We start from the raw sequence: 72,089 nt of genomic DNA on the forward strand, positions 1-72,089 counted from the left end.
TTTTCTTTACATGGATTTGACAATGATCAATTCTACTTTTTGTTTTAGACCTTTAGGGGTACTCTAGTGTTTTGGCATAGTGATACACACCTTTAAAAATTTGAAGGCATAAAGATTTGCTGATGTAATTATTATTACAAGAACAAAAAGTAGAACATAGGGTTGTCAGATACTGAAAGAAACAAGAATGTGTCCTAAGTACACGGATGCCCCACTCGCACTATCAATTTCCATGTCCAATGGACTGTGAAATTGGATAAAAAATCTAAATTTGCAATAAATTTAGAAAGATCATACCATATGGAACATGTGTACTAAGTTTCAAGTTGTTTGGTCTTCAACTTCATCAAAAACTACCTTGACCAAAAACTTTAACCCGAAACTCTAACTTTCATTTTCTATGTTCAGTAGACCATGAAATTTGGGTCAAAAGTCTAATTTGGCATTAAAATTAGAAAGATCATATTATAAGCAACAAGTGTACTAAGTTTCAAGTTGATTGGACTTCAGCTTCATCAAAAACTACCTTGACCAAAATCTTTAACCTGAAACTCTAACTTTCATTTTCTATGTTCAGTGGACCGTGAAATTTGGGTCAAAAGTCTAATTTGGCTTTAAAATTAGAAAGAACATATCATAAGCAAAAAGTGTACTAAGTTTCAAGTTGATTGGACTACAGCTTCATCAAAAACTACCTTGACCAAAAACTTTAACCTGAAACTCGCACTTTCATTTCTATGTTCAGTGGACCGTAAAATTGGGGTCAAAAGTCTAATTTGGCTTTAAAATTAGAAAGATCATATCATAAGCAACAAGTGTACTAAGTTTCAAGTTGATTGGACTTCAGCTTCATCAAAAACTACCTTGACCAAAAACTTTAACCTGAAGCAGGACAAACGAACGGACGAATGGAGGCACAGACCAGAAAACATAATGCCCCTCTACTATTGTAGGTGGGGCATAAAAACTCGCACTTTCATTTCTATGTTCAGTGGACCGTGAAATTGGAGTCAAAAGTCTAATTTGGCTTTAAAATTAGAAAGATCATATCATAAGCAACAAGTGTACTAAGTTTCAAGTTGATTGGACTTCAGCTTCATCAAAAACTACCTTGACCAAAAACTTTAACCTGAAACTCGCACTTTCATTTCTATGTTCAGTGGACCGTCAAATTGGGGTCAAAAGTCTAATTTGGCTTTAAAATTAGAAAGATCATATCATAAGCAACCAGTGTACTAAGTTTCAAGTTGATTGGACTTCAGCTTCATCAAAAACTACCTTGACCAAAAACTTTAACCTGAAGCGGGACGAACGAACGGACGAACGAACGGACGAACGAACGGACGAACGGAAGCACAGACCAGAAAACATAATGCCCCTCTACTATCTTAGGTGGGGCATAAAAACTCGCACTTTCATTTCTATGTTCAGTGGACCATGAAATTGGGGTCAAAAGTCTAATTTGGCTTTAAAATTAGAAAGATCATATCATAAGCAACAAGTGTACTAAGTTTCAAGTTGATTGGACTTCAGCTTCATCAAAAACTACCTTGACCAAAAACTTTAACCTGAAACTTGCACTTTCATTTCTATGTTCAGTGGACCGTGAAATTGGGGTCAAAAGTCTTATTTGGCTTTAAAATTAGAAAGATCATATCATAAGCAACAAGTGTACTAAGTTTCAAGTTGATTGGACTTCAGCTTCATCAAAAACTACCTTGACCAAAAACTTTAACCTGAAACTCGCACTTTCATTTCTATGTTCAGTGGACCGTGAAATTGGGGTCAAAAGTCTAATTCGGCTTTAAAATTAGAAAGATCATATCATAAGCAACAAGTGTACTAAGTTTCAAGTTGATTGGACTTCAGCTACATCAAAAACTACCTTGACCAAAAACTTTAACCTGAAGCGGGAAGAACGAACGGACGAACGGAGGCACAGACCAGAAAACATAATGCCCCTCTACTATCGTAGGTGGGGCATAAAAATGTTGACACTATATTATTTTTAATAACTTTTTGTAAGTGTACAAAATGATACTAAAGGATCTCTCCTACTTGCTAGCCTCAGAAATCCTAACATGATAAAAACTCTTCACAAATCCTTGTAGAAGAGGTGACCAATGAGCAATCAGCTCAATTTTATCCTGATTCTACTATACAAATATTCATTCAACCATTTAGAATAATCTCAGGATTAACCAGGTTAATCCCAAGTGGTTAATCCCAAGCTTATTCTGAATGGTTAAATGAATATATGTCATTGTCTATGCATTCAGCCGTTAATGACAAGTGGTTAATGAAGTAGTTGTAGATGTGAAGAATACAACGAATAAATTATTCTAGTTTACAAAATGAAAGATTTCAAGAATCAGGTCAACAGCTAATGATTGGACTGCTGGGTAGCTGTCTTTATTAATATTCCGTTACATCTCCCTTTCTTCATATCAAAAGGTAACAAAGACAAACAATACTCATGACTATAATATACCACTGCTACAAGGAAGCAGATATATTTAGATCATAAAAGATGTAGTAATCAATAAAACGAACGCAGATTTTTCTTTTCAATTTATTTATAAAACATGCAAAAAAACAAAATGTGCAATTATTTAACCACTAATGTAAAGTTGAGCCCCAATTATTAACAAGATATAATAAATAACAAACAAATACTGTTTTTACAATGCGTAGAAGGTTTCTACCTATAACAGAAGCAAGTGTCAATTGGAACCAGTTAAACTAGTTTGTGAATGGTTCCTGTTCATTGCTGAGTCTAGCTAAATATGACAAGAATTGCAAGACATATAACAGAAGAACCCTAAAATGAACCATTATCCTGAAAAATATTAAAGTAAATTAAAAAATGTGTAATACATAAAATACAAGGGTCTTCTATAGTATTTTTGTTATTACGGTTTTCACTGCAGAATTGAAACCGATTCAATTTGTAAGTATAGAAATTGTCTCTATGGATTGCAAGATTGGTATAACTATAAATAGTTTGATATTGTGTCAATAGAAAATACTATACTGATACTTGTGGGTAGTATACAGCTAAAAAGGCTCATCTGTTTAGATAAACAGATTTGAAACAAAACTTATATCTATTTCCTCCTCTTACTTTCTCATATTTCAGAATCTAAAGAACTATGGGTAATTTTTCAAAGTGAAAATATTTGGTATAGTTTCAATTGTTTAGGACAATTTTAATCAATCACAATGCTTTGAGTGTATAATTATGAAAAAAATACCCAGAATGCATTAAATTCTGAAAAGGCAAATTTAAACAGATAAAAGATACTTATATTGGTGTATGCATATATCCTGAAATCAATAATTAATCTCACTTTTTGTCTATGTTTAAAAAAATACCCATAATATAATAAATGCTTGCAACAATTTCTGAATTTACAGTGCAAACATTTCAAGTTCTTGAATAAATAATAATTTTGACCTACAGCTGTCAGAACTTATATATTTGTTTTTACTTTGAGTCCCTACATACATAATATAGTCCTACATGTATATTGTAAAAAGCTTATGACTTCAGAAACAGTGCATTTTCTAAGTGAATCTTTATTTTAATCTATATTGTGTTGTTAATCGTAATATTTATGTATAGAATATTAAATTTCATTAATAAAAATTTACACTTTTGCTTATATGTGTTGTTGGATTGCCGTCAGATTGATGTATACTATACATTTAATTTATTCATTGAAAAAAAGGCTGACAAATTGAACTAACTATTAACATTTTTACAAATGAATAAAATCATATTGAGACCAATATTTGAGCATTACATTCTTTTATCATCAAGGCCGTAGGGCATGTTCATTTAAAGTGAGGCAATTCGCCGAGCGGAGCGAGGCGAAAAAATTTTGGGCTTTTTTTTTAGGGTAGTTCGGGTGCCTGAAACGGGAGAAGCTTCTTCCAGCATTACCATCTATAATAAAAAAAAATAAAAAAATATAACAGAAATGCGTTTTTTTTATTAACTAGCCTAGTAAGTAACAAATCAAGTTTCAATATTAAAGTTAATCTCTGTTGGTCAACTAAAACTTTCCGATTCTTCTGTGACCTGTACTATCGAAAAGCTTCAACATACGTTCTTATATGATATATACATACGAGTCTAAATTGAAAACTACGTTCAAACCTATGATTGTGTTGAAAAAAAACGCAATTTTTATACGTGTGCATGTAAAACAAATTTCGTTGTAGAAGGGTCTAAAAACAGCACAAACAACATTTTGCAAAAGACCAAAAAGTGAAAAAGTATATTTAAACAAAACGCATTTGACTAACATATATATAGTTATCAAAAGTACAAGGATTATAATTTAGTACGCCAGACGCGCGTATATATATGTATGTCCAACAGCAAGTTATAAGCTTCTAAAAGACGAGCATCAATAAGAATATATTTATTATACAAAATCATTAACCATAAGAATAGGTACAGAGAAAAATAGACCAACATTGTTACTTAACCGGATTTTTGAAACATTCCGCTGGAAGACCTACCTGGACACCTTTTTCTGCTGGAAGACCTATACCTGGACACATTATTCTATCAATTTTTAAGTCATTGGTTTGACCTACCGGGGTTCGAACCCACAACATATCGCACTAGAATCAATGGAACACGCTTGCTTAAAACCAGACAATGCTGATCATTAACAGAAAAAGAAACATGAAATAAAATATTTTCAAACAATACCAAAAATATATTTCATACTTTTATTAAAGATAAATAAAAATCAAGAATTGCCTAATACATTAAAGATTTCCATATAAAAGGCGCTTCATGATTTTGTTTAAATTAATTATGAATACTATAGTAATTATAATATTTTTGGCCAATGAATTATTTTAGTGTACAGATTAATAACTATAGCGTTATCGATTTAAAAATAAACCAAGAAAAGTAATAAGCCAGCATACTTATAGGGGGTGTTTATACTCATGAGTTACCTTTTTCATATTTTTTCTTTTTAAATAACCAATCTTCAACCAGTTTTGTAACGACATTAAGATTTGTTTCAATTTTTTTTTATTTTGATTTGTATTCGGAACACTTATTTTGTTACCGTCATCGCTATGGTAAAACTAGAGGCTCTAAAGAGCCTGTGTCGCTCACCTTGGTCTATGTGACTATTAAACAAAGGAAGCAGATGGATTCATGACAAAATTGTATTTTGGTGATGGTGATGTGTTTGTACATCTTACTTTACTGAACATCCTTGCAGCTTACAATTATCTCTATCTATAATGAAGTTGGCCCAGTAGTTTCAGTGGAAAATGTTAGTAAAATTTACAAATTTTATAAAAATTGTTGAAAATTGACTATAAAGGACAATAACTCCTTAGGGGGTCAATTGACCATTTCGGTCATGTTGACTTATTTGTAAATCTTACTTTGCTGAACATTATTGCTGTTTACAGTTTATTTCTATCTATAATAATTTTCAAGATAATAACCAAAAACAGTAAAATTTCCTTAAAATTACCAATTCAGGGGCAGGAACCCAACAACGGGTTGTCCGATTTATCTGAAAATTTCAGGGCAGATAGATCTTGACCTGATAAACAATTTATCCCCCTGTCAGATTTGCTCTAAAGGCTTTGGTTTTTGAGTTATAAGCCAAAAACTGCATTTTACCCCTATCTTCTATTTTTAGCCATGGCGGCCATCTTGGTTGGATGGCCGGGTCATCGGACATATTTTTTAAACTAGATACCCAAAAGATGATTGTGGATAAGTTTGGATTAATTTGGCCAAGTAGTTTCAGAGGAGAAGATTTTTGTAAAAGATTACTAAGATTTACGAAAAATGGTTAAAAATTGACTATAAAGGACAATAACTCCTATATGGGTCAACTGACCATTTCGGTCATGTTGACTTATTTGTAAATCTTACTTTGCTGAACATTATTGCTGTTTACAGTTTATTTCTATCTTTAATAATTTTCAAGATAATAACCAAAAACAGTAAAATTTCCTTAAAATTACCAATTCAGGGGCAGCAACCCAACAACAGGTTGTCAGATTCATCTGAAAATTTCAGGGTAGATAGATCTTGACCTGATAAACAATTTTCTAATAGTCAGATTTGCTCTTAATGCTTTGGTTTTTAAGTTATAAGCCAAAAACTGCATTTTACCCCTATGTTCTATTTTTAGCCATGGCGGCCATCTTGGTTGGTTGGCCGGGTCCCTGGACACATTTTTTAAACTAGATACCCAAAAGATAATTGTGGCCAAGTTTGGATAAATTTGGCCCAGTGGTTTCAGAGGAGAAAATTTTTGTAAAAGATTACTAAGATTTACGAAAAATGGTTAAAAATTGACTATAAAGGGCAATAACTCCTATATGGGTCAACTGACCATTTCGGTCATGTTGACTTATTTGTAGATCTTACTTTGCTGAACATTATTGCTGTTTACAGTTTATCTCTATCTATAATAATATTCAAGATAATAACCATATAACGGCAAAATTTCCTTAAAATTGCCAATTCAGGGGCAGCAACCCAACAACCGGTTGTCCGATTCGTCTGAAAATTTTAGGGCAGATAGATCTTGACTTAATAAACAATTTAACCCCATGTCAGATTTGCTCTAAATGCTTCGGTTTCAGAGTTATAAGCCAAAAACTGCATTTGACCCCTATGTTCTATTTTTAGCCATGGCGGCCATCTTGGTTGGTTGGCCGGGTAACCGAACACATTTTTTAAACTAGATACCCCAATGATGATTGTGGCCAAGTTTGGTTAAATTTGGCCCAGTAGTTTCAGAGGAGAAGATTTTTGTAAAAGTTAACAACGACGACGGACGACGGACGACGGACGACGGACGACGGACGACGACGGACGCCGGACGCCAAGTGATGAGAAAAGCTCACTTGGCCCTTCGGGCCAGGTGAGCTAATAAAAGCTGCAATCATATTGTATGTAGTAGTGTGCTGGTAGATAATTTGAAACGCGAAACTCGCATATTGATAATGTAAAATATATATTTTAAAAAATGACACTTTAAAAAGTTTGGTCGTCGTTTCAAAAGTGAGGCATTTGCCTCATTTGCCTCCATTACGCTACGGCCCTGATCATTATTGCATTTTAAACATTGCACTCAGCATGGCAACTAGACTAAAACTTTAAACTTCAATCCCAAATAATACTGCTGAAAAATATAATTCATACCATTTGCTTATCATACCAAAAATAATATATTCAAACATTTAATTTAAGCCGTTGAGAACTTTAATCACAGACATATTTGACAGACATTATAACAAGATACCAGTTTATCATTTTTTTAGGTACCAGATAATTCAGATTTAACAATAATAATAATTTTCAATCAACAAAACACAACACAATGTGCAAGAAATCATATAAATACAAACAAATACTGGAGCTTACATGTAAATATCACAGTTGTTCTAATTTTATATCACAGTTTATGTTTTTAACTTCACAATGGACGGACAAATACAATTTTGAAAGGAAGTTCCCAGTAAACTTAATATAAATTCATATTCATGATTAAACTAGAAAAATAGAAACTATTTAAGAACAGTGTGAATATCCACATCCCATAACTTCATTTTTTTTTCTTTAACCATTCCTTACTATCATTTTATGTCCATGACGCCCTTGCTCAATATTCATGCCCTGTTTCAAATTTTTAATGTAATTTTTTGGTTTCTAATCTCTTCGGACATGTCTAAATAATTATCAGAATGTATCAAATTGCCATGATAGTTTTCCACAACAAAGATGTTGCCTAAAACTGTGGCACTAAACATCACTTCATATCATATTCATATAAAGATCTGAAAAAGGGAGGTAATTTGAAAAAATTATTATTAAAATTATCTCCCTTGAAAACTCATTAAACTGTTTTTAATACAAAATTTAATATTATGAAATATCCAAACTAACATTAAAAGGATCATCAACTATTTTTTGATGAATTTCTATAAATAATGGTACATAAGTCACAAAGTCCATAAAATCTATATATCCTGTCCCAAATCTGTTAAACTTGCTTAAAACCTGAAAATAAACATAAATACATAGTTCGATTATTTATTTTTATTGAAAACATTTTTAAATACAGCCATTCAAGAAATTACAACCTTATTTCAAAATAGAATATGCAATTTAAAAAGGTTCAACTGATATGTGTTAAAAGACCTTTTTATTACACATGATACATACTGTTTGATATTTGTTGGATACCAATTTTCGTGGGTTTTGTGGGTACAGGTGAACAAATTCAAATGTTCAACAAATAACATATTTTTGATAAGCTTTGTTTACAAAAATTGGCAAAACTACGATCAAATATCCACGAACAAATATGCTAGTTTTTAGCAATCCACGAAAAGTGATACCCACGAAAATAAATAAATTCACAGTATTTTTTTGTGTTTTTTTTTGTTTTTTTTAGTCAGCACTGATGTTTTTTTAATACATTGCAAAAGATAACATTTACGACTTATTTTTTCAAGTGAATAACATTAAAAATCCCATTATATAAACATTTCGCAAATTCTAAAAACAAATACTATGATGAATTCAAGATGTTATTTCTATTCTTTCTAGGGTTGCTGTCTCATCGGCAAATTCATTTGATTTCCTTTATACAAAAAATATACAAGGTCCACATTTAGTTAATAAGAAACTTACATATCCCACACATTCTGGATCCAGCCCGCCTGCTGTTAATTCTACCGCTAGCTGTGATGCTTTAGCATTGCCATTGTTGTTTGTCTCATAATCGCCGTCTGCTAACAGTCCAAATAACTCCTGTAAAATATATTTTGGAATTATAATGTGTAATTGAATAAAAGCTGAAATACAGATAAAAACGTGTCCAGACTCACCCGGACAAGATGCCCGACTCACATTATCATTTTTATGTAAAGTGGGCCGTGAAATTAAGTCAAACCTCTAATTTGGCATAAAAATTAGAAAGAGCATAACATAGGGAATATGCATACTAAGTTCCAAGTTGATACGTCAAAAAAAAATATACCTAAACCAAAATTCTTAACCTGAAGAGGGACAGAAGGATGGACAAACAGATGCACAGCCACAGACTGAAACAAGAATGTGTCCCCAGTACACAGATGCCACATCCGCACTATCATTTTCTATGTTCAGTGGACCATGAAAATGGAATAAAATCTTTATTTTGGCATTAAAATTAGAAAGATCATACCATACAGAACATGTTTATTAAGGTTCAAGTTGATTGGACTTCAACTTCATCAAAAACTACCTCGACCAAAAAGTTTAACCTGAAGCAGGACAGAAGGATGAACGGATGGACGAAATTTTGAACAGACAAACGGAAGGAAGCACAGACCAGAAAACATAATGCCCATAAATGGGGCATAAAAAAATAATGGGTCTAAGTGGGACATAAAAATATCAACAGTGTTCCAAAAAAACGACTAATAATTAAACTAGACAAAAATTGCATTCGAATACAATAGACCATTTTCCTATTACTGACTTTTGACTCCAGTTTTTATAAGTTTTGGACAGGTTAACTATTCTGTCTTAGAACATCCTGGTACTCGGTCAACTACAACCAACCAAAAGAAGTATAATCAAATATATAAAAAGGTGCAATTTGGGCAGAAAGTTTACCGTTATCAGATCATTAAGTCGTGTAAAAAAAGCATTTAAAAACAGTTAACTTTCCCTCAAAATGTCCTTTCACAGAGAAGGTAACCCTGCAGAGTCAAAAATGGTTATATGAAAATGGTCTTATTCCACTGGTTTCAAAATGAACTAAATTATTATGACAGTGTTTACCTTTGAAGTTTCCATCTTAAGATCTAAGGCATCATAGCTTCTTCTTTTCTTCTTAGTTTCTTCTGGATTATCTTTAATTAATATCTTCTTTATAACAGGGCTACAATAAAACAGAAGAAATGCAACTTTTGTTTCAAAATAAAATCAAAAAATATATTCATAGAAACAGTAAAATATTAATTTCAGTAAAGTACTCCTTCGAAAATTAAAATTAAATGTCAAAATCTTTGTTTGCTGCACTTTTCAAATAATTTTGATACAAGTAGTTGCCTCCACATTCCACTGCTTATGACTTTTCCTCTAAACCAATCAGCACAGAGCATCTATTCAGATTCTGAAAATGTCAGCCAGGTGTTCAGAAAAAAAATCAGAATTAATGTTAAACAATTACTGCAAATGTCTTGCTGAAGTTTTGCTGTAAACTTGCTGGAATATACTAAATTCAGCCATTTTTAAGAAAAAGTTTTTTTAGAGATTCTGAAAATTTTAACAAGGTGCTCAGGAAAAAAAATCAGAATTCATGCTGAATGTTTTTTGAAAAATCTTGCTGATTTTTTACTGAACATTTGCTGAAAACTTGTTGCAATGTGCAAATTTAAGTCATTGTTAAGGAACGGGTTTAATGAATGTGTTTAGTAATATTCCAGCATCTTGTTCTGAAAAAATTCCCAAAGCTATTTTCATGAGGGTGGTACTTATTCCTATAGCTCTCATGCACTCTTACTCTTTGATGAAATTCCATCTCGATATCTTTATATTGCTTTATTGAAAATGTTTGAGTAAATTATCTTATTGTACTTACTCCATTTGAGATATTTTCTCTGACAATGCAGCTATAACTGTGAAAAGTTGGAAATTAATTTTTCTTCTGCCAGGTAAATTTAAAATCTACAAGAAAAAAAAGACAATTAAAATTAACTGTTTGATGCACAAAACTTGCTGACCATTATTTTATCTATTGACACACAGGGAAAGAATTAACTGAGAAACCAATATCCAATAGTTTTTGAAATTTCAAGTCAGGAATATGACATTTATTATCCATTCGTTTGATGTGTTTTGAGTTTTTCATTTTGCTATTTGATAACGGACTTTGGGTTTTGAATTTTCCTTGGAGTTCAGTATTTTTGTTATTTTAAATTTTTCATGAACAATCCCTCTTGAATTTTGTACCGTAAATTAGATTGAATCAAAATTGACATTTTGTAGTTATAAATACCTTCTAATTAACATACCTGATATATATAGTCAAACTCTGACTCTGATATTAAATTATGATTGACAACTTGTAATGCCCCTTCTAATTCTTCTATATTCATTTCTATATCCTAAAGAAGAAAAAAAATTGAAACTAAATTATAATCCTGGTACCTTTGACAACTTTTTACACCACTGGGTCGATGCCAACCCTCGTGGACGTTTCGTCCCCGAGGGTATCACCAGCCCAGTAGTCAACACTTCGGTGTTAACATGAATATCAATAATGTGGTCAGTTTTATAAATTTCCTGTTTACAAAACTTTGAATTTTTCAAAAAAACTAAGGATTTTCTTATCCCAGGCATAGATTACCTTAGCCGTATTTGGCACAACTTTTTGGAATTTTGGATCCTCAATGCTCTTCAACTTTGTACTTGTTTGGCTTTATAAATATTTTGATATGAGCGTCACTGATGAGTCTTATGAAGACGAAACCTGCATCTGGCGTACTAAATTATAATCCTGGTACCTTTGATAACTTTTTACATAGTCTATTGGTCGCTATGAATACACTTTATTTAAGTTCGAACTACATTCGTAAAATAAGCCATTATGAAGCACATGTAAAAATTTACCAGATATTCTGGAGAAAACAAAACATAAAAATGGTCCATTAGATGTAACAGAGGTCATATGATTAAATGTGTGTTGCTATAATTGTTGATAAACAAACTAGAAGATGAGGTGGGGTATATACCCTTTCTTAATACATGTTGTATATGATGCATTTAGAACACAGATGATGCCCAGTTTAGCATATGATGGGACATAACTTAAGAATGGTAAAAGTGAGACAACCCAAATCTGAACTTGATCTGTATCTTGTGGTAACAGGCATTTTTTATAAGTTTTTATAACATTTGGTTGAAGAAAACTCAAGTTCAGAGAAATGAAAATACTTTTGTGACGTACAGATGTACGCACAAAGGTAACACTATGCTGAAAACCCCGTATATCAACGATTCTTGTTGTAAGTTTAATTTAAGTTTTTCCAGATGGGGAGATAACTCTTGTACTTACAGGATCAGGATGTAGATGTCTGTAGAGGGCGCTCTGTTGGCGTCTAAATTCTATCGGCTGATTATTATCATTTTGTTCATTGAAGAAAACCTCCATACAATATAGACTCAATAAATTCTTCTCTCCTGGAATACAAAGAAATAAATTATGGATTAATTTATTTATTTTCAATATAATTTAAGATCCCATTATTCTTTATTCTCATTTTTTTGGCATAGATTTTTCTATATTCATTGCTTTTTTGTCCTTTATTCTGCATCCTTTTACAATTATTTTCTATTCTGTAAACTCCACCATTTTTCATTTTCCTTTCAGCCATGGTATTATTTTTTCTATTTTATTTTTTCAATTTTCAATTAGCCCCCCTTTTTTCCCCCTCTTGATTTCAAGCTTTAGCATCCTACCCTTTATAGAGATCTAATTTAACATACCTTCTAATTCCATTAGCCTATCATCTATACCAGTTAACTTCTCAGCACATCTCTGCATCTCAAGATCAATTTGTGGTATTTCTCCAGTCTTACAAATCTTCAACAGAAACAAATAATGCAATGTAGCTAATTTAAGTATTCAATGCAAAAAAACAATCAAAACTTCAAATTAGCCGTTTCAGAATCTAAAGAATCATGGGTAATTTCATTGTTCGTACCCCAAAATGAAAATAACGATACGTCATTGGTTAAATTTCCATTGTTTATGACATTTTTAACCAATTAGGACGTTGTGGTGTACAATTTTGAAAATATTACCCAGGATGCATTAGATTCTGAAACAGCGAATTGACTGACTATTTTGGAATTTATTACATTCTCTTTAGGTACTCATTCCATATTACTGGTCAAATTATCTAACTATTTTATTTTCAAATATCCAAGGCCACAGAAAACAGATGTATTTTATCTATTTGATTAGGTCACTGTGTCAGCAAATATTTTCAGAGACGAACATTCCCTTGTTATATTATTTATTTTTTGTCATCATATACAAAAACTTAAAAACAATTTTTCCTTCAATGTAAAAGTGAACATGAAATTCTAGTATAAATCATTCTTACCTTTTTGTACATAGATTCATCTAATCTCATAGCAATAACTTCATCAGTTATATCTTCTGCTCTAAGAGGTACAGAAGGGGGTTCATCCTCATCATCTCCAAAGTCATCCAAATTCTTACCCTTCTTCTTCTTTTTCTAAAAAAAATTCAAATGAATAGATAACCTCCTAAAAACAAAATTTTAACAAACAACAAAACAAATATGGGGTTTTAACCCTTCAATCATATTTGTTGTAACTCAAATGACTGTTTTTTCCATCATGATATAATATGCCATATTTGTTTTTACCTTGAAATTGATCAGGGTTCCAAATTAACCCCTTCCCTTCTACCACTTTATTTGCTTACCTTCTTTTTACTTTTCTTCACTTTAGGTTGGTACTGAACTCTGGATATTTCTGGAATCAACTGTTTGGCCCTCTCTGCTATCTGACCTAACTTTTTACCTAAAATTAAAAAAAATAATTTAAGCACTAATCTCCAAAAATGCATCCCATTACATTCTTTTCCTAAATCTGAGGGCACCATTTGTGCACTATGCTTGATTGGTTGATTTTTTGGTGTTTTGAACACTCTTGGATTTAGCGTGGCGGTCAAATTTTGTTCATAGAGAAATCAATTTTTTATACAAATAAGGCCGTTCGTTTTCTTGTTATCTTGTTTTACATTGTCATTTCAAGGCCATTTATAGCTATGCGGTATGGGCTTTGCTCATTGTTGAAGGCCGTAAGGTGACCTATAGTTGTTTATTTCTGTGTCATTTTGGTCTCTTGTGGACTGTTGTCTCATTGGCAATCATACCACATCTTCTTTTTTATAAGCTCCAGAATCTAGAGTGTGACAGAGAGTTGTCTCATTGGCATGCATAACACATCTTCTTATTTCTATGAACCTTTGACAGGGAATCTCGGACCACCTGGCCACCAAGATGTCCCTCCTTTTTAGAACTATGTTAAACAAAAAAGATTACTGTGAGCAGTTATTCTATTTTGTTGTTTGGGGGGGGGGGGGATTTTTCCATCAATGACCCTATTCTTTACCAGTAGACATGTTTTTCTGATTTTCCCAAGTCAAGAGCCTCTGGCCTTTGTTAGTCTTGTATTATTTTTTATTTTAGTATCTTGTGTACAACTTGGAGTTTAGTATGGTGTTCATTATCACTGAACTAGTATAAATATTTGTTTGGGGGCCAGCTGAAGGATGCCTCTTGGTGCGAGAATTTCTCGCTGCATTTAAGACCTGTTGGTGACCTTCTGCTGTTGTTTGTTCTATGGTTGGGTTGTTGTTTCTATGACACATTCCCCATTTCCATTTTCAATTTTATGTTGTTGATTGATATTTCTCCAAGCAGACACCATCACCACCCCTATAATAATGAGATCTTACTTTGCAGTACATGTAGATCGTCAGTGATCTGTCGTTGTTTCTTGTCCAGCATTTCCAGGGTATAAGAGATCTTCTCTAAATATTGCTCTGAAACACCAACACCCTGTAATAAATAGACTATATTTAGCTTTTGATATGAATTAAACCTTGGAAAAGAGCAATAAACTGTAAAATGGTTTGTTGTGTTTGATTTTCATAATTTCATGTGTCAAAGCTGTGTTTATGACGTTTACCTGTGTATTTATTGTCCATAATGCTGGTCTATTTCAAAGATTTTTTCCCAAATTTAGGAAAGTAAAAAACCCTAAAAAAAAATTCACTCCTTTACCCTTTCATGAAAATAAGAAAATGTGAAGTGTTGAAAAATCATTGATCAATCATAATAAATTTCCGCAAAAAACACTTAACTCATTCTTTTACAAGAATATAAACTAACTGAAATAGGTTAATCTACAAATGCCAGACAGATTTTTGGCAGTGTATAAAAGATCTTTATTTTCATTTATTGCAAAAACTTACAGGTCTTGCCACATCACGACCTCTACTAATTGTGACAAGGTCATGGAACATGTTAAGTTGGTGTTCTTCCCATCCCATACCATGGCTATTTCCATCATTTTTGTCGATCGGCATTCCCGTCCTTGGTGACAAGATGGGCTCCCTATCATATCTCATTGGCTGACCCTCAATTATATTCTTGTAAATTCTTTCATAGAATGGTAGTCTATCTTTACTGCAAAAAATAAATAATCAAGTTTATGAAATAGATACTGTATAGTGGGTTATTTTAGCGGGTGTAAAATTTCATGATTTTCATTGAAAAAGGTATACGAAATATTTTGGCGGTTATTATTTTGGCTGATTCAAAACTTTTATCAATACCTTTGCATTTGCAATTTTAAATTGGCAGAATTTATTTTGGCGATTTTGTTCTATCCGCAAAAAAAAAGGAAAAATTTCCCGCTATAATTAGAATTTTACAAATATTAAGCTTTCCTAAAGTAAATTTATGTTCTTTTGAAATTGTGATGATTAGAAAACCTTTAGTTTTCATATTCTTGCAAAGTATTAGACTTGCCATCATGCAGTTGATTCCAAATATTATGAGGATTTTTTTTTTATCAAAGAGAGTTCCAAGGGTACTAAGTTTTTAGTGAATCACAGAACAAAATGATTAATTAAATACACATTACAAATATCTTTTTGTGAAATTAAGTATCTATGAAAACGGATTTTTTTATAATCAATGAAAATTGTGGCCCAATAAAATTGAGAAAGGAAATGGGGAATGTGTCAAAGCGACAACAACCCGACCATAGAGCAGACAACAGCCGAGGGCCACCAGTGGGTCTTCAATGTAGCGAGAATTCCCGCACCCGTAGGTGTCCTTCAGCTGGCCCCTAAAAATATGTATACTAGTACAGTGATAATGGACGTCATACTAAACTCCGAATTATACACAAGAAACTAAAATTAAAAATCATACAAGACAAACAAAGGCCAGAGGCTCCTGACTTGGGACAGGCGCAAAATTGCGGCGGGGTTAAACATGTTTATGAGATCTCAACCCTCCCCCTATACCTCTAGCCAATGTAGAAAAGTAAACGCATAACAATATGCATTAATAATTCAACAGCATGCAAAATACAATTTACCTGACAATACAGTATTTAGCAAGGAAATCTAATGGATCTCTCATTTCTCTCACTTCTTCCTTAGTAACAGGGGCCTCTGCAGCCTGCTTACTTCTACTTCTTTTATGTGTTGACCTTGGCCTTAAATGAAAATTTAGAAATGAGGTTGACATCAAACCAACAATAACAATTCATTCATTACTGTGGATTTAAACAGTATATTGTTTTTCTTAATAAGTCAGCAATGCTCATTGATCAAAGCTAGTTAAAATGAAGCAGCACAAAAATTGATGAGAAATTGAAGGAAATTACTGAAACTCCATATTTTATAAGAATTGGTCATTCTAAATATTTTAATTTGAGTAAGTAACACATCAGGAGCCTGTAATTCAGTGGTTGTCGTTTGTTTATGTGTTACATATTTTTTTTTCGTTCATTTTTTTACATAAATAAGGCTGTTAGTTTTCTCGTTTGAATTGTTTTACATTGTCTTATCGGGGCCTATTATAGCTGACTATGCGGTATGGGCTTTGCTCATTGTTGAAGGTCGTACGGTGACCTATAGTTGTTAATGTCTGTGTCATTTTGGTCTTTTGTGGATAGTTGTTTCATTGGCAATCATACCACATCTTCTTTTTTATATTGTTAATCACAAGCTTAAGTGATACAAAGCAAAATATTCTTATTGCAACACTATTATAAACGATTTTTTGAACGAACAATATGTATTAAATCTTACATGTTGACTTTCTTCTTCCTCTGTGTTGGTGACTTTATTGCCTCTTTAAGTTTCGGTACAGGTAGAATAGCTGTCCGTCTGTCATCTTTAGCCGCTCTTTCCTAAGAAAAAGAATTCGAAAAAAAATTAGTATCAATTAAAAGATCTTTTGATTCGGTAGTTATTGTCACTTTCTTATGTATGGTTACTGAGACTCAATAAATGCTTGAACTTGCAAGAGGATTAACTTTAAAGTATAACCTATTTAGTTATTATAGCAAATGATAATTAACCTTTGAAAAATAGTAATACAAGAGAGTATCCAAGTTTCTCATATCCACAATAATTTCAATTCATTTATTTTTTCTACTCCCAAAAGTCCAGAAAAAAAATCACTTGTGAAAATGAGTTAGTAAGGAAATCCTACCCTTTTCTGTTCTGTGATTTCTGGTAGAGGTGGTGTGTCTAGTCGTACCAGTTCAGGTAGTTTGATGGGTGTGGTATCCTCTGGCTCGGGGGTCACTATGGCCGTCTCCTGTTCCTTCACCTGAGGTAGGGGGGTCTGTGGGGTACAGCTCTATAAAAATATATTTAAAAATTTTAAATCTTCATTCATCTCTATTGAATTCATTCACAATTTTTTTTTATAAAACCGACTACTTCTTTTGTGTAGAAAATGGCAAGTTAAAAGCATTTGTATAATGTTTTTGACCAAATTTGGGGAAGATTAGCTTTTGGGTAGTAAGAACAATTATAGTCAGACTTAATAACTGGGTAGGCAAATGCTCACATTTATCTGTGTCAATACAATATGCTTTGTGTCCCTCAAAACATTAAACTTTATACAGTATAATTGTATATAGCATTTTCTGAAATTGAATTAATTAATTATCTAGCATTTATGTCCTTTGTCCAACAATCACAATAATAAAAATGCACACAAAATTTCTGAATTTTATTGTACAGTTAGTTCTCAATAAAAGAAAGGTTAGTCTTAATGCAAATGGATCTAGAAATATTTGTCAAAAAGCTAACTGCAAAATCTTAAATTGTAATTTAAATAATGTTTAATTCATAGATTTTCGAGTGATACCTTTTTCTTTCTTTTTTCAAAATTATAACTTTTTGTAGCAAAATTTAAGTAGGTGGCAAAGTGTAAGACTGTTGCAGTAACCTATTACTTTTGGTACTTATTTAGAAAATCTTACCCTTGCTATTGGTGTTGGTGGTTTCCTTTCGATTTCCTTCTTGACGAACTGTTTTTTCTGTATGACTCTCTTTGGTTTTTCTACAACGGGAGAAGGTGTCCGGATTGGCCGAGATGGACCGGACTTTCCGACAGTAAACTCTGGTGTAGGGAATCTAAATGGTTGTGGGGTCATCGCTAGCTGTGGTGAGTCTATATAGAAGCATATAAGCTATAAAGCAAGCCCTAATTCCAGTTAAGCTATTGATTATATATATATGATAATACACAGTGTTCATGCCATTTTTACCAAAGCAGAAACAAATGGTTTATTTAGAAGTTTAAAAATTTACTTGGTTCAAAATTTATAAAAAGATGTATACTGTGGATTCATTTTTATTCGTGGTATACCAATTTTCATGGGTTTCGTGGGTCACAGCGAACCACGAATTTAAGAATTCAACGAAGAATAATCCCGAGAAATGTGTATGGAGTCGGATGTTTATTTCCGGTTATGTTAGGCAGTTCTAGTATAGTGTTGGTTAGGCAGTTCTAGTATAGTGTTGACTAGCGATAAACATTGTAACATAACACGTGTTTTTTATTGAAAGAAGATACAAGTATTTGATTGAATCTATAATAAATTTATCGAATATCAGAGATAATTTACTTTTTTAAATTGATTAAAACTGCAAGTTGTTAATTACCGTGTCATAGTTTGATTTACCAGTGATTAAAAATCAATAGGATTAAGTACGGAGATATTGCCCGTAGGTAATATTGTTTATGACAGGAACATTTATTTTCACACCTTATACTTATATCACTGTTTATTATATCGTGATTAGGGAAATGAGCTTTCAATCATAAAGTTTTGAATGCCTTATAGAATTCAGACAAGAATTTATAAATTGTAAAACAAACAACTAATTAGTTGTCTCTGTCCATTATTGTAATCGAAGTTATCAATGAGCACTTTAACCTAGAATGACCAAGCAAGAATTTTGACAATTCAATGAATTCCTTCTTTTCTGTTTTGTTTTATTATTGATCAAACCAAGGAGGTTATTTGATCTCCTAAATCAAAAGGAAATCCACAAATTACGTATCTAATTTTTTGGTGTTGTAATCAGCAATCCACGAATTTACGTATACCACGAAACGTCTTTTTTTCTCTATCCACGAAAATTGATACCCACGAAAATAAATGAATCCACAGTACTTAAATTTATTTCACTAAGTTATCTTTTCAGCTGAATTAATTGCAAACATTTGATAAGTCCAGAATTTGGAACCAAAATAATTCTAAAAAAATTAAAACATTTTGCTATGCTTCTTTTTTTCATCATCTTTCTGCTTTGATAATTTTTACCAATCTATGATTATTCTAACTAAATACTTCATCTTTACATTATACAATCAAATGCAGTTTACTTTATTTTTCTTGAATTTTCCTTTTATAAGTGTTCTAAATTTCTAGGCATTACTTAAAAAAAAAACGTTTATTTTTTTTCTCTTTCATGAAATTTTATTTGCTTTTTCTGAAATTTAAATATGCTAAAGAATGATGACCTCTTTGAATTTTTAAACAAAAAGAACAGAAAGTTGCCATAATTGCATAGATTGGCTAAAAAGACTTATAATTATAGTATTTAATCACCTATTTCCCCACATCTATATAATCCCGATTACCAAGAACTCTGTTCAAAACACCATTTCCTACAATTTCTTTCTTTATCCCAAAATGTTATTTTTTAAATCAATTAAACCATATACCAAAATTTAAATACACCCCAAATACCAGAAAAATAACAATTCCCAAATACTGAAGGTTATTGGCATATCAATTTGTTTAGCCTCACTTTGATATTTCTCATTTTTTTTTTATTAATATAAAAAAAAGTGCAGTATTAAAGAGTTTATAAAACATGCAAATACATAAAGTGATTCCACTCAAGGTACTATTACGCCACTATTCTAACTCTAGTATTCAAATTCTTGTCTAAACACTAAATTCTTATAGGTTATCTAATTAGAAGCATACACTATATTGGAACTTTTTCATGGATATGACTTTTGTGTTTTCATGGTCTATTTGTTCATGCATATACATTTTCACATCAAAATGGTATTTGTTTTTTAAACAGTGGCAAACTTAAATCCTTCTTCACAACAAAATGTCCTCTTTGAAAGTAAAAGTACATGAAAATGTGTATGCATATTTTAAAACATGAAAACATGGACAAATCAAGTTTACTAATGTCATAATATATAAATTCCTTCTAAAACTACTAACGCCCATCTATAAAATCTTTATTGAAATCATCAATTTCCTAATACCAGCAGGGGTAAAACATGCAAATGCATTATTGTATATTCCAACTGTTTCATTTCTCATTGATTGTTTTCAAATGATGTAACACAAGCTTGAGTTCTTTCCCTTTGCCACCATTTTAGAGGGATAAATGGTCTTTTTTTATTATTTGACTAGCCAAATTGAAACCCAATACACAAATATCTGATAAGAGATCATTACTAGATCTGTGTGCTGAATTTGAGAAAAGTGGGTAGAAATTAAAAAATAATGCAAAAATACTCTAAAGTATAGTGGTCAGGATAACAAATAAAATTTAGCTGATTTATACCTCCAGCATGGCGACAAAAAGGAAGTAAATTCTTGCATAAATTGTGTCAATCGAAACCCAACTTTAATCACCAAACATTTTATATAATAAACCAACTTAATTTTTGCAGATATATACTTCGTTTAACACCCCTCTCAAGCATGGACTTCACAGGGAATTAAATTTCCAAAGTTTTAAATTTTCTTGATGTATTTAAATAAGGGTGACAAACAAAATTTTACAATCATGACATTATGTTCACAACAATTCTTTTCATGTTTTTTGTGAATGTCACAAATAAACTGCCTGTCATATAATTAGTTGGTTTACAATATATTTCAAATGGGATTTTAAATAGTCTTTTGTCTCTAATTCAATTATTGTAGCCTGATTGTAATATTATATAGTGTATGTAATAAAATGAACGTTGGAAGATAAACAAATGCAATTCTATATCCTAAGCCTGGTTAATAAGTTACATATTCCCTTTTCCTGTATGAAATTTTGATCATGAAAGTTGATTGTTTGCTTATAAACTAATTTCCCTGTTTATTTAATCTTCATTTAAAAGAAACTTCATGTCTGATTATATTTATTCCAAGGAAATCACTAGACACAAAGGGTAACTTGATATATACAAGTGATAAAAATGTATTATTCATCTATGACCGATGAAATTTTAAATAGGAATCTGAATGTATCAAAGATTGAAAAGCAATATTCAATTGATATTTTTCTTTAACAATTCCTTTGGTAAATTATCTTGGACTTGAGCTATTCAATCCTGAGATTCAATGTAAAGATAGTTTATCTAAATGTTTAAAAATTCTTTTAGACCTTAAATGGGAACATTTCTATCTTTAAATTGCACCTGATAATTCATTATTCAAACTAACAAAACCCAATCAACTTTCACTTTGATCAAAATTTGTGATTACTAATAAAAATAAAGCTTGTGATGAAAAACCATTGACGTTTCATTTATCTACTGGTACCAGAGAAGATAAACCATTGATAGTTCATTAGGATACCAGTTTCTCTTGTTCTCAACCCTGTGCTTTGAGACTACTGCAATAAAATATTTGCAGTTTTTAAACTAGTTTATTTGTTTGTTCGGAAATTAATAGATAGAGGAGGATGTGATATGAGTGCCAATGAGACAACTCTCCATCCAAGTAACAATTTATAAAAGTAAACCATTATATGTCAAGGTACAGCCTTCAACACAGAGCTCTTTTACTTCTTTGCCAAAATAGATTAGCCGAAATTTTATATGGTGACCTAAGAATTTCAATGGTCTATCTTCTCTAAGTTGTAAGCCATATCTAATGAAGGAGTGTACTGTCTATTCCAGGTTTCTCGTACAAATAATCATAATAAAAGAATGTAAAATTATAACATAATCATATAATAAAGAACAAAATATAAAGACTAAAATCTATGTAAAATTAAGATTAAAGGAAAACAAATAAATAAAATATAATATTTTTAAAAGAAATTTGAAAAGAACATATAAAATAGCACTTTTTTACTTTACTTAAAAAAACATTAACATTTACACATAATTATACTGCATTCACTGCAGACTCTATGATACCAAATTTAGCAAAATTATGTGATTAAAGAATAACCCTTTTTTTATTTCAAACTTTCATTTTTGCTTGAAATAAAAAAATCAATAAGATATCAATTCTCTTGGTATCATTATGACCTGCTTTTTTTTTATATCTCTATCATTAATTGCCGAAACAGCTAAATAGAAAGAGAATTATATTCATTTAACTTATTTATAAATGCTGTTACACAAAAATTTACTATGTGCAAATTGAGCAGAAATATTTTTGTTCTTGTCTCCACAACATCAAATTGACCAGGAATTAAAGAGCACTAACATTTATAAGTTAATTGTATAAAATTAAAATCTCCAGTACAAACCTGGTGGTGTAGATATCTTCTGTGAAGCTGGTGTCAATACTCTCTCTGTAAAAAATAAAAGACATCTTGTTTATAAAATTAAAACTAATCTTTGAGGAATCTTGAGCAGATTTCCTAAAAAGATTATAGTCATTATAATCTTTGCTAGGTGCAGAATTAAAATTATAAATGAACTAGAGTATGTGTTTGTAGAATACAATGCCTCGAAAAAAAGTACAGTGAAATGTTAAATCAGTGTCAAAGCCCAATTTGGGGGGAGGCAAAGAGGGGGGTGCCCTCCAGCCTTGATTGGAAAAAAGAAATCCCTTGCTATGCTTGCCAGCATTTCTTAAACAAGCTTCTGTCCAAGTTTATTGGAAATCCAGGATAGTTTAAGAAAATTATTAAAATTTCAAAAACTTGAACCACAGATTTAATATTTGTGGACGGGCGCTGCCTCTGTTACCAATGCCAATGACCGATTGTAGGATTTCTATGTCTTATTTTTGTGACAAAAGTCGCAGTCTGAACAAAAATAAATGTAATTGAAATGTAATTAATTACTTTGACATGTTATTGACCGCCAGGTCTGCTCAAGATATCTTTATCAAGTTTATGTAGGTTGAAAAGTTAAATGATGAAGTAACAACCAGTGTAAACACTGACTGTTTATATCTCCAGTATAAGAACAAAGAATGACTTCTATTCAAGGTTTTTATCAGAAACTATTTCACTGAATTTTGTTATTTACTTTTGTAAAACTTTCTTAATTTCTTGTGGGAAAGCAGTGGATAGAAGAACATCATTGCAACATTAATGTAAAATAATTGCCATCACAAAGAATTTTTGCCACATTTAAAAAATGAACAAGGTGCAGTGGTCACTACCCTCTGAATAAAATAATACCCAACAAAAAAAATATCTATAGGTTTATAAATACCTGAAAATCACCTTAATAATTTATTAATAAGATTTTAATTAGACAATTAAAATCCTGTAATTGAAAACCTAATGAAATATACATTTTCTATTGATCTTTATCATGTCTAGATGCATAATTCAAGGTTTCAACAACAATATTTATTGGGAACACTTTCAATTTTCCAGATTCATATTGAGATATCAGTTTTTATTATTTGACTCAAGGTTAAGAGGGCTGGTATTTTTCTGATCACTTTTTTTTTTCATTTGGCTCGGACGTTATTATGTTGATTTTTTTTTTTTAAAAGATCATTGATGTGGTATGATTGTCAATAAGACATCTATCCACCAAAGAACAAAGGACAACGATATTATATATGTTCATAAACTCCTATCATTATAAACTTGAGAAGTAAATTCAATAGTTACTCTTCCATGCTAGTTATCTAAGCTGATACTAGACAAATGGGAAAATAAATTGACGAACAGATCGGAAAACATAACACCCCAGTACCATCATAGGCAAGACATAAAAAGACCAAAGGTTTTCTTGTCAAACATTTGTTGTCAAATGAGCATCGCCTTACATGGCCTTCAACAATAAGGAAGGCTATAAACAGTCCCTGGTTAACCAAAATTGGAAGATATTAAAGAGACATGCAACTGCAGATCTAACCCTAAAAAATACTATAAGGTTATCTACAGAAATTCATTTAGCACATGTCCTTGAACAGTGGTTTACCATACAGACTATATGTGATCAGAGCAGACAGCGAAGAGCTGTGGGAACAAATCCCAAATTACACAAAGAATTGTATGAAATATTTCCAATACACAAATATCTATCATCTAAAACATGTCATCATTTAGTTCTTACTTCATTTGAAAACATTTAAATACTACAGATACAATGATAATCAAATTTAAAATCAGTTCACACATTTACAATCTTGATTGTGTTAGTATATTACCCCTGTGATAAAACATAATCATGACCCTGAAACTTGAATTTAAATGCAAAGAGATTGTTTTAAATGTAGGGTCTGGTCAAAGATAAATCAATTTAACATGAAATTTGTTGTATCATCTTGTGAACATATCCATGAACTTGATTTAAAAACATTGTTAGACTTTTGAAGGTATCAAATATATGGTATTTTTTTCTCATTGTTGAAGGTCGTACTATTGCCTATAATTGTTTACATCTACTCCATTCTAAGCTAGGTATCAATCTCATTGGCAATCATACCAAATCTCCTTATTTTTAGTTTGTTATATATTTGTAGAATACAGTATATAATAATATTTCCTGATATTCTATTTCAATTATAAGTGAAGATATTCAATTTTTAATTAACTTAGTAGTCATATACATGCATTTGTGTCTTTTATGTATCATTTCATATATATCTAATTATCATAAAACAACTTGTAAAATTTCATTTAAATTTTTAGTTAAAATTTTTTAGTTAAATTCTAATCAAGTGACATTTGCTTCTTACAAAAACATTCAAATTGATTTGTATGACAAACTTTTCCCAAACATCAAAATGACAGTGAACTGATCCTTAAATTCATTGCTCTGAGCAAACAATCAAGGGACATAACTCCTGGACAGCATAAGTGGAAATTTGACAAAATTAAACATACCTCTTTTTATGATTTTATCATTAGAAAAAACATACAAATATTTTGTTATTATGAAGATTTTTAAAGGATCTGTTAAATCAAAATGGATGTCAATTAGTTATCACATGAAATAACATAAAATGCAATCTTCTAATCAATCAAGGAGAATAACTTGTGAATGGCAAAAGTGAAAATCTTCAATATTAAGCTTGACCTACAAGTTGTGAATAGAAAAAATAAATCTGAATTTAAAAGTATCCAAGTTTATAGATTATCATTGGTTATCTCAACGAGATTGATTTTCTCGCTTAAGCCGTCACGGCGAAAGCGAGAAAAGCAATCGAGTTGAGATGACCAATGATAATCTGTTTATCATTATTTTACCTACAACGACGTTGTCAATTTCATGTCAATTTCATTAGCAACGCCACGTGGCTCCTTAGTTTCTAGCGAAAATTTTTCCATCTCAAGCGAGTAGCATGATATGAAAAATTATCACAAAAAAAGATCAAAGGAAAAATGCACAAAATACAAACGTAGCAATAATATTCAATATTGCACAGAAGCAGATGCAGCCCACCACATTCACCTCCGAATTAATAATCAAATTTTTGGATTTGTCAGAAAACAATTGTGCTGACTTATGATGGATTGTTTGTTGCTAATAGTTTGTGTCCAGTGGCAAGTATTTCATGCATATTCAGGAAGATCCTGACTAATGGCTGGCACATGAGCATCGCTGCATGTGATAAAATTTTAGAGATCTGAGAACTCTCCCCTTTTTAGATAATGATAAGCAAACAAAAAAAAGCTTAATGCAACAATTCCTTCTTAAACAAACCTGATTTTAAATATCCAAAATTTTCATCAATCATACTGTAAGTGGTGACCTCTGGTGTCAGCTGCCATATTTGTAAAGTTTTCTCAACTTCCTGCGATTTAATTGATGGAGTGACCATGTCAATATTTTGTGACAAACTAGAATAATCTCTAATCCTATTTTGTGAACTTAATGGTGTTCTTGCAGGAGTTACACTTCTGGTAGCCATTTTGGAATTTGCAATGTTTAACAGTTTTTTGTAAACAAGTTCTTTTGACCAAATATTTTTCTTCCTGATATTTATAAGTACACCTAGATTAAGAATATTAAGCTTTGTCTGAGTTAGTTTTCACTTATAATGTCCATAAAATATCCTGTTCCATATCAAATCAAAATATACGAACAAAAATAATTTCTTACATAAAACATGCAGTAAATGTCAAAGGTCTCATAATAAGATTTCTTGTTTTTCAATCAATATACTCCAATGCATATGAGATTATTAAACTTCATTTCCATGTTTAATTAAAACTAAATCAAATCATGAATATGCTATATTTCATTTGATTCAGTAATTCCTCCTTCTTATATCTGAATTCCAATAATGAAGTTAATTTCTTGTTCTACAATGTCTTACGAATATATCAATTGCAAAAATTCCAATAATGAAGTAAATTTATATTTCCTTTGGTTCAAATTCCTCGGACATTATTACACAAAATTATGAATTTATAAATGTTAAGTTCCCACTTATTAACAAATTGACGGCTGATAAACTTATTCCACCTTTAACAATTTTTATCCCAGGTAGTGAAAATATCGTATTTAATCTCGTTCACAATTTGACAGACGCTTACATAACTATAAGAATACCGATGTTTTAGACGTGTATATCTTGAAAAGTCGATAATAAGCTATTAAGAAGTGCAAATTTTAAATGTCTATCAACTCCCAAGGTGTATCAATATGTACTATAACAATATATAATAAAAGATGTTTATCAAAAACAAAAATCTTAAATTGACGTAACAAAATACTTGTCGGAGTGTCACCTGTTCAGTTCAAAGAAGTGAGAGATTTTTAATACAATGTATGAAGTTAATTTACAATATTCCAGACAAAGAATAATAAAAAGTTCAATATTTCAATGATAACATTTTCTTTACTGTTACCCCACGGTAGAGAAAGTGTACAATTAAAAATGTCAAATTAACGATTTTTTGAAATTCAGTATTACGTGATTGAACCATGGACTATTTAATGACAAGGGTGCATTTGGAATTTTTGGTTTTTATTTTTTTCAACAAGAAATACTTTCTTTTGATAGCGATGTTAGTACTTGTCAAATTGAGAATAAAATCAAACGCAAAGTGTTCACTATAGTCACCCAGAAAAGCTACAAATTTGTTAATAAGTGGGAATTTACATCTACAAGTTAGTAATTTTGAGAAATAAAAGCCAAGGCATTTTTATCTGGTGGTCTTAGATAGACAAAATGCAGGCATATAAATTATTATTAACCTTGAATCTTTGTTGACTTTTAATGTACCTTTTTACTTTTTTTGCTAACTTGCAATTTTAAACTGGTTCTAATATATATTTTCAATGGATTTAAAATTCATTTATCATTATTATTCATGATTGTATCAAATTCTATGTGGAAATCAATGAATATACTCCTGTGAAATTGATTGATATTTTTTTTATGAATTATTAAATGCTATTCACTGAATTATCCAAAAAATTCAGAAAAATACTGACATTTTAATTACATAGAATTATACACGATTTAAAATCAGCATAAAAAAAGCTCAGTGGCAGCTAATTTATGCAACCAGCACAGCCAAATTGATGACTGCCTCATCTAAGCAAGGGTTGTACTACCGCAAGGGAGCGGAACAAAGGCAAGACTATATCCTAGTCAACCCTTGGGTTAACATTTGACAAAATGGGAGTTAACATGTGCTGATTAAAGGTCGGAACTGAGACAATATATCATTTTCAAGTTTGTGCATATTCCTGTACATTTCCTGTCACAATGCTTATGTTATTTTGTCACAGTAAGAACCAATTGGCCATTCATGTCATTTATGTAGATTGACCTTGGGACAATTGGTGAAATTCATTCAAAAATACAACACAAGTAAGTCTGTCTATGCAACAATCAGACTTTTTTTAAACTGACAGGAGACAGGATATATAAGCAGTGACTGACATTATTAAAATTTTCATTTTAATTTTGCAAGTAATATTCTATATCAATGTTCAGGTATTGAAATCACGTCAATCTTGTATCATTGCGGAAGAATCACAAATAATAAATTTGAACCATTAAATACCAAATTGCAGATACAAAGATTTACTGTCCTTGGCTGTTGCATGTCAATCAATTTTTTCCTCTGGTTATTGGTTATTAAGTCTTTAAATGAATTCAATAAAGTTAATTATACAGCAAATAAATTGAGTAACTTTAAATAAAATCAAATTAAAGTATTTATATCAGATTATCAAGCTTTATTTCTGCACCCTGCACGGTTAAAAATATGATCAAGTCGTTTTTATTGTATCCATGAAAGACAAACCGGAGAGATCAAGGCTCAGTAAAGCATTTTGTAGAAATCCTCATAATTTCGTAGTCAATTTCAAACATGATAAAATGCTAATATAGACAAAGATTTCATAAATCAGCATGATTTATCATTTTTCTAACTTTTCCAATATGTTTAATAACTTTAATATCTCAGATAAACTTTTTAATAAGAAGTTGAACCATAAGGTATTTGAACCCCCAGAAGATTGATAATAAATTATGTATGGAAATGTAGATAATCTATATTATAGAGATCAGACATTTAAAAGTTTAATACAGGCAGAATTAACATTGTGCCAAGGGAGATAATTATAAATCAATTCAATTTATTGTATTTCCCAAGGGAGATAATTTTTAATAAAATCTAATTCTGATGATCTGGTTCTATCATATTTCAGGATGTACAATTCTTATGCTTTGATGTACTTATCTAATTTAGAGTTCCAGTTCCTGGTGCATGTCAAAACATGGACAGAAATTTAAAAAAAAAACATATTTCTGCACTGAATCTTTTTTTTATCACAAATTTATTCTGAATTGAAACATTTTTCTAAATTGAAACATCTATCTGAATGGAAAAATATGTTGCAGTAAAAGGAGTATTTGTTATATCGAGGAGGTCAGTTTGTATTTGTGGGTGAAGGAAGGTAGAGTGCCCAGAGAGAACCTGTGACCTTTAGCAGACATTACTAGTTAATCAAGATTGGAGACTGCCCAACAAAGCACTACATTTTTTTTTAAAATATTCACTTGTCTATATAATTTTTTTGACTTTTTCAGATTATGGTAGATGACTTAGAGCTAAATAAAAAATCCCTCCTGTAAAAAACAGTATTTCATCTATCGATGTGATTGACATACCAAAAAGAGTTACCAATCAGGAAAGAGTTAGTACCCCCCTTATTTTTATATTGAATCTATAGAACTTACCAGCACCGTCCATTTCTTTTGCAGGTTCTTTACTTGTATCTACAAAATAAAAATATTCTCCAATTTTAATATGATGTCTAATTATACAAAGTTTCCACCATTGAAAAACATTTATTCCTCAGCTTCCAAATTCATATATTTTATAATTTGAAAATAGATAATATATATGTCCTGAAATATCAGAAATCGTCTTTTAAAATATGTTAGCACAAAGCCTGAAACAAATACCATCAATCCCATATGATTACCAAACTTAACTCGCTGTGCTTATAGGTAGTGGACATTCTAAAATCCACTCACCACATACCATGACCTAACACGGATCACTTGGATGTGGAGGTGGATCAACAAACAAACTTTATAATGATATACATATTGATAAAATCCATCTTTCAACTTTTAACCCTACATTTAGTCATGATTCAGTTTCGATATATATATTTTTAGGAGAGTACCAATATAATTGAATCAATAAGAACTTCATAATTTTATTTTAAATTGGGTCAAGTTTGAAAATCAAGGAAACATTAACATTTAATAATCATTTATCTCTGATTGACATAACAATTACCGATACAAAAGGAGGCGAGTAATGTCGGGATATTTATATCCTTTACTCTTTATTCAATCTGGTTTCACTTTTTCAGTTAGACCTTCATGTTAATTTTAAGACTGGATATGATTCTACAGATTTTAGAAAGTCTAGAAAATTTCCATACTTGCTAAAGAAACTTGCTAGGAGAAAAATTGACTGCATTTCTTTTAAAAAAAAAACCTGTACAATAATAAATCTTGTATGCAAACATAAAACTTAATTTGTCAGTTTTCAATTACAGCAGATTTCATTGAGTGTGTATCCAAAGGTAATGTCGTTGGTTAGCTTGCTTGTTAGCTGAACCGTGAAGTCATCGTTAGTTCAGGTAAACTACCCTCCTTTAAGAGTAGACTAGTCCGGCAGACAACCAATCTATCTGTCTGTTGGACTAGGCTACTTCGAAAGAAGGGTAGTATACCTGACCCAATAATGAATTCACGGTTCAGCTAACAAGCAAGCTAACCAAAGATACTACCTTTGGCTACATACTCAATGAAATCTGCTGTAAACCCCTTCAATATTTCATGCATGCTCTCTGGTTTCTCTGAAAATGAATCGAACTCACTTTTATAGACCTCACTTCTGCTACACATGACAGATAACAGACCTAAAAATATCCTTTGCAAATTAGTGCAGAAATGTTTTCCAATGAGAGCAAATAACAAAATCACCAACACAAAATCAAGCACAGCATTTTTGCCTAGATCTTAAATAAAATGCAAAAATTACATCTCCTTCACAAAATATTCCTCCATGTAAATACTGATGCTACTCAAGAATATCATGTAAATGGTAGCAGACGACCCTATATTTTTAAGAGATCAACAATTTCACACAGCTCATTCATAAAATTGAATTAAATTACAATTTAATCCAATAAATAATTCAAATTTTAAACATTAAATCTAAACGACTTACCTACTTTTCAAAAGTTTTTTTTGTGCATTAATATGCATTTAAAGCCAACAATAGATATATTGTATCATTTTAATTCCAATTTCGTTATTTTCACACCCCAAATTATTCCAACGTATAATTTTAATATAATAAACGTTTAAGTAGATTTTCAACGACAAAAAAAGTCAAATTTCTTTCACCACTTAATTTCTATGTCATAAAACTTTAAACTTGACACAACAAGATTATAGATTTTAAAATGTCATTTTAAAATTTTCGAAACTTTTTGAGTAGCTTTACTGCAAACACGTCATTTCTTTTTTAACTTTTCCAATTTCATTAAACATTGAGTTGCCGGCACAACAAACGTACCAGGTTTTAATTTACAATAGTGAAAAAACAAAGTTACAAGGGTATGAAATCCAATATCTCTTTCCCTATTGTTTGTCCGACCATGAGTGGTTTCTTTTGTAAATTGGGTTTATTAACTTTCACACGAATCAATTATTTGAACTTTTTATTTATTTAGTCCTTGTTAGTTGCTGGGATATTTAAAACTGTTAATGTATAAAAATTGAATTTCAGAAACAAAAAATAATATCAAAATAAAGAAATGATCTTTTTTAAATTAAAATTTAAGATCAAAAGTTCAAAGTGAACTATGGTCCAGAATGATCATTTTGGAAATAGCCTAAATTTCATGATTTATTATGAAAATGATAATCATATTTTAAACAATTGATTTTTTAAAATTGATAACAAACAAAAGTGAACTTTGGTCGTAAACTAATACTATTTAAGGACTATTTAAGGGCTAATTGTAACACACTTAAAAGTATTCAAAATATAATATAGATTATATATATACCTTAAAATAGTGAATATCATTTATTAGTACCGCTATATGGGCATTGTATTAAAATAGAAACACCAGTAATAATGTATTTGAAGAGACAGGATCTCTTAAAAGTATTTACTGTTATTTTGTATTTAAATTTTAAAACTGTTTATTTAAGGAATGACTGTAATATTTTTTCTGTCTATAAAGAAATAACATAAAAAATGTGGTGCACACTAAATAACGCGCGTATCGGGTTATTTAACAGTGTGCACCACATTTTTTATGTTATTTCGAATAGACAGAAAAAATATTACAGTCATTTCTTATAATTTAATTCTAAATTCCATTTTAAACGTAGAAAACCATGAAAAAACGTTGATGACGTCACGGTCACATGACTAAATTATGTCTATGGGCTCATAACAAAATCATGTCAGCCAATCAGAAGACGCGTTACATCCAAAATTAAATTATACAAGGATATGACCACAGTCTTGATGATTGAATTTTTACCAACTCCTTTTCTTTCTTTTTTTTTAAATAAAATTTATTGGCCTGCATATAACATTATTTCAGAACCAATATTAACCTCTTGTGTTTGAATTCAAAGATTATTTTCCTTAAAAAAATATAGTTATGTCATATCAATCAATACACATAACCAAATACTGTTAGTTATCATGTCAAAAACAAATGATAACACTGTTAATGCAACATGCATCATGTGTCATTTTTCACACATGGACATAAATGTGGAAAATGCAACAAAATTATCATAACAACAAGTTAATATGTTAACAGTCAACACAATGCATAACATTATTACCAGGTGTTAATATCAAGATTTGTTAATACTGTTAATACAACACAAACCATGTGTAATCATTCACTCATTAACATACATGCATTAAAATGTAACATCATAACCAGGTGTTAAAATATCAAGACATGTTCACACTGATAATACAACATACATGATGTAAAATATAACAATAACACCATAACAGGGTGTTAACATCAAACATTTTAGTTGATGTAGCAATCACATCATTCTCAGTGTTAACATCACAACAAATCATAATCTACAAACCATTCACTGTTATCGTTAATATGAAATTAACAAGTGTTATAATATTAGCATATAAACACTCCAAAGTATTTTTGACAACAAACTGTTAACACATGCTTTCAAACATGATGCATGATGGTTAAAACAAATCTCACAAATCACATGCAAACCACACTGGCTAACCTTTTGAACCTCTCAATACAGCTTGAGACGATGGCCATCTAGAAGAGTACTGTAATTGTGAACCAGTTTGGACTTCTGACTGTGTGTTAACAGTCGTAACAGTCATATCAGATATAGTGTCAGAGTCGTCTGTATGATATTTCTTCACTTGCCTGACTCCAATGCCTCCATGACGTACCTTTTTATTAGGATCTAAAAGGGAGGTAATTTATTTCCATGAAAGAATGTGCTGGCCTGTAAATAGTCTCCCTTTCTTAGGCAATACACTGAAGTTCAATTTTTTTATATTAAAAGTTTTATAACTTTATTGCATCTTTCATCTTTAAATATTTTATCAAAAACTATAAATAAATAAATAAAAATGAAATGTTAATGATATAATGTAAGGAGACCTAAAAAAAAAAATCCTGTTCAGAATAAAATTACCATCAAGTTTTAAGTAATGAATTTTGGTTTTCTAACAACAAATATTTTACAAATATTAACCTTTTGTTTTCTTTGGCCTAAATCTGTTTTTAAACTTTGGTAGGCAGACATGGTTTACTTCTGGTGTGGGATCACCACAAGTAGGACAGGCTTTTGTCGTCTGCTTCTGAGGAAAGTCAAATTCTTGGTATTCAAAATCAGGTATTTTCAGGTTGACAAAGTCAGCAATGCTTGGCAAAGAAGAAGTCCTTCTCAACATGGATGGGAAAATGTTGACCAAACGTTCTGGTGAAGCTGATTTAGGTCTATCAAGAAATTCTGATATTGTTGACAAAAATCTTTGGTCATTTTCAGATCCAAGTTGCTTCTGGTCATTTTTTTCAGTATGGCTACTTCCTTTGATTTCTTTGTCCATTGATTTTAATCCCTCTAAAAGATTCAACTTATTCTTTGGTAATAATTTGCTCAATGTATCATGGATGCTTGGTAGGGTACTGAGATCTATCTCTTCAATGTCTTCTTTTGCATTTTTCTTATCAAAATGTCTCCTTGATTTTATATTTTTCATTACCATTCTTTCTTTCTGTTTTGGAGCAACTTTTGATTTATTCTTTCTTTCATGTTTCTTGTACATTTCCTTTTCATCCTTTTTCTGATAATTAAAAGATTCTATTTTAGAAATTTCTGTGTCAGATTCTTCTGTGTCATCTGCCAAATATTCATCTGCATCTTTTAAATGTTTATCATCTTGATCAGTGTTGAATGAATCATCAATTCTATGCTTTCTTCTGGTTCTTTTAACTTTGTCATGCTTTCTTCTTCGTACCAGAGTTCTAAGTTTGATACTTTCTTCACCCTCCATTTTCCCCTCTGCCCTTTTTATATCCTCCTCATTACAACTGATAGAACTCCTATTGTCATCCCTTAATTGATATTTTTCTAAAGTATCATGTGCAGACATATCATCATGGTCATTGGGATGCTTCAAAGCATCCTGATCCCTATCATCTTTTAAAGCATTTCTATTTTCTCGTTCTTTCAATGCATCAACATCAGATCTATTTTTATTGAAATCATTGTCCATTAATGCTTCTTGACCATCATCTATGGTAAAATTTCTCTTTTCATCTATTGCATGTATAGGATGACCATCTTCATCTCTTGTCTGATTTTTATCTTCATTAAACTGATCTTCTGCTTCAGTCTCAGAATTGTCCATTAATGCTTCTTGACCATCATCTATGGTAAAATTTCTCTTTTCATCTATTGCACGTATAGGATGACCATATTCATCTCTTATCTGATTTTCATCTTCATTAAACTGATCTTCTGCTTCTTTCTCCGAATCACTGTACATATATGCCAACAGTGCCCTCTCTGCACTTGTGTTCAGTCTACGGGACTCATTGTCTGAATTTCCATATATTGTCAACCTATCCTTCATTTTATTGTCATTTAATTCAGATATTCTACTTTTGATTTTGTCTTCAATATCATTATCCCCTACAATTTCATCTCTCCTTTGTCTTTCCCTCTGATGTCTACTGTGCCTCTGATCTTTTCTTTTATCAACCTCTACATCATCTTGAGTTCCCTCAACTATTTTCTCGTCATCAACCCTTATTCGTCGTCTTCTTCGTCTGCCTTGTTGTTCCTCATCATGCCTATATTCTTCATTTTCATCAACAACAACATCTCTTTTATCATTGGCCTTTCTTCGTCTTCTTTGCTCTTTCATTTGTCTTTCCTCTTCGGCACTGATATTTCCACTCTTTTCATTATCAATCTTTCTTCTTCTGTGTTTTCTTCTACCTTTCCTTTCCACTGCAGCATCACTTTTTTCATCTTTCAGATTTTCTTCATCCTTTGCCTCATTCCTTCCTTTTCTGTGTGCCCTTCTTGTCATTAATTCTGGAGAAACATCATTTTCTTCCTCCTCTATTTTTTCCTTCCTTCTATGTCTTCTTACATTCCTATCTTGAGAACTATCTATATATCCACTTGGTTCAATATCACTTTTCATCGGATGTTCCCCACTGATATGTCGTCTTCTTCTGTGTCTCCTTCTATCCTTTCTTTCAACTGATACATTATAATTTTCATCTTTCATTTCATCAAACTCACTTCTATCTTCCTTCCTTACTCTTCTCCTTCTTCTATCCTGTTTTTCAGAAACATCATTTAAGTTTTCATTTATCATTTCCCTTTTCATTTCTAATGAATCCTTTAATTTTTCATCATCAATTTTATCTATTTTCTCATCTTCCTCTGCTTTTTTTATTATCTGATTTTTCTGGTCTTCATAATTTTGCATATTAGAATGACCTATATCTTCTTCTAATAAGGCATCATCAAAATCAAGTTCAAGGTCAGATTCTGTTGTCTGAGAAACATCAGAACTCTCTCCTAATTCTTCTTCCATGCTAGCATCTGGCAACTGGACATTGATCTGTTTCCTTGACTTCCTGTTGCCATGGTGATGATAATTAGCCTTTTCGTACTCACTATCATTTTCACCTACAAATATAGCTACAGTTCAAGTCTACAATAAGTTCATCTACAACTAAATCACATTCAGTATGCATAATAAAAAAAAATTAGGTGAATTTGATCTGACCTAAAAAAAAAAATAATTCAAAATTAGACCAAAGAGCTTTCAGAGATTAGTGGTCACTTAAAGTTATAACAAAAAATAATTTATCACTTGTTTTGTTGATTACAAACTCAAATTTTTCCAGTGAATAATATTGAAGAATTTTTTGTTATATATTTGAAATGTTAAAACAAAATAATTGTAAGACAAGAATGAAACCTGTTTTGTTTTAAATTAGCTTTCCAACCTATAAAATCATAGCAATGTTTTCAACCTATAAAATAATAGCAATGTGAAATAGATGTCTTAATATATCCTTAATTTTTCTCTCTCTTTCAATAAAAAACAACTCATCTCAAACATGTTATAATGTGATCACAAATAAAAATTATTTGAGTTATCTCCCATTTACCACTTGTGGAACCAAATATATATTTCCCTGATAATACTGTATAATTAATCAATGGTTTAAAGTCTTTTGAAGAAAATATTCGGCAAAGATTTAAAGTTCTGTGACATATTCAGAATCTGAGGCCATTTCAGGTGCACTCTTCCAAGGAAAACAAGATTTCTGATTTTTTGTAGATGGGGGGGGGGGGTGCACACATAATTGTCTTATTATTTTTAAATCAAGATATTTCTTTTCAAAATTTATTGGATAAAGGGGATGTAATTATGTGTTTTCCCTCCAACTTGTTACAGAGGGAGACAACTCTTTATGTGAAACAAACTCATTTATTCCCACAATGCATCTGTCAAATGTTAATTTACAATTATCACCTCATGCAGTTATAAAAAAATTGCAGTGAAACATATTTAACCTAAATTTTAAGTAAACAATAATATAATTGAATAATGACAATAGATCTGCAAAATTGACAAATGATTAGCATATTTCTAAAATTTATAATCCTGAATTTTTCTTTTTCAAATGGTCAAGAAGAATATAAATTACTTAAACATGCAATGATTCTAAGACAGTGGCGGATCCAGCACTTTTCCTAAGGGGGGCCCGCTGATTGACCTAAGGGGGCGCCCTCTCCAGTCATGCTTCAGTGATTCCCTATATAATCAACCAAATTTTTCCCACGAAAGGGTTGGCCCAGGCCCCCCAGGGCCCCCTGGATCCGCCTATGTAAGACCACCATCAGAGAGTAAGTCAATCTTTTAAAATTTTCACAAAACACACTTAATTTAAATAGAGATTCTTAATGAAAAATTCACTGCATATTAAAATAAATTGAATCTATTAGAACACTTTTTTCAGACAAAAATTGTCAAAAGATTAGTCAATAAAACAAGTTAATCACAAAACAAAAACATTTCACACACCAATGGAGTCTTCATGCAACATGCAGTAAAACCTGAGTTGATCCATGGGCAGCCTGATGTCTCATAGATGATGGGTGAGATGGCTCCTGACATTGATTGAATCACATGAGATTGTTTCTCATGTGACCCATGAGATTGTCTCATGTCCTGACCTTTGTCAATGTCTTTTCTGAAGTTCATATTTTCTGGTCGGACATATTTGTCTCCATTTTGAATTATTTCTCTATTTCTTCTTGTAGATTTTTCTTCATCTTTGTCATCAGAATGAGGCTGTCTTTTTGGGTCAAGGTCAAATGTGTCGTCTGGATTGTTTGCTGCTCTTACTATATTACAAATAGTTTGAAAGGTTAAAAGTTCATGGTTAAAAAAATTACAGATGTAAAAGAGGCTTTTCTAAAATAATGCAACATTATCAACAATAACAAGTTAATCTAATTGTAACACAACTATGCAAATCTTCAGAATTGATTTATCATGTAAATGCTGTTAATAAAATGATATTTTTTTTCTGTAAAATCTGAAATTCAAAACTCTAAAAAGAATGACAGAATTAAAAAAAAATCACATATTACTTTCAATGTAACAATTAATTTACAGGAATAGATTTATATATATTATTTAAGGAATGACTGTAATATTTTTTCTGTCCATGAAGAAATAACATAAAAAATTTGGTGCACACTGAATAATGCGCGTAGCGGGTTATTTAACAGTGTGCATCACATTTTTTAAGTTATTTCGAATAGACAGAAAAAATATTGCAGTCTTTTCTTATAATTTAATTCTAAATTCAATTTTAAACCGTAGAAAACCATGAAAAAACGTTGATAACGTCACGGTCACATGACAAAATTATGTCTATGGGCTCATAACAAAATAACGTCAGCCAATCAGAAGACACATTACATCCAAAATTAAATTATTGTCAGTTGTATGTGATTCCGTAGAGATAATTGTTCATTCATAGGATTCAGAAGTCACATGAATCATTTTTACCAACAAAAACCAAACATTTGTACTGTAGTTTGCTTCACTTGTGTCTACATATAATCATTTTTTTTTTCAATTTTAGTTGTTTTACAAACAACCTATATTTTATATACAGTTTCTTCAAAAACGGTCTTTTCCTCTACCCTGTTTCCAAGGTATAATTGCTGCCCATAATGCTACGACTTTGTTAGGTGTTCAAATACGGACACCAGCTTCTACACAAACAATCTTATCTGTGGTTCTGCAGAAGTTCTTTTGCAATTGAGACCAGGAAACAAAATGTCTATGTCATAATAAATGATATCACAATTTTCCAAAATAATTGGTGAGATTTCTTAAGTGCAAGAAGTTATTGAGAAAGTACGTGGAGGTGGATACCAGATCTTAAAAAGCTCTTAAAACCATAACATATCTGCAAGGACAGGGGACGTTTTTATCACTACAAACCCATACTGTAATAAGCTTAAGGTCACAATATAAAATATACTTAATATTCCCCATTTCTATATAGGAGATAACTGTATTGTATTTTAAGCTCCGACGACATCAATTGGGGATTTGATGGTCGCAAATTAAGTTTTAGCTTTAGCGGAGACAGTAAACGGGTATTTGCGACCATCAAACACCCAAATTGATGCTGTCGGAGCTTAAAATACAATATTGTTATCTCCATTCTAATGAAACTGACAGAAAACAACGTTAAAACATGTATTTAAAATCTGTCATATGCCGTCTGCGCTTGCACGTACGTCCCATAGCATCAATTGTCAATTGATGCCATGTAAGAAAGTGACGTTATTCAATCAAAATGAACGTTACAAACGTTGTTGCATTAGAATCTCAATTTTATTACAAAATTTCATCGATAACAAGCAATGAATAAACATGTCTACATGGTTATTTCAATCAAGAAATTGCCCAAATAACAAAGTACTAGTTCTTAGTAAACTGTACTCCACTTTGTAAGACTCCTATTATTATTTATTTTACGCATTACCACAATGATGAAAACAACACAATTTTGGCTTTCAAGAAAGATAACTTTGCAGTCAGAAGTGATTATTCTTAAGACAAGAGGAAACAAGACAATGAGCAACCCCTTCTTTATGGCTTATTCTAACAAGGAGTTGCATATAGATTCTACCACTGCATCGAGTGTGATACGATATTTATCCACTCGAGACAGTTAAATATTTAAAATTTAACTGTTGAGAGTGGATAAATATCATATTACACGAGATTTGGTTGTAGAATCTGTTTCTCTAATGATTTTCAAACATAACGCAGGCAAACGTATTCCTTCTTTGCGACTGATCTGCAAAAAGATGTGTTCGTTCTATGTGATGTCATCAGGCATGGTCGCCTTTTTTCATGCAGTCACAATAGGAAATTCAGAGGAAAACAAGACAATTCGATGTAATAATCGGATTTTAACCAATGAAGAACTGAGATCAAACAAACCACACATTGATTAAATTTTTTTATACAATGGTTGCAGAAATGGATAAATTGACGAAGAATTAGAGAAATAGTGATACACTAAACACACCCTTGAATATAATTAGCATTTATACCTTTTAAAACATTATTTTATGTGTTTGCACAAGGTTGCAAAAACTACACAAGTATTTTTTCCCAAGAAAGATAACTGTTACACAACCATGCAGATAGAGGTATTTTTTAAGAAAGAAGACAACAGGAGAATCACAAGTAGTAATTTTGCAAACAAAACTGTCTGAGATTAAAAATGCAATTTGACTTTTGGTTGTGATGGAAAAATCAGTGTAGGAAATGAATTTCAAATTTTTACCAATTCAAATGTTCATATTAAATTGAATTTTTTCTAGTTTTTAAAGTAATTCATTTTTTGTGCCTTCTGTTTTACCTTTATTGGTACATTTTTCACATTTTCTGTCATTTTTTTCCTCATAAAAGTTTTTGTCATGCAAATTCTACAAAAAAGTTGCCAAAAAAATAACTTGCAGAAAAAGATCAGAACAGAGTGAAATGACCAATCACATGGTGACAAAGAAAATAAGAGTGTAAAAATATTTCCAAAAATTCCATGCCAAAGTTTAACCTTTACTAATCCATGATTCTGACGGACTCATTGACTCATTTATATCAGTGGCAGTTTCCATTTGGGATTTCATATCATCATGTTGTCTTTCTTGCATGTGTTTTTGCTTGTTGTCATTTTCATGCAGGATTGGTTTTCGTTGAAACATGGGCATTCTCTCTTTTGTCAGTGGACGACTTTCAAGACCTTAAACAGGTTATATTTATGAGTTTAAATTCATCTTTAAAATACATATACATTAAAGTATTTGAATCAGTTACACAAACAGTATATTGTTACTGTATTCCTTTTACTTTAAAGGGGTTTTTAATCACTAAATTCATTTGTCTTACGAAAATAAATTAAATATAAAAGTAAATAACAATTTGCAGTCTGTCAAATATTAAACAAAACATTAATATTATCTAATATAAAATATGAACTTTTCTTTTTTAGCAAATACCTAAAAAAGATAATGCTAATAACTTAAAACAAATATTCGAAAGTGCCAATTAAATATCTATAATATGTATAGAATTAAACCTGTTCTTCTTACTGATCTATAAATTGTAAAGTATATAATGTAGTTGTGTATGGTCTGTCTATTTGTGAACAACAACCAACATGCAAAAGATGTCCATAGAAGAAATAAGACATTTCAAACCATAAAAAGATTTCTCATTCAAACTGTGTGGAAAATTTTTCTTAAAACACTGAAAATAATTGTTACTGAATATAAGTTCCGTACCTCAAGGGCTGACAAGAAAAAATGCAAGGTGGACTCTTTTTTACTATCAATGGAGGATTTTTTTGTAACTTTATGATAATTGATAAAAAAAATAAATAATCTACTCTTATTTGGTAACTGTATATGGCTATTTCTATAAGATTGATTAAAATTTTCCATATTAATTTCAACGGGAGGGTCTTCATTATATCTTTCAACTCACTTATGCATGAAAATGGTTTCAATTTTGATCTATAAATTCACTGAAGATTTTCTCAATCACTATATTTTCATATTTTTTCAATCTTATCTTAGATCTAGTATTTTTTTCATTATATCACATCAGGGACATGCTTAGTGACAGTTTTTGTGTTCCATGACAAAATTTGAAGACTTTCTTTTCACATCTATCTTATTGTATTGTCTCCCTTTGAAAAAGTTGTCTGCCCCTTCTTGACTCATTCTATAAAAATTGTATTTAAATACTTTAAAAGGCGGTAAAAAAGTATATACTCAAAGAAAAAAAACAACAGATTTTTTGTATTTTTCCATCACTTAAAAGATAAAGGTACAGGTATACCTTCAAAGTGAAAAGAAAATCTTCAATGATTTTCAACCAACAAAAAAATCAAACCACTTCCACACATATTGTGATTTAAAACCATATGGAATAAATATTGATACTGAAACAGTAAAAGGAATCAAAAAGTCTTATCCTCAAAATGTATATTTTTGTAATTCAAATCATTTCTTTTTATTTTGCATAATGATTCATGGTATCAATTTCATTCCATACTTTTACAAAAATCACACAAGTAAAACCTTTTCTGATTGGTCTGTTTGTAAGTTGACTGTTTGGTACCCTGTAGTTATCAGAGTGATCTCCCACAGGAAGGTTTTGTTCAGTAGTGTTTTTAATGTCAAGGTCATTTGGATTTTTTATATCAGTTAAAGAAACATCCCCCTGTTCTTCAAAATCTCTGTCGTTTATTTCATTAGGCAAATCAAACAAGAATGTCTGCTTAGGATTATCCTCTAAAATTTGTTTACTTTTTGCATATTTTGATGACTGCTTTTTAACTTTTGGTTTCTTCAATGGCTGTGTTGGAAAAGAATTCCTTTTCTTCGTAATATTTGGTAAAGTTCCAAAGGAAAACTTCCTTGCAAGATTTTGACTGGGTTGTTGATTATTTGACATTGGACTTTCAACCTCTACAGGTTCACAGCTGGTGATTTTTACTGTTGGTAAGGAGATTCTTTCAAACTCCTCTACGTCCAGTATACTTTCGACCTCTCTGGACTTACTGCTTTTACTGGTAACTGATGGTAAGGATATTCTGCTTTTACTGGTAACTGATGGTAAGGATATTCTACCAATTTCATCAACCGTTTTATCATTTTTAGTTTCCAAACAATCTTTTATTCCCTTATTATCAGATTGTTTAACTTGTTTCCTTGGGGATATTACTTTTAATTGGTTTATTTCGTTTAAGTCTCTTTGATCAACGTATAGTGAGTCATGAATAATGTCATTTTGATTATTTCCATGAGACAAATTTTCTTCCACCTCAGTTAAAGGAACCTCAATTTCAACTGAAATACCAAAATTTTGATCATCAGATTCTGGCAAAATGTTTTTACTTGTTACAGAATTTGGTTTTGATATAATTTTGTAAACATTTTTGTCTGAGTCTGGTTCATTAACATCATGGAAAATATCAGAGTTTTCTCCCTTTACATCCAAAGAAACATTTTGGTAATCTAATTTCTGACGATCTTTTACTGTTTCATCTCTATTTTTCCTCTCTCTATTCCTCTGTCTCTTTTCCTTTGTCAATTTTGACATATTTTTCTTCCTTTTTACATCATTACTGGTTTCACTATCTTGTAAATTTCTTACAAAATCCATGGTTTTGATTGGAGGAAGACTGATCACATGATCCAAATCTTCTTCACTGTCAATCATCTCATTCAAATCACTATCACTTGCTATTACAACAAAATCATCTGTTAAAGTAAAGATGTCATTTGCTCTCTCGTCTGCACTTTCTATTGGGATACTTTCTTTCTTCGTTCTCCTTTTCTTTCTATCTCTAAATCTGCCTTTCATTAACAGATCTTCATCATCATCTTCCATTTCATCTTTTATGAATTTGTCAGAAGGAATGGCATAGTTGTTTTTACCTTGATCATCATTTTTTACAACAGAATCTGTTGTTTTGTTTGAAATTTTTCTATGTTGCTTCTTCTGTTTATGGAATGTTTTGACCGGAGGTTGTTGTTCCTCAACTTCTTCAGTACTTTTTCCATCATTTTTCAAATGCACTGCTGGTAACTTGAAGACATTGATCTGTTCATCTTCTGAACTTACATCACTGGTATGGTCAGCTGCAGAATACTCAGCCATGGTTTTATTTTCAGTACTTAGCAGGGGTAATGAAAGCAATTTATCATTTATGTTGCCAAAACCATTTGCATCTTGTAGCTTCTTATCTTCATATCTGATTACTTCATCAATTTCTGAAGCACTAAACCTATTTTTATCATCATTTTCCACAGAAAGATTGTAATGCTTTTTATGTTTTCTTCTTCGTCTACGTTTATGTTTAGATCTAGAGTAATTTGCTGAGTCCTCATTTTCTTTATATAGCGTTTTATCTGGTGAATTTTCAAATTCAACACAACCTGCTTGGCTGTCATCACTTTCTATTTCAGCTCTTAAAATGTTCTCCATTGAAGGTTTGATTTCTTCCAAATCTTTCTTTCTAACTTTTCTCACATCAGTTAAAGGACCCTCAATTTCAGCTGAAGTACCTAAATTTTGATCATCAAATTGTGGCAAAATGTTTTTACTTGTTACAAATTCTGGTTTTGATATAGTTTTGTAAACATTTTTGTCTGATTCTGTTTCATTAACATCATTGCTAATATCAGAGTTTTCTCCCTTTACATCCAAAGAAACATTTTGGTAATCTAATTGCTGACGTTTTTTTACTGTTTCATCTCTATTTTTCCTCTCTCTATTCCTCTGTCTCTTTTCTTTTGTCAATTTTGACATATTTTTCTTTCTTTTTACATCAATCTGGGTTTCACTATCTTGTAAATTTCTTACAAAACTCATGGTTTTGATTGGAGGAAGACTGATCACATGATCCAAATCTTCTTCACTGTCAATCATCTCATTCAAATCACTATCACTTGCCATTACAACAAAATCATCTGTTTTGGTAAAGATGTCATTTGCTCTCTCGTCTGCACTTTCTATTGGGATACTTTCTTTCTTCATTCTCCTTTTCTTTCTATCTCTAAATCTACCTTTCAATAACAGATCTTCATCATCATCTTCCATTTCATCTTTTATGAATTTGTCAGAAGGAATGGCATAGTTGTTTTTACCTTGATCATCATTTTCTACAACAGAAGCTTTTGCTTTGTTTGAAATTTTTCTATGTTGCTTCTTCTGTTTATGGAATGTTTTGACCGGAGGTTGTTGTTCCTCAACTTCTTCAGTACTTTTTCCATCATTTTTCAAATGCACTGCTGGTAACTTGAAGACACTGATCAGTTCATCTTCTGAACTTACATCGCTGGTATGGTCAGCTGCAGAATCCTCAGCCATGCTTTTATTTTTGGTGCTTAGCAGGGGTAATGAAAGAAACTTTTCATTCATGATGCGACTACCAATGGTATCTTCCAGATTTGTAACTTCCAATCTACTAACTTTTTCAATTTCTGAAGCACTAAACCTATTTTTATCATCATCTTCCACAGAAAGTTTGTTACGCTTTTTATGTTTTCTTCTTCGTCGTCGTTTATATTTAGACCTAGATTGATTTGCTAACTCCACATTTTCTTTATATAGGTTTTTATCTGAAGAATTTTCATAATCAAAACATTCTTCTGGGTTGTCATCACTTTCTATTTCAGCTTTTAAAATGTTCTCCATTGTAGGTTTGATTTCTTCCAAATCTTTCTCCCCAACATTTCTCAAATGAACTTCTTTGTCCATGAGCTCTTTGGGTCTACTTGATTTTTGTTTCAATCTTGGTGTGCTTGATTCCTCTTCAATAAATCCTGAATCTTTTAAATCATTCTTTTTCTTTTCAACTGTATTTCCACTGTTAATTATCTGAATATCCGTATCTCCATTATCAATACTAATTTCAAATTTATCTTTCTTGCTTTCTCTTTCTCTTTTCCTTTTAACTTTCTGTTTGCTCCTTTGTGTTTTACATGCAATTTCTATCTCAATATTTTCTGCATTTAAGAAATCTTTGGTTCCATTTTCTAGATTCCCATTTAAATTATTAACTTCATCAATTGGAGATTTAAATTTTACATGCTTTGGAGAACTCTTCCAAGCATTTTCAAACATTTTTTCATTTGATTCTCTCCCTTTGGACTGATTCCCATTACTTATTTGAGTACTCCTAGCTGAATCCTTGTCTGCAGACTGGTAACCACCCTTCATTCCAATACTTCTTTCTGGTTCCTTGTCTGCTGACTGGTTACCATCCTTCATTCCAATATTTCTTTCTGGTTCCTTGTCTGCTGACTGGTTACCATCCTTCATTCCAATACTTCTTTCTGGTTCCTTGTCTGCTGACTGGTAACCACCCTTCATTCCAATACTTCTTTCTGGTTCCTTGTCTGCTGACTGGTTACCATCCTTCATTCCAATATTTCTTTCTGGTTTCTTGTCTACAGACTGGTTACCATTAGTCATTAGAACACTTTCATCAGATTCATTGTACTTTAAAAACTGGTTTCCACTAATAGAAATATCAATGCTCCTCTGATCATCAGTAGCTGATAAACTTCTGCTTGAAATTATAGTGTCTGTTTCTGAGTCAAATTCAATATCAATATCTCCCAAAGAAATATAAGGTGTGGAAACCATCCTTGGGGTTGAAGTGAGTCTAGACGTGATTACTTTCAGGTCATCATTAACTTCGAAAAGGTTGACAGATGGTATTGTTTCAACATCTGATCTATTGCTAGTTCCTATTCTATCCAAATTTTCCTGCTTTTGTCTGTAAGATATTCTAATAAGATCAACTTCTGTATCTTCTTTCTTGTGTATGCTGGTTTTTGGGGATATATTTGCTAAACCAGTGTATTTTGAAGAACAAGGTGACGTTAGTTTCAAGTCAATTATTTTTGGCTCATGGTAAGTTTCTAGGAACTCTGGATTTACATCAGAGGGGTTAGTTCCCAAGTCGAACCTTTCTGTGTCGAAATCAGATTCTGCCGTGTTCAAGTCAGACCCTTCTAGCATGTCCAAGTCAGATTCTGATATGTAGGAGACATCACTGTCTATACCACTCTTGTCAAAACTATAACTTTCTTCACTGCTAGCGTTAGATAAATTTTGAAGATTAGTCAAGTTGTCAATTTCATTCATTTGCTTATCACCTGAAACAGTCTTATTGTGCAAATCATTTTGTCTTCTATCAAAATCCTTCATCCCCATCCCTAAATTGCCCCTTTGTAAATCATTTGTCTTTTTGACTAAGTCAATACAATGATCATCCAATTCCCCTGTATTCTCAAACACATTTTCTGAGTCAGTCTGTCTTCTGTCAAAGTCACTAGTGTACATGTCATAGTTAGCTGATTGAGTGACTAAGTCATCATGAAGACTGTCTAAGTCACTCTGGTGATCACTTGACTCCTGGTAAATTGGCGGCAGGTGTGGGATAACAGAAAACAAAGACCTTCTCTGGACAGCACCTAATGTTATAACAAGAAAAACAATGTTGGTGTGACTTTCAAATAAATGCAACTCTTTACAGAGGTCGAGATGAACTTATATATAGGCCGTTAGTTTTCTCGTTTGAATTGTTTTACAGTGCTTTATGGGGGGCCTTTTATAGCTGACTATGAATTATGGGCTTTGCACATTGTTGAAGGCCGTACGGTGACCTATAGTTGTTAATGTCTGTGTCATTTTGGTCTTTTGTGGATAGTTGTCTCATTGGCAATCATACCACATCTTCTTTTTTATATTTATAGTTTTCAGTATTATTATTGAAACTCTTTGACAAAGGTTATTCCAGAAACATGTACTGTCAGCATGGAAACCATATCATACAATATTTTTGGTGGGTTTTTTTTTCACATTGTTAAAAAAGACTATGAAAAATAAAACTAGAGGCTCTAAAGCCTGTGTCGCTCACCTTGGTCTATGTGCATATTAAACAAAGGACACAGATGGATTCATGACAAAATTGTGCTTTGGTGTTGGTCATGTGTTTGTAGATTTTACTTTATTGAACAATCTTGCTGCTTACAATTATCTCTATCTATAATGAAATTGGCCCAGAAGTGACAGTGGAAAATATTTTGTAAAAATTTACAAAAATTTACAAAATTTGTGAAAATTGTAAAAAATTGACTGTAAAGGACAATAACTCATTAAGGGGTCATTTGACCCCTTTGGTCAAGTTGACTTATTTGTAGCTCTTACTTTGCTGTACATTATTGTAATTTATAGTTTATCTCTATCTATAATAATATTCAAGATAACAACCAAAAGCTGCAAAATTTTCTTAAAATTACCAATTCAGGGGCAGCAGCCCAACAACAAGTTGCCCGATTGGTCTGAAAATTTCAGGGCAGATAGATCTGGACCCAATGAACAATTGAGTCCACAGCAGATTTTCTCTAAATGTTTTGGTTTCAGAGATATGAGCCAAAACCTGCATTTTACCCTATGTGTTATTTTTAGCCACTTTGGCCATCTTGGGTCACAGGCCAGGTCATCATACACATTTTTTTTACTACATACCCTTATGATGATTGTGGACAAGTTTGGTTAAATTTTTTTTAGTAGCTTCAGAGGAGAAGATTTTTGTAAAAGATTAGAAAAATTTACAAAAAATTGTTAAAATTGACTATAAAGGACAATAACTCCTTCATGGGTCAGCTGATCATTTTGGTCATGCTGACTTATTTGTAGATCTTACTTTGCTGAACATTATTGCTGTTTACAGTTTATCTCTATCTATAATATTACTTGAGATAATAACCAAAAACAGCAAAATTTCCTTAAAATTACCAATTTAGGGCCAGCAACCCAACAACAGGTTCTCCGATTCATCTGAAAATTGCTGGCAGATAGATCTTGACCTGATTTACAAATTTACCCCATGTCAGATTTGCTCTAAATGCTTTGGTTTCAGAGTTATAAGCCAAAATCTACATTTTACCCCAATGTTCTATTTTTAGCCATGGTGGCTATCTTGGTTGGTTGGCCAGGTCACCGGACACATTTTTTGAACTAGATACCCTAATGATGATTGTGGCCAAGTTTGGTTAAATTTGGCCAAGTAGTTTCAAAGAAGAAGATTTTTGTAAAAGTTAACAGACGACAACGGACGCTGGACGCCAAGTGATGAGAAAAGCTCACTTGGCCCTTTGGTCCAGGTGAGCTAAAAAATAATGAAATTATTAAAGAAATTAATTAAAGATATTGTTTTTAAGCTAAAACACCTTTCGATTGTTTAAGACAGTTTTGTAAGAAAGGTATATATATATTTTAATTACCATATATAACATATTTCACAGCCAACCAATTATTATAATTAAAAACAATTTTTACCAATTTTGAACATCTAATGCATGCATCAACAAAATTATTTGAATTTGTGCTGAGACAGACTTTGCAAATCATGAAGGAATGTGTTTTGATGTGTTAGAAATAGTATACATTCAAGTTGTGTGGACATTTGGTAGATGTGCCGAAGATTTATAAAGTAATCAAAAATAATCCACATTTAAGAAACTGCATATTTTATAGATATACTTCAACTTAAAAGTAGAACAAAAAATTCAATGGGAGGAAATTTCCCATTCTCAACTGATACACTTAAATATCTTACAAATAAAGACAAAATAATACAACAATAATTGTCTTGATGATAATATGTCACTTGAGTGAAATTTTTACATTCGCAATGCCATTTTTGCATTTTTCTACCAAACCACAATAAATCAAAGTATATGTTGATTGCAAGTAATTTTTCAAATGTTTATTTTTTTTACAATCTGCGATTACAATTACAAGAGTAGAGTCAATATAATAAGTTTCAATATGGACTACCAGCCTTGATACTCTTAAGAAGAGTTACACTAATATTAATATTTTCACAATAATTGAATAAATGAATTGTTCATGACAGATTTGAAATAAGAACCATTATAGTATAAAAAAAAATACAGACACAAGAGAAAAATTTAGAGCGAGATATTCTCAGTGCCCAGAAAAGAATCAATATAAAAATATACAGTAACACAAGAGTTTGAAATAGAAGGGAGATAATTAAACTCAATGTAAAGGGAGACAATATCAGTGCCCAGAAAAGAATCATCCACAGTGTTGAAATATACAGTAACATAACAGAGTTTGAAATTGATGAGAGACCATTCAATTCAATGTTAAGGAATATTCTCAGTGCCCAGAAAAGAATCATAATACAGTAACATAACAGAGTTTGAAGTTGAAGGGAGATAATTCAATTCAATGTTAAGGAATATTCTCAGTGCCCAGAAAAGAATCATAATACAGTAACATAACAGAGTTTGAAGTTGAAGGGAGATAATTCAATTCAATGTAAAGGAATATTCTCAGTGCCCAGAAAAGAATCATCCAGTGTTGAAATATACAGTAACATTACAGAGTTTGAAGTTGAAGGGAGATAATTCTATTCAATGTAAAGGAATATTCTCAGTGCCCAGAAAAGAATCATAATACAGTAACATTACAGAGTTTGAAGTTGAAGGGAGATAATTCAATTCATTATAAAGGAATATTCTCAGTGCCCAGAAAAGAATCATCCACAGTGTTGAAATATACAGTAACATAACAGAGTTTGAAATTGATGAGAGATCATTCTATTCAAAGTTAAAGAATATTCTCAGTGCCTAGTGAAGAATCATAATACAGTAACATAACAGAGTTTGAAGTTGAAAGAGATAATTCAATTCAAAGTCAAGGGAGATAATTTCAGTGCAAAGACAAGAACCATGCACCTATGCACCTGAATCTCGGGTGTTGGGTCTGTTGTTTTTGTTTGAACCACTACCAGATGAAGGTGTGAACAATGATACTCTAGTCATACCACTACCCTGCCGCTGCATTTCTAAAAACAACATAGTCAAATTAACATATAATAATACAATATGAAAGGTATTTATAATTGCTAGTTTCTTACTTTTCTTGATTTCATGGGTTATAATTCTAATAACAATGGTAAAAGAATTAAAAGATCATACACAAAGTTAAAAAACACCATTGAAAGTTGACCACATTTTCACTTATCAACATGTGGTTTATCCTTTACATTCATTTCATTATTGAAGTTTAACACAATTTTCAACATGCATGGATATATAACGGCCGCCAGTTTAATTGTTACAGCTAGAGTGGCCAGAGAACACAATGACCCATCATCAGTAATATGCTTGGAGTAAAACCAAGCAGGGTTAGAACTCACCTCAGTTTTGACAGGCTAGTGATCCCTTATAAATACTGAAAATGCGTCTATCATTCATTACCAGTTGACAGACATTCTATTAGGCATCACATGGTTTATTTACAAACAAGCACATATTTTCAATGTATAACTGCATATTCCAGGCAATTTTGGTTTCTTCCACTTATTTTTTTTTTCATTTACAAAATAAATCTGGTTCCCTATTATCATACAGTGTACCAATAGAGTAATTTAAGTACATATCATATCTGATCTGAATTCAAACTTCCACTAGGGAACATTTATTACATTAGGCAATATAGGAAAGGTGTACTGACATAAATAACATTTATTACATTACTTAAAATATTATTGTAAATAGAACTACATGTGTGACACAAATTCAAACATAATACCAGCAAAGCTTTCATAAATAATCTTTAAACTTGTTGCAGAATCCAAATATTGCTCTCTGCAATAAATCTTATGAACAAAACTCTGTGCATATCAAAAACAATTCAGAACCACTTATGATCAATTTCAATCGTAACATTTTTTGAAAAGTTTTCCAGGATAAAAAAATGTACCATGACTATTAACCTACCTGCCAACTTTTCACTGTCAAGTCCAGAGTCTGGAGAAACATGTTCTGTCTTTCTTGATCTAAAATAATTTATGAACATCTTTTTAAAAGTCTTTAGTTCTATATTTATTTTTTTAGGACGTTGTTTGTAAACCAGTTACGGACAGAAATGTAAAGAAAAATTTATAAGAAAAACACCACTGATGTTTCTTTCACTGATAAGGCAGACCTGCCAACTTTTGAAAATCTCCATGGGGGATTTAGCGCGCGACCAGATTTTTAAGGGTTACAATTTTAGCGACTTTTCTGTGTGCATTGTTTTTTACTCCTAAAATAGTCTAAGTTCTCTTCTTTTTTCTTTTGGTATACTAATGATGAGCTTGTAGGCCTTGATTTCTTTTATTTGCATGATTCTTGTACTATTAAATTATAAAAATTAAAATTGACAAAATAACTGAAGAATAGAGAAAAATGGCATTAAAAATAAAGGATTCAAAGTTTTCCCCATCCAAAGACCTTCTTATCTATGATCCTTGACTCAAAAGACCTAAAACTACATGTCCTAAAGTAAGAAGGATGAAGACAGATTTTGATTTAGTCTTACTTATGGTCTTGTCAGTATCAATGAGAAAATGGATAAAATTTGAGTTATCTTTCTTTGTATTCAGAGGTTCTCTTACCGGCGGAGGCTTATACAGTAACACAGTAGAAGTGAATACAAAATGGCGTCGATTTTAAATCAACAGACACACAACGTCTGGTTTCAAAAATTAAACGAATTTCAAGATAAACGATGTTTTCTTGAGAGTTCATTACAGTTCTCATCTTTCTATTAATTATGATTTTGTTGTGGAACTACGGCAAATGTTGCAAATTGTGCTTGTATGATAAATTGATTAAAATTGAAAGGCTGTTTGACCAAATTTGTGTATACAAATTAATTTTGAGGACTGATACGAACCATTAGGTAATCTGATTACATACAACCACTAATTATGACACCTGTTGTGACTGTTGATTAGCGTAGGGTCGTTAACTTGTCATAATATGTCCCCAGGTATAATTATAGATCTTTTTTAATTGATCAGAAAAACTTCAAAATCGGTAAACAATAATTTTTTCGGGTATATTTGGTGAAAATCGGGATTTTGACTAGTTTTACGATCCCGATATCGGGATTCGGGTTGAGGGATAAAAATCGGGATGATACCGCGAAAATCGGGATAGTTGGCAGGTCTGATAAGGGGTCTTTTATCCCTCAATGCAGCAGAGAATAAATTTTATCCCGAACTGAATAAATAAATTTTGACATGTAAAAATCTAAATAATATATATACGCAATAATTTCTGAATTTACAGTAATTAATTGATACCAACTTTGCCAAAATGTAGGATATATAATTTGTGTACCTTAAATTGGTTTTACGCTGTCAGTTAACAAGCCAATTACCTCCCCTATTCCAGATAAGCATACTTGGATGAAACCAATAAAATATGAAAAATAAGATGTTTTAAAGTTTAAGTAATATCACCCTGAAGTTTACTCTTACCTGCTTCTTTTCTTGTTGCCCTGAAAAATAAAGTACCATGTAAAATAAAATATGTTTGTTTAAAATATAATAATAATAATAAATATTTTTCAAAACTTACAATTTCCTTAACACGTATCATTAGGCCTTTATCTCAAAAAAAAAAATACAACTAAAATTGATTGTAAGAAAATAACTGTTCGTCACTGACAAAAGTTATTTTGGAAAGGGCAGTAGAAAACTGATGGGAATCAAACAAGTCCACAAACCAATAACTCTGCACTTAAAAGTATGAATCTTTGATCATAGAAATGTGTTATTAATAGTAAGTCTTTCATTAAAACTCTTAAGAGATACACCCCACATCTTGATCTTCATAAGTTCATGTAATCTTATTTTAAATTTTCTTTTTTTTTTTTAAGTTGAAATATTGAAGTTTGATATGAACCAAGATCACTGAATACTTTAAAGCATATAATTACCTGGTCTTTCTTTTGTGGTGCCTTCCAAAATTTCATATCTTCTCTCTGGTTATCTTTTAGTTCAAATTTTGGTGGAGCCTGCAATATTAAAACAATAATTAATTATACTTCATAGGACTATGGATTTATTGTTTAAGGAATGACTGTAATATTATTTTTATTTTTTTTATGTTATTTCGAATAAACAGAACAAATATTAGTCATTCCTTATAATTTAATTCCAAATTCCACGGTCACATGACAAAATTATGTTTATAAGCTAATAAACAAAACAGCCAATCAGAAGACACATTACATCCAAAATTTAATTATTATTCTTTGGATGCCAATTTTCATTGTTTTTGTTGGTGCAAGTGTACCACAAAGGAGTAGGTCTGGTAAGGACCGATTTTGGCCTCAAATTTCAGGTTCATCTGACGAAAGATTTTGACCACTTTTTAAACACTTAAGTGTCTATTTTATTTGAATTAATTAGTTTATGTGAAAGATTTTAACAGATTTAGTCATTAAAAACGATCCGATTCAAGCTCAAAATATGAAAAATCTACCTAATATGCCGAAAAATGTCACTTTTCAGATGGTTTTTGGTAAAAATGAAAGTGACCGCATCCGTGTTCATCCTCAACTTTTATATATGTTATGTATTATCATAAAATACAACTTACATTTCAATATTAAGGATGAACACGAATGCGGCCACTTTCGTTTTACAGGGAAACCGTCTAAAATTTAACTAAAATGATAGAATTTTGAAGATTTCAGTAATTTAGCATGACTTAATGGTGCTACAACCCGATATATGTGAATTGTATTGTCAAAAAGAGCCCATATTTATGTAGAAGAAGCATTCAACTGTCCAATAAATAACTAAAAGAACACATTTTAACAATTTTGTAAAACTGTTATATTTTGGGGCCAAAAAGGGGTCTTACTGGACCTACTCCTTTGAATATTCAACAAAATACAAATTTTCTTAAGGTTTAAAAACTTTGTTACAACCAGAATATCAAATATACATAAAAAAATAATCAACTTTTCCTAAATCCATGAACATTGATACACATAAAATTAAAGGAATCAACAGTATTTGTTACCATCCAGGTATCAGTAGAAAATAAACTCATCATAGATACCAGGACTAAATTTTGTATATACACCAGATGTGCGTTTTGTCGACAAAAGACTCATCAGTGATGCTCGATTCTAAAAAAGTTAAAAAGTCCAAATAAAGTACGAAGTTGAAAAGCATTGAGGACCAAAATTCCTTAAAGTTTAGCCAAATTATATACAGCTAAGGCAATCTATGCCTGAGGTAGAATCATGCAACAATAATACTTTGCGTACAGGAATTTATGAAGTAGAAAACTGCCAAAGCTCATAATTCATACCACACCAGTCAACCTGAATACATATGAAAAAGTCCCTGTTTTGCTTACGAAAGTATAAAACCATATCAATCACATTGGTCATCAAATAAAAACTAGGTACAAAAGAATCATTGATGGAGTGTTTGTTGGTTGCTTAATGTTCAGAGGCAAATATTGCATGCATGACAAAAGATTAATTAAAAACTTATTTAAATTGATTGATTTTTAACTTGTGTTAAGACACTTTCAGCACTCTTGCCTATTTCATAAAAAAAAAAAACCAATATGATGATGAAAATGAAATCACAAAAATACTAAACTCTGAAGAAAATTCAAAACAAAAAGTCACTAATCAAATGTCAAAATCAAAAGCTCAAACACATTTACGAATGATTAACAACTGTCATATTCCTGACTTGGTACAGGCCTTTTCTGATGTAGAAAATGGTGTATTAAACATGGTTTTATAGCTAGCTAAACCTCTTATTTGTACGACAGTCCCATAAAATTCCATTATAAACAGTTAGCCACTATTCAGCCACTATTCAGCCACTAAATATTTTCATAATTTTTAAAACTGTTTAATCACCTTCCAATCTCCTTTATGTTGTTGGAATTCTCTGAACTCTGTACCCTTCCTGTCAGACTTTTTCAATTCAAACTTCTTATTGAGATTCAAATTGTAATCTCTGTTGCTACTAAAAGGTGACGAGGTTTTGACCTTTCTCCGTTCTGACTTCTTGATCTTAAATGCAGGTGGAGCTGCAATCAACAATAATATGTTTAAACTTTAGCAAATATAAATTCTACTCAAGAGTGAAAAACATTTACTTCTACTGGTAAACATAATCCCATTTGAAAATCACAAATGAACATTCAGATAGTTGGAACAACAATTTACAACACAATATATGTAAGATTCTAAAAAAATGTTTTAAAATGTTATTTATTATCTGCATTCCCTGAAAGCATGTTTTAAAATAGCTCAAACAAAATGAAAATAATACTGTTCATACATTTCAATCTAGTATTGCTTTCTGAAAAGCAGGAAATTCCTTATTTTTGTGGGTTTTAAATTTAATAATTCTAAAAAATATATTTATGACAATTGTTCTACATTTCTCAAATAAATGTTGAAGTATTTTTTGCCGCCTTCCTCTAGTCAAAATCATAATAATTGATCCACCAATTCTGACTTGAATCAAACCTCCATGTTAACATAGGAAATTACTTTTACTACTGTTTTACATCTCAAGGTCATAGTAAGGCAGCACTTCACTGCAAGTTCATGCTGCTCAGGCGCGGATCCAGAGGGGGGGGGGGGGTTGGAACCCCCCCTTTTTTTTGGACGATTAATGCATTTGAATGGGGACATGTAATTGGAACCCCCCCTTTTTAAAATGGCTGGATCCGCCCCTGCTGCAACTAGCATTGGTAAGAGATAAATTTCTATCTAGATGTTGATTATGGTACATTTGTACATAGTTGCTCAAAGATATTAGATATCATCAACAAAACATGGAATATATTGTTTGCAAAAGCAGAAATACATTGCAAACAAATACAGGAAAAACAGAATATTTCTGTATTAATTGTTAAGAATTTAACATTTGTTATGTTGAATCACACAACTATTTTTTCAATTCTGTTAATCAAACACTCAACTATTGTATTAGTTTTTACACAGGTTAATTATAACAACATAAATTATATAAACACACAAGTGTGCTTCGATTCATCACCAAAAGTGTAAAGGTCAAGGTTCATATGTTATAAAAAGATGAAGAATTATATATATATGTTACAGATCAAGTCCTGAAAAAGAAAACATTTTGACAGAGAATATTTTTATTTAGACGGAAATTGTCCAAAATGAAGTTGTCACTTTCCTATCTTGTTCCCCCTCTACACTGTGTTTAAAAACAGCATTAAAAGTTCATCTGATTTAGATTGAATTTCTATTCAATCTTTCGTAATAGATAGGTAGATATTTTTATCAGCCTCAATTGACAAAATATATCTTTGTTCAAAGTGCTACCATGGTAACCAGTGACCAACAATATAGTTAAGTAATACTAATCTTTACTTATAATGAACTTTCAATAATTTCCCCCCCCCCCCTTTTTGTTTATTTTAATTTTATTTCCTCTTTAACGAAAGCTTGAACCTCTGTATGACTGATGTGACAACTTGATTTTGTTTTCTCCACCGACCATCTGAAGAATTGTTTTTAAAATAACTACATGCTGAGATGCTAATCTGATTTATATCAAATTTTGATACAAACAATTATTGGAAGAAATTTGGTGTATTTTTAAAAGTATAGATTTGCCAATCACCAAAAGTTATAATTTAGAAAACACAATTCAGTCAAACTGCCCTTATTAAGGTCAGTCATAGTAACATCCAAGGGTTCAGCAGACACAATCATATTTGCCAGTCATGACCAAAACTAAAAGCTTTATGTCCAGAACAGTATATGGGAATTTAGAACATATTTTTTTACATCCCAAACTCAAAATTAAATGTATTAACCAAATTGACTTTATTATAGTTATGATTTAATTTTTTAGATGGTCAGTGAGATTTTTAAGGAAACAACCCAACAAGACATCAGTAACACCAGTGATTTAATATATTACTTGTGTATAATTCATCTCCACTGCTGCTATCTGTAAATGTATAAAATTATTACATCACATGCAATTTATTTCTAAAACTAATTAAACAAGGTGCATTCTATACAGACTACAGAGGTTCTTGGCCTGCAGCTCAGAAAGGACAAAAAATCAACTTGTAAAAATTGAATTTTATCTCTTTTGGGGGAATTTTTAACATTGCCTAAAATTTCATCTTTTATCATATTTAATGAACATACTTTAGTATCCATTAAAGAAGAAAATACAGAACTCCTTTTGTACAAAAACAATGTCATTTAATATACCTCACTTTATCATCTTTTCGAAGAGTTAAAATTAAGATTGAAATTATCAAGGATCATTCAGATAATGTACAGAATGCATCTTGCTCTTCTACATTTTATCATGCCCAATAATAAAAGCTTACATAATTCAAAAGACTATTTATTTAATAATTATAATGGACTTTTTGCACATTACAACTGGAAACAAAATGCGACTAGTGCAAAAATAAATATAAGTTCTTGAAATAAGTCTGACATACAACAACAATGTTGTTTGAATGTACTGACAGATTAAATCAGTGAACCATTCTCTCAGGACTGGGGTCAAAAAGATATGTATACATATAATCTTAATAAATTCAACAGAAACAGTGCTCTCTTTTTAACCCTCTTTTTTCAAGACTAGCTACCATTAAAAAAAAAATATTTCCTTTTTTCAGGAAATACTGTTTTTTGTTGTTATTTATAATTCTATTTCAATTTTGGTGTTTTCTTACAATCAAAATTGTAAACCATTTATTTAAACCCCAATTCCACAATTATAAAACAAAACGTTTGGATTTCATTAGCAATAGCCACTGAAATATTGGAGGTGGAGTACAATCTCTAAGGCTAATAACGGTTGCATGCATAAAGCTACTTAATTAAAGTCCTCTCTAAAACAAATCCTTATTGCAACTAGCTTTGCATGCAAATATAGATAGCAATGCATGTAATAAGTAAAGAAAGAAAGTATACCATTTTGATCATCTGATTGAAACACAGAATATAGAATAGATTGAGAATATGTGTAAATATACTTATAAATGTCATGTATAGACAATTTAAATATAAAAAATTCAGCATAAAAATAAAAAAAGAAATTTATGTGAGAGTATAGGAAAAGAGTGTCAAATCACCTCTGTAGAGCCTCCTTCTGGATGTAGGGCTACCTGACCCCTCTGGAGAATAAGCTTTACCTAGCAAACACAATCAAGCTTCTAAATCAATTATTAGTTAAATTTAAATTTGAGTTTCTCGAAGACAAATACAAAGCTTTTACTCTTTGGTCTGATAACAAAAGTTCTGAATAAGAATCCATTCCTCAAAGAATTTTAAAATTTTAAAATTAAGGCCACAACATACTTTTGGTTCTTCATATAACTGCTGTAAAAAACAAAATTTATTTTCTAATTACTGTGTCAAAATTAACTTTAATATGACAGAATAATGCTACCCACTATTTGGTCAGTAATTCCAGTTTTCAATCAATTAAAATATATCTGTATATGTAAGATGTTGAACTAAAACTGTTTTGACTAGCACATCACAACATAAACAGCATAAATTCAGCAGACTTTTATAGAGAGTCTAGCGAGCAACTGAGATGATATATAATAACATACCTTGATAAAGTCGGTTATATTTCCTGGAGCTTGGACTTGAGCTTTTGGTAACAACACTACCATCACCTAAAATGGTCAGACAAAAACTCAAAACTTTAGAATTATAAACATACTGTACTAGAGAATTTAAAACAATGGTCAAACTGAAAAAGTATTTATCTATTGCTTCGGTTGGAAAGCTTTTCTACGTGGGCTAATCAAAAAGCATGTACATGTACCAGGTTAACACAAAATTAATAGCATTTCTATAGAACTGGTCAGTGTTGCTGTATCAGAGACGTTACTTGTTATTTCAGTTTTAAATTTCTCTGCTGTTTATCAAATTAATGGTGGAAAATTTATATCTAGTGGCTCAGCCAGGAAATTTTCTTTACATACATTTTTAACATAAGGATTAATGCAGTCTTTAAAAATTGGTATATTTAATGCATGCAATAATTTTTTAATTTATATTATTAGTGTATTCTATTGAGGCACAGTTCATTACATGAGATGCTCTAAGATGACAATATAATTGATTTGGGGGGTTGAAATGGCAGACTTTTTATTTTGTCATTCTTATGGGCACACATACTGAATTAAAGCTATATGATTTAAAATAATTACCATCCTTATAATCATCTTTATTTCTGGTACTACCAGTCAGTATTTGTCTGCCATGTTTGTCTGAACTCTTATTTGACCTTGTCCTACTTCTAGATCTGGAATCATGGTCACCTTGATGAATTGAAATAATTAAATTTGCAACTTTATATCATAACAAATATTTGGAGAAGACGTTACTAAGTTGAAAAACTTGTGTCTAATCCATTTGTCATTTTTTTAATAAAATATGTTTAACATGTTTAAACTATAACAAATATTTCAAAACTATGCAATTGTATAAACATGATAAATACATATGTGCTGCATATTTAATTGATCTTTCTAATAATTGCTTATCTGAAGTCTATCACCTGATTTTGTATATTTTACATATTAACACAAGTAAAAAGGTAACTAGTGAAGATAAATATAAAAGTTATGCTTTTTATCTGCCAACCGATGACTGACAGTAAGATCAACATGAAACATGCTCTACATGCTTTGCAATTTTTGTGGTTAAATATCATTAAATGGACCAAAGATTTCTATTAAAGAAGTATTGCAAATTCCATAATCACTATAGAATTAAATCATGTGTTTCATAGTGTCATGCATGCAGAAAGTATATATTAAACTGAAAAAATAATTAAGATATTTCTATATACAGATATAGGAATGATCAAATCTTAAATACATTCCAATTTTTTTTTTATAGATATTGGATCAAATAAAAGTTAAAATTTTCACTTTTTTTCAAAATTATATCAATTTTTCTGTAAATAATTCATTTGACCATCAAAATTTACCATTATTTTCTTCATCTTCACTATACATTTCCTGATTTTCATCATATTCTTCACCATTATCGGTATCCATTCCTTCTCCCTCTGTATCCTCATTCCTGTACTGTTCCTCATTTTCTCTAGTCCCATTTGAAGCTCTGTCCATACTTTCTTTGATAAAATTTTCATCCAAACTAAGCTGATCCTCATCATTGTCCTGTTGACGTAAATCCACAATACGTGGATGTGGAACCACTTGTACATAACCATTCTGAGAATTATCGTAACCATAGTAACCTTCACCAGACTGATCTGACCCTTGACCTGAAGTTCCAGACATTCTAGCTGATCTACGATCTTTTTTAGATAGTTTGTCATCCAAACTTCTACCATCAGCAACAATTCCCTCATCCTCGTTCTTTTCTTCACTCTCCCTACTGGTGGAGGACCCTGCTGTCATTAGACCTGGATAAATATATAACAATGATTATAGGCCATATGGAAAGCTCCAAATGTAGATGCAATATTTTCAGTGCAGTTGTCTTGCTAAATGTTAAACTTATCAGTGGTTGCCAGATTACATTTCTAAAACACTTTTAAAAAGAAATATAACAAGATTGTGATATGGTCCATTGTATCATTGTTTTTTGTCAATAAAAGTCAATTTGGTGTCAATGACAAATCTTTGATAGTCTTTCTTCAATCTATTCACAACTTGACTAAGACTGTCAGGCAATTTTGACACCTATCTGAATACTGTTAGTTGTTTTGGAGATGCTTTTTTACATGTTTAATTGTTTCAGGGTTGCCATCTCATTAAAAATGTCCCAAAGGAGTAGGTTCAGTAAGAACCCTTTTCGGCCCCAAAATATAGCAGTTTTACAAAATTGTTAAAATGTAATCTTTTAGTTATTTAATGGAAAGAAAAATGCCTCTGCTACATAAATATGGGCTGTTTTTGGCAAAACAATGCACATATATCGGGTACTAGCATCATTAATTCATGCTAAATTACTGAAATCTTCACAATTTTAGCATTGTAGTTAAATTTTAGACGGTTTCCGTCTTAAATGAAAGTGGCCGCATTCGTGTTCATCCTTAATATTGAAATGTAAGTTGTATTTGATGATAATACATAACATATATAAAGGTTGAGGATGAACACGGATGCAGCCACTTTCATTTTTAACAAAAACCATCTGAAAAGTGACGTTTTTTGGCATATTTAATAGATTTTTCATATTTAAGCTTGAATCGGAGCTTTTTAATGACTAAATCAGTTAAAATCTTTCAATTAAACTAATTGAATCAATTGTAATAGACACTTAAGTGTTTAAAAAGTGTCCAAAATCTTTTGTTAGATGAACCTGAAATTTGAGGCCAAAATCGGCCCTTACCGGACCTACTCCTTTTCTTTTATTCACTATAGTCTACATAACATGGTAAGAGATTGGTACATTGGGGAGTTTTATTGCACAAATGTCTAGAAATACATATTTTCTTTACCTTATTAAATCATATATTTCAGTACTTTGTTGAGATGCCTTAAAAATATGCAAAAGGTTTGCTACAAAAATGGGACAAATGGACACTGGGAAAGATGGAAAGAAGGTCTGACAAAGGTGCTGTCCCCATCTATCTATCTCAGAACAGGGGCATTAAAACTTACTATCTTTATTGATTTGAGGCAGTGATACATTGTTTTCCAACATAGCCTTTAACAAACAGTTCTCATCATGTTCAATATCTTCTTCTTGTAACCCTAAGTCTTCTTTATCGTGGTCTGAAAATAAAAACAGAACTTATTATATTTAGTACTTTTTTCTAAGTAACCATTCCTTTTGATGATCTAGATGTATATAGCTTTCATTTAATTATCTTGCTTTAAATAGTTTTTTTTGTCAGCATTCTAGTAACTTGTTTATGTCATCCTTATCCTTCCTTCTCCTGCAGTTTCTGTCCGCTAGTCACCCTAACCTCTATAAACTAGATTTTATCTTGTAAAAAGCCATTCCATCTTATGACATGAAAAGAATTCATGCATTGATCATGCACTGTTTTTTAAAATGAATTTCTTTATTTGCACATTTTTATGTATTATATTACAATTCTTATAATAAATTATTTATTCATTCATTCATATAAGGAATAATATAATACATAGGCAAAAGATATTCAACAGTTTAATAGATAACAATAAATCAATTGATTTAAGAATGTATAAACATCAAAATTTAGTTCATAGATATAGGAAGATGTGGTGTGATCATACATTCTAAGCAGATTATGATTGTAAGACAAAGGTTGCTTGGATAGATAGTACATATGATCTGCTTCCGATAAAAATCAACTTTATGCAAATCAATTTCGATACGTCTTTTTTGGATTTCAAAATATCTAGGCAAAAGCTATAACTGTTTAAAAATTGAGTTGATATAAAAAATAACACACCAAAATTGATTTTTTGGGGGTATTTGAATGTTCTGAATACAATCAGTCTGATACATGCATACATGCACGTGCATAAGGTCAATTTCTATCTGCCACAGTTTATAATTAAAAGTTTATACAACATATGAGCTGCGTCGGATAGAAATCGACCTTATGCAAGTGCATGTACACATATACATATCTAAGACTTTGATCGATTTTGGAATAACTAAGATATAAAAGCTGCATTTTGGTCAGTTTAAAAGGGTTGTCTTCTTATGAAAACCTACTTTTGAAACATTTACAGACTTTCCGTAGAAATTATTTTAACCCAAAATAGGTTAAAAGAGGTATTGATTTTCGTTTGCATAAGGTCGATTTCTATCCGTCGCAGCTCATATGTTGTTATCTTTGTAGTTATGACATGCTTTATTAGCTTTCTTGTTATCAAATTCTTTATTTTGAAATAACCATTTGTATTGACCCAAAAAAACAGAACTATTATTGAATATAATTGGTGTTGTATAATAGATATTTAATTGATTTCATTTAATTCTTATATATTTGTCATACCTATTATATATTTTTAAACAAAACTAAAATATGAAAAATTAAGTGAAGTTATAATAACCTTTCTTACCTACATGTATATACATATTACTAATAGTAATATAGGGTTATTGCATGAATATTGGGGAATATTGTCCTGAGTAGAATTTTATATTGCACGAGCTTGCGAGTGCAATATATGTTCTACAAGGGACAATATTCCCCAATATTCATGCAATAACCCTTTTATTGTATAGCAATATAATATTTAAAAGGAAAAATTGGTTTAAACTAAGATTTTGTCGTTGATGACGTCATGAATTTTGAAGATTTATTGTACTAGTGCAATATTAGAATTTATTGAACGCTAACGTTTGGTTACTTTCTGTGGGAAATATTATATTGCTATACAATAATACTATTTATTGTTTGGTTAGTGTTTGTTTTATGTCCAGTGGCAAATGTTTCATGCATGTTTTTTCCATGAGATAGGAACAATACAATAGGTAGATCTTGTAAAAGAAGGTCAACCAGGATGAAATGGAGAGCAGAAAGGCTCTTTCCACAAAACAAAATTCAACAAAAAATTTATTATGCAAGTTGTACTGAAATGTTTATATGATTTTTTGTGAAATGAGTCTCTGAAATTTGGACTGCCATTGAAAATAGGTATATATAAGATCAGATATTAAAAATATGAACATATATATTTAACAAACATATACAAACAGAACATAAATATGACCAAAATATAAAAAAAATACTGCTTCAGCTTTCAAAGAGATAAAATTAACCCACTGAGATAATCTTTACTAAGGTATAAACTACCATCAGGTTTGATCAAACACCCTACTTATTCATCGTGTTATGAATAGATAATAATATTTACGTACTGCACCAAGATTCTAAACCCAAATAAAAGACCCATTTAATAATCAGAATTTGCATTTATAATATGCATGCACATTTTAAATATTTTTCCCATGCACTTTCATAACTTTTCTTTAAGAATGACATAGGTTGATATCTTGAGGGTCATCTTAATGTCGTTTGCATGACAATGAATTGAAGTATAATTCAATAATTCATAGCCTATAATATGCATGTTGAATGCAAGGGTTAATATATAAATACTGTGAAATTCATTATCATTCGTGTCAGATACAAATCAAAGTGGCCTCCGTGGGTATAGGTAAACTGTGAATCTAAATGTTAATAGAAGTATTTATTTTCTATATGCACACTTTGGCATAATCAGAACATAGTTGGGTAACAGTCATGGATATTTTCTATGTTGATGAAAAACTTTTTGTTTGTCATCTGAAAACTCAGTAGAATGTTTTTTTGCCTACACTATAGCATGTATGTAGATCAGACAAATTTTTCTATTTCTGTCTATTTTGGAGTGGTTGGAAAAACTTCTGGATGGTCCTTGTACTTTATCATGTTTGTACGAACTGTCTGGAGCAGACATGGAATGTCTACTCTTAGTCATAAGGCCAAATAAAAATATATGTGTGGTTCCAGTAACCCTACCGTCCCTACTTTTTCAGCTTAAAAATAGCCTACCCTAAAGATTTTATTGTCATTTTTCATTAAGCACTGTTAAAGTCAGAATGTTGCTCCCATAGAGTCAATGTAAAAAAAAAAAAAAAAATTAAAAAAAATCCCTACCTACCTACCCTAACTTTTTTTCAGATGTAACTGGAACCACACATACTTTTTTATTTGGCCTAAAAACATGAACTTATGCTACACTGTGGAAAGACTTGAAGTTTTTGTATTCAAACTTTCTTTTAACAAATCTGAGGTTCAATTTGAATGACCTGGAGTTGAGTGACCACAGTTGCAGGTTTAATTCCAAAAATCACCTCAGTTGAAGTGGAAGAAAAAAGTTTCAAATGATTATCCATGAATTAACATAGAAAGTCTGACACCTTTTATACAGCATATTCATTTCAAACAAGCTAAATATTTGAGGTCCTGCTGGGGAAAAAATGGCTCTAAAAAATTAAAGGTCCCTAACTCCACATGTTTGAATTGACAGTTTACCTTCCATTACAGATTTTAGAGCTAGTTCAGGAAACTGAATTTTCCAGTTGAGGGGATGTCTCCCTGGGATTTGATGTTCAGGCTTGTATTTCTTGTAGTATGTAAAACCTCCTCCTGTTTTCATCATCTTGTCTGCATGGTAACTACAAAAGGCAACACAAAATGTATACAAAATGTGTCTTTCTATGTTGTCATGTTACACTATTGTTTCAGATCAGGATGAAGGTTGGTACCTATTTTAACGTTCAAACCCTTTGCATTTGTTTGCACCTGTACTTAGTCAGGAATCAAATGTTCAGTAGTTGTCATTTGTTGATGTGGTTCATAAGTGTTTCTCTTTTTTTGTTGTTTAAATAGATTAGACGGTTAATTTAGACCGTTGGTTTTCCCGTTTAATGGTTTAACACTAGTCATTGTAACTGAATAAAAACTGAAAAAAACTTTTAATGACAGATACAGTCTTATACATACTGTGGCATCGAGCTTTGTTCACATCCATAACAAAGTCCTGCCCTCCTACAGCCAGTACAGAATCCTGGGAAGTTATAAATAGCATCTCTCTTGTCCGTTTGCTTCATAAACCTTTTGTGTAGTAATATGGTATTCACTATCTGAAAGTAGTTCTTTGGTTCCGCCAAAATCTCTTGTCGCAGGAAAGACAGTGATGGTATATTCGGTAAATTTCTGATACTGAAAAAAAGATAAAAAAAACTTCATTTCTCTTTTTGGATGAAAACACAAAATACAATAGTAAAAATAGTTGTATTGAAAAGAACTTTTTACACTTTTTGATGCTTAGGCCTAAAATAAAATATTGTTTGTTTCCCCAATCCCAATCGACCTTGCAAAAATGGTGCTACTAATATTATTTTATTCATTTCCAATTTTCAGGTTTGCCGGATCGACAGTTATTGTTACACCTTTTTGGAAAAAATAAAATTATTTCCCTACCTACCTACCCACACCTGGCTTGGCAGGGTCGAAATTGGGGAAACAAACAATATATCAATTTAGGTCTTACATTTAATATGTTTACGGAACAGTAATTGCAACGCTACAATCTTTTGTGACTTCAATTTAATTTTCAATTTTTTTTTCACTTGTTAATAACATTTTACAAACAGGGATGATTCCAGGTGTTTTCAAATGGGTCCCTTGAACAGCAAATTGGGAATTTTTTTTCTGATTGGAAATTTTTTAAGCATAAAATCTAAGACGAAATAACATTATTTTCCTGAAAAACGAGAAATGTATATTATTAAGTTTAACCTGTACACTGATGTTTCATGTAAGTTGTAACATTTTGAATAATTCTGGATGGGCTAATGTTATTACATGAATATCATTGAACATGATGCACTAGTCTATTATCTTAGCTATAGTTACCTAGGCCTATTACAAAAACATATATTTCAGCTAACATAAACCACTGAAAAAAATCATTCATCGGGTATTTTTTCAATAGCAGGTCATCTCTATAAATTTACCTGAATTCAAATGGATTTCAAATTGAACTGGTCAATTGTCGAATTCAGAAAAGCAATTACAAAAGTTCATATACTTGATTGATAAGATATTTAAAGCATTGAACCAGTGTTCTTTAAAATTATTTAGATCATCTTCAAAACTTTTGAAATAGTTCAATAATGATGACATCGTATTTCATGAATGGTCTATCATCAACATTATTTTCAAATAACGCTCAAATTTTTGTCTTTTGAGGAAATAATTTCTTATACAAAACAAGTTTTCATCATATTATATAACCGGCTCTGCTGGGTGATCTGCTTTTACGAGATTGGCGTCCATTAAACCTTATCCATCAATGTTATATCAAAATTTGAATTTGATCTCTGCCGAGGTCTGCTTTGACACTCATTTTTATCAACCTGCTGTGCGATCTGCTTTTACAAGATCCAATACTCCCATAACATATTAATCAATTGTATTTGGCTGCTAAAATTGTTTCCCTCATGTTGACATAAATAAATCGTTGTTACTAAGATGCGATTGTAAACAGCATTCTTATCTGGATTTTAAAACGTTTTGACAACAAACTATGAAAAATTATAGTTGCCTTAATCGGTGACAGAAACTTTTACGGAAATATCGATTTTTATTTTATTTTCCTGAATTGGGAATTCATTTTCATGTACATTTTTTTGGGGCCGCTGGCCAATTTAAGGGCCACTCAGCGGCCCTAAACTATAAAGTGGATTCATCCCTGACAAATGTAATGTGTAATGCAAATCATTACTTTTCAAAAGTAACTGTAATGTAATGCATTACTTTGATAAATGCATCTTATTGTAATTGTAATATAATGCATGGTTTTGTCAAAGTAATTGTAATGTAATGCATTACTTTGATAAATGCATCTTATTGTAATTGTAATATAATGCATGGTTTTGTCAAAGTAATTGTAATGTAATGTATTACTTTGATAAATGCATGTAATTGTAATTGTAATATAATGCATGGTTTTGTCAAAGTAATTGTAATGTAATGCATTACATTGCAATGTAATTTGCCTCATGTCTGATCACCAACATAAGACTCTTAATTCTATCATAGTACTGTAAAACATATGTTACAGTGATTTCTCATCATTTTACAAAGACAAAACAAAATCAAATTGTTGACTCATTTGATAATATTATGAACTTTATAACATAAAAATCAGTGATCCAGGCAAATATTTTTTTTCTTCTGAAAACTGTTAAATAAAAATTAAAATAAAGCAAGAATAATTTAGTAGATACATACCTCTGTTGTACAAAAGCCACATCATCAACATCGACTTCCTAAAAATGTAACATTATATAAAAATAAAATAAGACATGAGTTAGGGAGCTACCATTTGATTTTTATGGGGGGGCTAGGATGAAATTTGAAAAAAATAGGCAGGACAGGAGTTTTGAGTTAAAAAAAAAGGCAGGATGAGACACCTGCAAAAAAAAAAGTCAGGACGACAATTTAGGCAAAAAAAGTCAGGATAAACTAAAAAAAAAAAAGGCAGGACCGAACAGAGTGAAAAATAAAAAGGCAGGACAGAGATTATAGCTAAAAAAAAAAAGCAGGACAAAATTTTTCATCCTAGCCCCCCCCCCCATAAAAATCAAATGGTAGCTCCCTTAATCATCAATGATAAACTAACAGTGAATCTCTTCAGACAGTGTACTTTTTCCTTTTGGAATTATATGGACTTGTGTAAAATTTCCATGTAAAGTTTCCATGGAATAATCACACTGTATAGCAATTATATGTTTACACCTCAGTAATCAGTATACAGGTATAGTATCATAAAGACATCTTTTAATTGAAAAATGAATTATCACAGAACTTAACCTTTGTGAAAGTGCAAAGATTTTTTTATGACATAATAATTTCTAGTTACATGCCTGTTTTAACCTAAATATATACCAAGAGATATAATTTACACCGCCACATTCTGTATGTGCCTGTTCCAAGTCAGGGGACTGTAATTCAGTTTGTTGTCATTTTTTGCTGTACATGCTGTATATTAGTTTTCTCGTTTGAATTGTTTTACATTGTCTTATCGGAGCCTTTTATAGCTGACTATGCCGTATGGGCTTTACTCATTGTTGAAGGCCGTACGGTGACCTATAGTTGTTAATGTCTGTGTCATTTTGGTCTTTTGTGGATAGTTGTCTCATTGGCAATCATACCATATCTTCTTTTTTATATTATATTTGGTTTTCGTTTATAATATTTTGTACATTTATCAGGCCATTTTCTCTTTTGAATTGTTTTACATTAGTGATTACATCTAGGCCCTTAATAGGACTATGCAGTATAAGCCCATTAAGGGTAGTAATGCCTTTAATTATCAGGCATCAAAACAATAATTTCCGGCTACCGTTTGCGTCAAAAAGGTTAAAATTTTAACGTGATTTGTCAAAATATCCTTATTGTGATTCATCAGAAGTCTCAAATAATTATTGGAAAAAAATTAATCTGATGTGTAAAACACAGTGGATTTTTTAGTGTCTAAAATAAGTGTACATTGTGTTATGCACCCAATATTACATTCGGCAAGAATTTTTACCGTTATTCATCATGAAGGTTCCCCCATTACTACCCTCTAGTATGGATTTACTCATTCAGTCATTGCTGAGAGCTGTATTGTGACCTCTAGTTGTTTTAACTGCTAGGTCAATTGGTCTCTTGTGTAGAAGTGTTTCATATTCATGATATTGGCAACAATGAGGGGCCTGATGCGGGGGTCTCATCACGATTCACGAGTTGATTTTTTTGTCAATCACGATCGATTCACAGAAAATAATTTTTTCCATGATCACAGATCACGAAAATATAAATAAAAAAAAATCTGTAGAAAAACGGATCACAAAGAACGAAAATAACCCATCAGGCCCCTCAATAATACCACTGGCAATGTCAGTTTTTTTTCTAATTTATAATTTACCTAGCTCTTGATCTATGAAAGGGGGCACTGACTGTCAAAATAGGGGCCCGCTACAGTGCTTCAGTGAGTCACTCCATATATGATCATCCATTTTTTTTTCTAGAAAGGGGGGCCCCGCCCACCCATGCAGCCCCCTTTTTTTCTCCCCTTTTTGGATCTCATGATATCTTTGCCCCTGTAAGGTTATAGGTTTGGCTACAAGGGTTGTTTTGTCATTCCTATACAAATTGTCAAAAAAAGTGGTTATATTTTACGCTCTGTACAGTACTGTTTTAACTGTGAGAAAGGCTTTGCTGTTCTTCATACTTAATTTTGGCGGGAATTAAGAAGATGTTCATGGGAGATAACTCTAATTTTTCATGTAGAACTGGAACATCTTTTTTATATTTTTTGCATATTTTATGCATTGGTTATTGAAGGTTTCATTGAAGAAAATAATTTAAAGGCCTGTTGAAATGTTCCGTTAACTTTGACCTTGAGTTGCCTTAATTACAGTGACAGCTTCAGGGTACCCCCCCCCCCCCCCAAAACCCCCCAACCGGTGGAAGTTGGGTGATAGAAATATGGTTAATATATATTTTCACGTAACATTTGAATTTTCTTGTTCTCAAACTAGTAATATATATTTTCACGTAACATTTGAATTTTCTTGTTCTCAAACTAGTAAGAGGGGTACGGTCCGGGGTTCGTGCTGATCAGCCTTAACTTGAGTTGTCTTTGTCATTTTGTAGACTGACTTGGTGTTTTTTTGCTGGTTTTTTGGGGGTTTTTTTTTTATGATTACTCAGTTTGTCACAGTTTGTTACAGGATAGTAGTCTCAGATAGACGATAGAATTACCCTAGAACCATAAATGTCACTGAAGCTTACATTCAATATAAGAACTTTTATCTAAATAAATTAGCACACACATCAACGTACACGTACATGATATACCTTAATTAACTGACAAACAACAAATCCAATGGACACGTGTTCATCAGTCACGTTAGAAACAATTTATTCTGGATTTATTTCTCTTTACCATTGCAGGTGCAGATGAGCTTTTATGTTCAAATACCAATTTAAATTCGAGTACTTATAAAAACTCATTTTCTCGTACGTAACTCGCGAGAATAATGAGATATTAAAACATTCATTTCATGGGAATTATGTTCTCTTTTTCCTTTTATGAAGCTCATCTTGATAATACTTATATGCTATACTTTGTCATGCTTGATACTATGTTTGATACTTACATAACCATAGCATATAACATGTTCTTATTAACTTTAAGTGCCCGATATCTCAGATGTTTGGGGTTGATTAAGTCTCAGTCTGGACCATACATGTAAAGACATAAACTGCCTGGACTAAAAAAAACTGTGTGCGAAGGACAAAGTTTTTTGTTTTTTTTTTGTAAAATACTTACAACAATTTTCGTTGCAGTTGTTTTTGTAGTTCTTGACAATTGGTTTATGTCACCTTTTAACCTGTCTCTGAATTTTGCTAAAGGAGGAGCTGCGCGTGAGTAGTCAGGTCTTGCCGGTGGAGGTGCGTGAGGTAGTCTCCATTCGTCTGATGTCAAAGCTTGTTTCGTCTGCTTTATATTTTGTCTTGCTCTATAAATAGCTTCTTGAAGATGAGTAAACGTGTCAAGACGTCTACCAGTAACGTCTTTAACAACGATATGTGGAAGTTTTTCCTGTTTGACATGTTCGGTTCTATTATGTCCGTCTCGATGAAAACTTCTAGAAGGAAGCCGATAATCCGATTCAAAAATTTGAAAATCCTTCCGTTGATCGAAATCAGTTCCTGCCATTATTGGATAATTTCTTTCTGTTTTAATTGAAAATCTCGATAGTTTATTGTTGTACAATTGATTCTTGCATTGACTATTTTAATCAATCTGTGAAAATTATATTATCCTAATTGACACTATAAATTTATTCATTAGTGATGGCTGATCCATTCATACATCGTATAGATTTTTAGAAGTCCAGACTTAATTTTCAATGAATACACAATATTTTCAATTAACCTTGTAACACAAATGAATTAATTCCTTAAGAATGTATTTGAAAACGGCATCATGATATTGTTGGAATTCTTCTTTTTGGTGCCTGTAAAATAAAAGAAGAATATTAATAATAATATTGCAAAAACTCACTCTATATAATGAATGAAAACATCCATTTTAAAAAGTAATTGGTTCTCAGAAGAGAACATTCCTCAGGCTAGAAAAAAGTAAAATAACAAAAATTCCGTAATCAAATGGCAAATTCAAA

At 31.2% G+C, this 72,089-nt stretch overlaps 1 protein-coding gene across 1 annotated transcript; it reads right to left on the bottom strand.

Moving 5' to 3' along the window:
• Window positions 1-7,247: 7,247 nt before the first annotated feature.
• LOC139498490 (uncharacterized protein PF3D7_1120600-like) lies at window positions 7,248-47,036 on the bottom strand. Its single transcript, XM_071286894.1, has 22 exons — window positions 42,056-47,036; window positions 40,528-40,713; window positions 37,490-37,780; window positions 33,593-36,049; window positions 33,107-33,298; window positions 29,522-29,560; window positions 22,653-22,697; window positions 18,116-18,306; window positions 17,335-17,484; window positions 16,929-17,029; window positions 16,211-16,330; window positions 15,075-15,288; window positions 14,556-14,658; window positions 13,518-13,615; window positions 13,171-13,305; window positions 12,548-12,644; window positions 12,117-12,241; window positions 11,074-11,166; window positions 10,641-10,726; window positions 9,839-9,938; window positions 8,702-8,821; window positions 7,248-8,065 (listed from the first exon to the last, which is right to left on the bottom strand). The coding sequence occupies exons 1-22, from the start codon at window positions 46,833-46,835 to the stop codon at window positions 7,931-7,933; spliced, it is 9,858 nt and encodes a 3,285-aa protein (XP_071142995.1). The 5' UTR covers window positions 46,836-47,036; the 3' UTR covers window positions 7,248-7,930.
• Between the last annotated feature and the right edge of the window lie 25,053 nt (window positions 47,037-72,089).

This window comes from Mytilus edulis, chromosome 12 (assembly GCF_963676685.1).
Source record: "Mytilus edulis chromosome 12, xbMytEdul2.2, whole genome shotgun sequence".
NCBI lineage: Eukaryota > Metazoa > Mollusca > Bivalvia > Mytilida > Mytilidae > Mytilus > Mytilus edulis.

Bases quoted from the DNA above. Each gene is read 5' to 3' on its own strand.
- LOC139498490 (XM_071286894.1), bottom strand. From the start codon at position 46,835: ATGTACACTAGTGACTTTGACAGAAGACAGACTGACTCAGAAAATGTG. The intron at 22,698-29,521 runs GTAAGTTCTATA...TATTTTTTACAG, and splicing joins AAAAGAAATGGACGGTGCTG to AGAGAGTATTGACACCAGCT. The intron at 10,727-11,073 runs GTATGTTAATTA...TTTTTCTTGTAG, and splicing joins AGTTTGACTATATATATCAG to ATTTTAAATTTACCTGGCAG.